General features: G+C 35.1%; 1 protein-coding gene and 1 long non-coding RNA gene across 9 annotated transcripts; both read right to left on the bottom strand.

Annotated features, from left to right (window-relative positions):
- Nucleotides 1-24,644: 24,644 nt before the first annotated feature.
- LOC112001789 (protease Do-like 5, chloroplastic) lies at nucleotides 24,645-33,270 on the bottom strand. Of its 2 annotated transcripts, XM_024033969.2 has the most exons (8): nucleotides 32,941-33,269; nucleotides 31,831-31,980; nucleotides 31,317-31,379; nucleotides 31,112-31,201; nucleotides 27,433-27,555; nucleotides 26,671-26,758; nucleotides 26,182-26,256; nucleotides 24,645-24,915 (listed from the first exon to the last, which is right to left on the bottom strand). In XM_024033969.2, exons 1-8 carry the CDS (start codon nucleotides 33,205-33,207, stop codon nucleotides 24,809-24,811), a joined length of 963 nt encoding a protein of 320 aa, XP_023889737.1. In that variant the 5' UTR covers nucleotides 33,208-33,269; the 3' UTR covers nucleotides 24,645-24,808. The 2 variants fall into 2 exon arrangements, with proteins under 2 accessions (XP_023889737.1, XP_023889738.1); XM_024033970.2 differs by lacking the exon at nucleotides 27,433-27,555 and having other exon boundaries at nucleotides 32,941-33,270.
- A 16,565-nt stretch (nucleotides 33,271-49,835) lies between these two features.
- Nucleotides 49,836-58,469, bottom strand: LOC112001778 (uncharacterized). 7 transcript variants are annotated; one of them, XR_002881818.2, is made up of 3 exons: nucleotides 57,763-58,469; nucleotides 56,657-56,717; nucleotides 49,836-50,309 (listed from the first exon to the last, which is right to left on the bottom strand). It is a non-coding gene; the product is annotated as an uncharacterized LOC112001778 (long non-coding RNA). The 7 variants fall into 7 exon arrangements; XR_010624773.1 differs by lacking the exon at nucleotides 49,836-50,309 and adding an exon at nucleotides 50,316-50,439; XR_010624774.1 differs by lacking the exon at nucleotides 49,836-50,309 and adding an exon at nucleotides 50,447-53,060.
- Between the last annotated feature and the right edge of the window lie 13,620 nt (nucleotides 58,470-72,089).

Genomic DNA, 72,089 nt, shown 5'->3' with positions numbered 1-72,089 from the left:
ATAATTTTTCTAAGTCTTTTTCACGACTACAATACTGACTCGCCAATAAGCCGCGAAAAATCTCTGAGTAAGCTCGCGACTGGGGCTTGCGACTGGGCCAACCCACCAATTAGTCGCCAAAACAGGGCAACACTGTTTTTGAAAAAATTTTACATTTTTGTAAAAGCAAAGTACTTTCAAAAACAAAACAAAACACTCAAAAATCTTTTTATGTTTGACCAACAAAGATTGAGCATGTGAAAACACATTTAATCAAGTATACTCACACAAATGAATATGGCATTCATTGAACATAGACTTGTGTGTCATGTGTGGATATCAAAAATGAGATAGTCCTTAGTCCAATGTGAAGCTTCAATGATCAATTCAATCAAGGCATACACGACTAGCACTAGATAATGTGACCTATCTCAATTATAGAAGCATGCATATATGACCTCCCACAAGAACTTGATAACAACTCTTTGAAACTTTTCATTTGGCTCCATATTCAACATATCATTTGCCATTTTTGAGCAAAGAACCTCTCATTGTGAGATAGATGCCTAAAATTTTTGATATTTCAATTGATGAGTTAGCCTTTGGCTTTTTAAGCATCATACATTTTATTTTGGTCGCTTTCCCTTTTTCCTAGTCAAATACTAGTATGTGCGACAGGCTTTTACAGCTCTATATCTCTTTTCATTTAGAGATTTATATTTAGAGAGCTCTTTTAAAGCAAAAAAAAAAATAAAAATAAAAGGTGGGAAGATATATAGGCATGAGTCTATGCATGTCTCAAGATCAACAAAACCATTCACTAATCATTCATGATAAGGTTGAAGATCTATTTACAACAATCACATAGATTTCAGAATTTCTTCCACAATGATATGAGTGCATGAGAGACAAGCTAAGCTCGTTAAATGCACAAAGCCATTAGTACAAAGGTACAAGGTTAATCATGCTTTGAGACAAAAACTCAACAAAGTGATCAAACTTTTTGGATTTTCAACTTTTTATGTGATTTTGGATTTTTGACACGAAAGCAGTAGAAGAATGATCAAAAACAAGAAAAATGAAAAAGCATTTTAAATATAAACAAACCACAAATTAAACAGATACTCACAAACATAATGCAAATAACCAATCATATCCACAAAGCATAGGAAGAATTGATGCATGGACATGTTATAATGCTTATGCATGAGTACCCTTTGTCACCCACACGTCACGTGCGTTTGGGGTGATATCCTTGACGGATCAGGTATGAGAGTTAGGACTTTCAAACCTCCTGTTGAAGGTCTCCAAGCAAGTGGTGAAGGGGCCAATCATTTTCATCACGTCCGTCATTCCAAAATCACGGTTTTGGCTTCTTGATTGCTCACCACCTCAAGACCTCAAATCATTTCTTCTTCCTCGGGACCAAGGTACACTCGCATTGTTGTCTGCTCTTAGCTTTTGACAGTTTGGTCTAGTGTGTCCTTGCAATCCACAATAGTGACAAATATAGTTTATTCTAGGACCCTGCTGCTGTCTTGGGAGAGATCTTCCTCTAGCTCCAAATCTGACTTCAGATTGATTTCGGGACTTGTTAAACATCCGTTGATTAGCCACATTCTTTTTCTTCTCAGCCTCAACTATCTCTGGAGTAGACTTATCAACAGCCGTCTCTTTGTTTTTCACAAACTTTACTTCTTTGGTGACTTTGGCTAATGAGCTGCTCCCTCCGGTATATCCCAACCCGGACTTGTCTGAGGCATGTCTTTGAGATGAAATAACATCATCTAGCTTCCTGGAGGAGACCTTATCTACCTTGGCATAAGCTTGAACTACCTCTTGCTCGAGAAACCTCACCTTCGTGTAAGCTTCTGATAGCTCACCATTAAGTGCTTCAATCTCACACTTTGCCTCCTTATATCTAACCAGCAGACTTTTGAAATCTTCCTCAGCTCTCTTCATTTTCTTCACGGTTGCCTTTGCCACCTTTGTATACTCTCCTGATTTCTTAAGAAATATTGCGTAATTCTTTCGAAGGCTGGATGCGTCTTCTTCTTCTTCTCCTTCTGATTCTTCAACAATCCCAATGGACTCCTCATCAGAACATTCACCCAGCTCATTCACAAGAGTACTCAAATCATCTAAAGATCCCACATGTGCAATGGTCATGAATGCTGAGTAATTTCCTTCTCCGTCACAACTTTCTTCAGAGTCAGATTTTGATGAGTCTGAGTCACTTAAAGTAGTGGCATAAACCTTTCCTTTTGACTTCAAATAATTTGGACATTCCTTTTCGAAGTGTCCATATCCGTTGCACTCGAAGCACACAATGTCCGAAGGAGATTGAGACTCCTTCCCTTCTTTCCTCGTAAACTCTTTCTTATCACCTCTTGAAGATGAAAATTTCCCTCTATTAAATGGTTTCCTACTGCCCTTCATCTTCAGAAATTTTCGGAAGTTCTTTAAAAGATATGTCACTTCCTTTTCCACTCCATCTTCTTCGGAGGGATCATCCATTCTTTCGTTGATGGTTTTGAGAGCAAATGATTTACTCGTCTTGTGTGAAGGCAGTCCCAGTTCATATGTTTGGAGAGACTCAATCAGCTCTTGAATTTTGATCTCATCCAGGTCTTTACTCTCCTCTATAGCTATGACTTTTGCTCTAAAACTTTCAGGCAAGGACCTCAAAATTTTTCTCACCACCTTGGTATCTTCAATCTTCTCACCAAGATTGAGTTTAGAAATGACAATTTCGTTGAGCTTCCCATAGAATGAATCAAACGATTCGTCTTCACCCATCTTGAGCTCTTCAAATTTGGTGGTAAGCATTTGAAGTTTTGTGTCCTTCACCTTCTTAGTACCTTCATAAGTTGTCTCCAAAATTTCCCAAGCTTCCTTGGCCACCGTCATGTGAGATATCCTGTGGAATTCATCAGGAGACATAGCACAGAAAATAGCATTTAAAACTTTACTATTTGCATTGGCTGCTGCAAGAGCTGCCTTATCCCAATTGGCCTTAGGAGCCTCTGGTTTAGTCCAACCTATCTCAACCGCATCCCAAACAGTATCTTCTATAGAGCATAAAAATGCTCTCATTCGGACTTTCCAAAAAGCATAATTGTTACCATAAAAAAATGGTGGAACAGTGAGAGATTGAGACCTATCCATCTCAACAAGGGGTCAATGATCACACTTAAGTATTAAAACCACAACAAGTGTACCCGCTCTGATACCAATTGAAAGTTCAATATGGGTATGAAACACCCTTGAACGTTTAGACCCCCAGATACAAAAATACCAATTCAAGCCATATATCAAACAATTAATGTGCAGAATATGATAACAAGCTTATAACAGAATTGATAAAACAATCTAAGCCAAATATAAACACATCCACAGTAGTAAATATAAGGCAAAGATAAAGGAAAGAGAGATGCAAACACACGGACAACACACGATGTGTTATCGAAGAGGAAACCGAAGTCCTCGGCGTAAAACCTCTCCGCCGCCCTCCAAGCGGTGATAAAATCCACTAAAAGATATAGTTGGGATACATGAACATCAGAAGACCCTCCAAGCCTAATCTACCCAAGTACCTAAGCCCTCTAAGCTTCTTGCGCCAACGAGGTTACGCCGAACCTATTTCTTCTTTAGCTTGCCGGATTCTGCTGCTTGACCATATCATCAACCAATGTATATTGGTTCCTTCCCAAACTGTTTCCCTAAGCACCAAATGGACCTTCTCACAGACGTGGGTGTGGTGAGATAAGGGTTTGGTAAATAACCTCTCAAGGGTATGACAATGGAGAGGAAGAGAGTAGAGGAATTTGTAGAGTCTCTTTAGATGAAGATTGGGGATGAGGCAATCTTTTTTTTCTCTAGGGTTTTCTCTCACAAAATTCTCTCTGGAAGCTCTCTCAAAATGATGGGTATAAGGGTGTATATATAGTACGGTGAGAAGGGAATGCAAAACGTTAGTTTTTGCCAAACAGAGCAAGTTGGCGACTTGGTCTCGCGGCTTGTCCAAGTCGCGAGTTCAAGTCGCGACGTAACGACCTGGCCAGTCTGGAACTTTTGTCCTGTAGCGTGACAGCTGGTGCAACCCTTCAGCTTCCCAGTGTGCCTCTCACGTGCCAGCTTTTGGCGGCTTGCCAGTCACGATCCACCCGCGAGCCCTAGCCGCGAACCTCTGTTTTTCTTGCACACTCTTGAGCTTTTCTTCACAACTTCTCACACACTACCCTTACAATTTTCCCACCTAAATACAGGGTTGCTAAGTGCTAAATTACAAGCAAATTGGTCATGAAATAAAGCCAATTATATGGTTGATTAAATTCAATCTTACAAAAGCAAAACCTGTAAGACTGTTGTCAGATTTTGACGGTTGGGAGGCTCTTCAATACTATCTCCACTTTCTTACAAAACCTGTAGAATTTGATTTTCTATGAGTGTTTCCCTGACTTCAACAAAAATGAATAGAGAGAAAAAGGGATTAGAAACTGAAATCCCTAAATTGACAAAAAAAAACCTAATTAAAAATGGAATCCTTAAATTGACAGAAAAACCATTATGCACCTGGGCTATCAAATCCTTATGGGGAGGAGTCAAAATCATGGGCAAACTAATAGCTTGAATTTTACTTGGCTTCTGGAATTTCATCTCAATTTATAAACCCTTCAGCAGTTCTTTTGACAGATTCAAGTCCTCGAAAGTACTCGCCGATGTATATGGGGTATCATTCATAGTAACCTACATCAAATTAACCCCCTAATATATCAAAACCCAAAATTGAAAACTAAACAAAATATATCTATTAGACTCAACTATACATGTGTGTTTCTGCATTCATGTTCCAAGTAACATAATAATAGGAATTAAAACTATAGAACACTATATCTCTTACCACATTGTATAAGCATCAAAACAAAAATTAATAACAATGATAAAGATTCAAAACCCTAATTAGGATCTCAAACTATAATCAAAATTATTACTTTATTCTATTTTAACCAAAAATAGTAGCAAAGGTATTAAGTTGATCGAAACCCTAATTAGGATCAGGCAAATAAAGAAATTCAAATCTTGGTGATGTGAGGGATAGATGGTACCGCAGTGATGTGAGCACCTTGGTGTCGTCGATGGTTAAGGCCTTGACGTTGAGTTTGGTGGCAAATTTGTCCTACTGTAGTCGTGTCCTCCGAAGGCTCGTTGTCTTCTTTGTCACCTAGCGTTTCGTCTCCATCTTTGGAACAGGGATTTCTTATGGCAGCGGCAGCAGAGCAGTAGCAGCAACAGCAGCCGTGGTGTTTTCCTGAGGCGGTGGCGCTATCGTGATGGTGGTGGCAGTGGCAGTGGCGTTGTCAGTGGTGTCAACCATTGTGTGTGAGAGAGAGATCAATAGAAAAACTTAAAGTTGCTTTTAAAAGAGATTATTCATAGATAGAGACTATATATATTTAATAATAAAAAAATCAGATTTAAAAATTTTAAAAAAAAATGCTGACGTGGAAAATTATGGAGCTAGCAGAGGCTTCGGTTTTATATATATATATATATATATAGACTAGTTGCTAACCCATGCAATGCATGGAAAAATTCAAAAAAATGTTCAAGAACTTATTTATTTATTTGTTTTCTTTTTATATCATCTTCCTTTAGATTGATGATAGCTATAAGATTTAAAAAAAAAAAAAAAAAAATCATAGAAAAGCTGTAAGATTAATTCTAGACTTGCTAAAGCAAAAAATTTATAAATCCTTTATAAATTTATTTGCGATGCATAGGAATGCTACTAACAATAACATCTAACGAAATGTTGTAGTAGTAGTAGTAGTAGTAGTAGTAGTAGTAGTAGTTTGAGAGATTTGTTTTGTAAAATAGGCCTAAACAAAATTGGTCCAACTTTGCTTTAGTCATCATATGATCATTGTAGCCCAAGCTTGTCTAGGATTATTTTGAATGATTTTAAACCATTATCCACAAACTGTGACAATCTTGGACATAGTTTTGGCAACAAAATGAAAAACTTAAAATCATAGATTTAATCATGTTCCTAGTTAATAATAATATCCTACCTAGCATCCTCAAAACACACCTTTTATAGACTTGACAATGATGAGCTCTACGAGGCTTGTATGTAAAACAAATGTTAGGTGCCTCAATTTCACACCCTATGAAAAATTAAGCATTTATGGCCTGTTTGGAAGTTTAGAGAGGGAGGAGAGTAGAGGGGGAGTAGATGAGAGGAGAATAGTGAGGAGGAGAGTAGAGGGGAATGGTTATCCTCCACCTCGTTTGGATGTTTTTAAATTTAGTAAGGGGGAGAGAGAGTAATTAGTCATTCCTCTTATTTGGATGTTTTAAAAATTAGGATGGAAATAAGAGGAAATGATTTAAATAGACAAATTTACCCCTATTTGAAAATAGACTTGCAACATTGGTCAATGATTAATTTGTTAGATTAAATAATTATTTAATTAACATTCTCATTCCACCAAATACCACTAATAAAAGTATAAAACTACTATTAACTATTATAAAATAATTTTTATTACCTCAAAAAAAATTATAATAAAAATAAAAATAAATTTTCTTTATTGTATATACCTGTGATGGGGTTTTGGTGGAAATGCTGAAATTGAATCAATGTTCAATACGCCACTTTGCTCCGAAACTGCTCCATGATGAGCATCTTTGCACCACGGTACTCGAACAAAAGGAGATGCAAGAGTGTACCAAATGATACACTGCAAAACCACGACCTGAACCATGAGAGAACCAGAGTCTTTACCGTACATAGCTATGAGCAATGGAATTCCCATAACCAAGGTGTTTGGCAACGTGGAAAGTGAGAAAATCGTTATCATCCACTCTAAGCTACCGTTCTTGGTGAAGTTGGTCCAAAAGGTCAAAACGACGAGCATGATGATTTTCTAAAGCGTATCAGCGGCGATGAACTGGAAATTCATGGAGTACGTGGAGATGACATGGTTAAGTGTGTAAAAAAAAGGGGGTTGTTTAGTTTCAGTACCAGTGAAATAGTGAGATTCAATTTTTTTTTTTTTTATTCACCTTAAATTTTCTCAAGAAACAAACAAAGATTACTTATATAATTGGTTTGTAATTTTGTTAATTTAGAAATGGTAAGTTGGGAAATTCATTTAGTCAATAATTTATCTACTCTACTCTTTATCCAAATCTCTCTAATTTGAAGGAATTAAAAATGAGGAGTTAGAAGTAGTTGAAACCCCTCCAAATCCCTCCAAACCTCTCTCATTCCTTCCTTAAAAAACTTCCAAACAAAGTAATTGAATTATTCTCGCTCCCTTTACTCTACTCCCCTCCTTTTTTAAACATCCAAATAGAGCATTAGAAATACAGTTACATCTGTAATGCTTTGAGAAAAATTATTAAGTATTCTCAGAGTACCATAAATGCGTACTCCTTTCTCTTACATAAATGATGGGTCCCACTATGAATTTAATTAGTAGGACCCACCATTCATGTGAGAGGAGAGAGTACGCATTTATGATACTCTAGAAGCACACAATAATTTCCCATGCTTTGAATGGTGACAACAATAGTTTCCCTTATATATTGAAATATAGGAGTGTAATACTTTTAGTTGACAAACTTATCCAAAGAAAAAAAAAAGTAACTACAATTAACTTGGAAAAAGAATTGCTAGATGTAGCAATTGTAGCAATTGGGCCTTGGCTAAAGGTGGATAAAGAATATTAGAATAGATCAACTGAATGTTGGACAAAGGTAATCAGACTTCAAGTTAATACCATTCATACATTCAAAGCAATTGCAATATCCAACTCTACTCAGTGCCTCTTAAAAGCAAATAAAAAATAGAAAGACACTCAAATAAATACAAGCACAAATTTTCTATCTCTAATAGTCTTTTTCCACTTTACTTTTCCTTCGTTCTCCATGAAACCAAATAAAATACTCACAAGAAAATGCACTAGAAGTTATTACCATTGTGATTGTTGAATGCATTGAAATTAGCATATAAACTATATAGATAGCATATGGAGAATGGAAATAAAAAATAAAATAAAAAAATTGAATACCAGATAGTAATCAAACAAATTCTAAATATTATTGTCCTTCATTGAACAATGGATTTTTCAGAAAAAGAGAGAGAGGGCGATCTACTTGTCCAAATAGGATATCTCTGGTTGAATCATTGGCAGAGGAGAGTGGGCTAGGGCAGAGCAAAAGTTGTCTTTTTGTGAGCGATAATGGAGAAGAAATTGGGGATTGCAAGTTCTGTGTGTGGGTTTTTTAGAGTTAGTCGGGTTTTCAAAAGGTTTATAATATGGATTTTAGTTATAAATACATAAAATATATAGTATTTATCAATAATAGAAAGAAATAAATCAGATTTAAAAATTAAAAAAATGTTGATGTGTACAATTGTAGAGGTCAACTAAAAGTCAGAGAATTCAGTTATATATATACTAGCATTATATCTGTGCAGTGCACAATTTAATCAAAATTCATATGTAAATAATTTTTTTATTAATTTACTTAAAATTAGATAATAGAATAAATAATATAAATAAATAAATATTTTACTTTTAAGTTATATAATAAATCGATATTATGTGAAACTAAGATATTATAATATATATATATATATATATAAGTAATAACTTATTAAAAGAGTGCAATAAATATGTTTGTTTTCAGAATGCATAAGATGATTTTTTTTTTTTTGTACATTATTTTTTGTTAATATCATGAAACAAAATTTGTATGCTTTTCTTCAAACTTACATGGATTTGAATTTGTCATTTATTTTTTTGCAAAATTTATTATTAACATATATATATATATATATATATTAGTTTTTTTTGGGTTAGTTTATCCTCTTTTTTTTTATGTTACCTAAATTAGATTTTTTTTTTTTTTAATTAAGTTAGGCTAAAAGTAAAATTTTTACTTTATAAAAAATTTGAAAAAATACTTATTGTTATTTTATCCAAATAAGTCGATAAGAACAAATAGAATTAGAGTCTTACTTAAACTTGTTTGTTAAATGGATTAGATGAAGAATTTGGATTGTAATCAAATTAAAATTAAATAAGAATTACATGGATTAGATGAAGAATTAGGATTGTAATCAAATTAAAATTTTTATCAACTTAGAAATTATAGGAGAAAAAAATTATATATATATATATATATATTTTTTTTTAAATCTAAAAATCTAAAAATATTTCTGCAATTAAAGATGCATTAGAATTTGTAGTGTAATAATTAAAAAAAAAAAAAAAAAGTTGTTGCTTTTTTTTATAATACACTAAACATAGAAAACAAGAATTAGATGAAGAATTTGGATTGTAATAAAATTAAGATTTTTATCAACTTAGAAGAAGAAAAATTATATATATATATATATATTAAATCTTAAAAAAAAAAATCAATAGTTATTATGCTTGTGCATTGCACGGTTTTAGTTATAAATTTTTAGTATAATTTTATTGAGAAATAATGAATTAATAATCACTTGAAAATAAAATAATCTCCATACCTTTAAGTTTAACTCAAATAATAATTGATGCAGACAAATCATGAAGGTGAAATATCTATAGAAGAAGGTGAAATATTTATAGAGGTTTATATAGTAGATTCCATGGATTTAAAATTATACCTTTTAATGACTCATAAGCAAAACCATAAATAATAAAAAAATAAAAATAAAAAATAAAAAACACACAGACACACACACATACACACAAAAATGACAAAGAAGATAAACATACTTGTAATAATATGGATGATGGCTTTGATAAAGCATTCTATTACAAACAAAACCAACTCAAATAATAACTATTGCCCGGACAGATCATAAATGTGAAATATTTATATAGGCTTATATATGAATTTCATGGATTTAAAATTGACTTTATGACTCATAAACAGAACCATAGAAAACAAAAACAAAGAGAAGAAGCATACCTTTAATAGTGTGGATGGTGGCTTTGATAAAACATTCTACTACAAACAAAACAAACTCAAATAATAATTGATGTCTGACAAATCATAAAGGTGAAATATTTATAGAGGTTCACATAATTGATTTCATAGATTTGAAATTGCATTTATGATTCATAAGCAAAACCATAGAAACAAAAACAAAGAATAGAAACATACCTGTGATAGTGTGGTTTTAATAAACTATTCCATTGCAAACAAAAAAAGAGATACAAACTTATTATTAATAATGGGGGGAGAAAAAATTGATTAGAACAATAAGTAGTGTTTCTATCTCCAAAAAACAAAAAAGAGAAAGAAAGAAGCAGTAAATGAAGAAGTTGTGCACATAATTATATCATAATACACTAAAAAAACCGTATATATAGAGAATTTTCAATTGTGAAGATGTTAGATTTCTAATCAATTTAGAAATTATAAGAGAAATATAATTATTAGGAAAAAGATGTGTATTAAAAAAATTATCACAACTCATATTTAAAAAATTAAAAATTAAAAAAAAAAACCCATAAAACTCATCACTTAGGATGCATGTTTATCCAAAAAACTTGGAAGTTAGGATTTGGGAGAGTTCTATTAGACATAGAGTTTCAAATTAGTAATATATAACTCATAGTAATAGTAAAAACAGTGTTGGAGAAGAGTACAGTTGTGGAAATTCGTTGGGATTCTGGTTTGGTCCGGTGTGTGTGATAGCTCAACAATATGCCACAACCATTTCCTGGCAACGCTGTTGCTTCTTGTCCGCTATTTTGGTAGGGTACGTGAAGCATGTAGAGCCTGATAGTTTTGGGGGATCTGGGCTTGGCATGAATCCAATGCTGCCCTCCATTAGTTAACACTGCACGGTGGAACGACTAAATATTTTTTCTTATTCCTTCATGTACAGCAGGCCTTCTATTTGGTCAACAGCAAAAACATTATAGTAATTGCATAAGTATCCTATATCCATTGATTAGATTTGTATATAAACAACACACATTTAGAATTCCTAACTTGTATAAAATTTGAATGCATCAAATATTAGTGAAGAGAATGGTTAAGGATTACATGGATAAGATGAAGAATTAGGATTGTAATCAAATTAAGATTTTTATCAACTTAGAAATTATAGAAAAAGAAAAATTATATATATATATATATATATATATTTAAATCTAAAAATCTAAGAAAATTTCTACAATTTGGTGTCGCCACTTGGCGCAACCATAGCATCTAAGCCCAACTTTTATTATATACTAGTTAAAGGCCCGTGCGTTGCATGGTTTTATGTTAAAATTTATAGAATATATATAATTTTATACCAAATAAGTAATTAAAAAAAACGAAATGAATAAATTGCATTGGTACATCAAATATAAATGATAGCACCTAACACGCCAATTGTGCTATAATATCATTTGCAGTTACATGTATTAAACTATTTGCATATGAGAAATTATATAGGCTGGCTACCAAAAAGCTCAGTGATGTGGAACTTAATCGTGAAGAGTTATCCACAAAGTTTGATGAGGCGAATCAAACTATTGGAGCACTGAGATTTGAGAACAACTTTTTGGCTGAGAAGACCAAGAAACTTGAAGCTGAGCTGTTTCAAGTTAGAACTCAATTGGAGAGAACTTCAAGTACAAAACTTGATGAGATGCTTGGAAATTAGAAATCTGCTTCAGATCAAATTGGCTTGGGGTATAGTCTCTCTTTCTCTAATACTGCTTCCACTAGCAATACTGTTTTTGTTTCTCCTACTAATAACACCGAAATTGAGAACACTAATGTCAAAATTGAATTAGCTAGTGAGAACTTAGACAAGGGTAAATCTATCTTAGGAGCACCCCCTAAACAAGATAAGAAAGATGCCAAAAACCCTAGGGCTAAGAAGGCTAACTCTCAAAAGCCTAAACAAAAGAAGCAGCATCTCTGTCATCATTGTGGAGCTGCCGGTCATACTCGACCAAATTGCTATAAGTGGCTAGCCACTCAACAGAGCAATGGCATGATAGCATCTGGAAGCCAAAATCAGCTTCAATCCTCTCTTGCTCCTCTTGGAGATATTCTAAAAGCCCTCATGTTTCTTTCTAGTTTGAACGGTTTCAATTCTTCCCCCTCACCACCGGCTCAAGGGTTCAATCAAAGGAAAGGTTTTTCCAAGGTGTGGAAGAAAAAGAACTCTAAGTGATTTCATCACTTTCTTTTCCCCCTTTTTTTTTTGTTTGTGTGTTGCATTACTTGTGTGTTTTGCATTTTTGTTGAGTCAATCTAGTTTTATACTTTGCTTTGTTTTAACATGTTTTGTGTGTTTACCTTCAGTTTTGTTTATTTTGTTTTTAAATATAAAAAAAAATTGAAAAATCAGAAAAATACAAAAACAGTGTGTGTTTTGTGTACTTTGGTACTTGTGTACCTTGGATGGCCATTGAAACAAAGTTTCTAAACTTTGTATCTTTTGTAGTTTAGATGAGCATCTCTATGCACAACTAAACAAATGAGCTTTGTGCCTCTTGTTTGTAATGAGTAAGATTAAGTTATCTCTTAAACTTAACACTCATATCACTCTTTTTGACGGCTAGGACTAGAAAATCCTAAGAGAAATGCATAAATAACCATCTCATCATTGTTGCCCGCCAATCATAATATGACACCTGTATGCTTCGGCATAGTAAAAGTACAGTGTTAAAGACATTCGTATGCTTCAGCATAGCAAAAGTGGGATGTCAAATGCTTAACATCGTGGGTATTTCTTTTCTCTCTTTTATATGCCCATGTATGATATGCTTAAAAGAAAATATGCAAAGAAAATAAAAAGCAAAAAGATCAAAAATGCTTTAAATATGGTTACAAGCGTGTATTCTAGGAGATGTGGGAGTTATAGGATGTACCTCGAAAGTGATAGTCCCCATCAAACAGTTATGATTGTGTGTGAGCTAAAGTTATTTTCTCATATCTTAGATCGTTATAACATGCATACACATATGTAATCTTGCGATGTTTTTCACATACAACACGCAATATTCTTTGCTACTTTTGATACATGTGCAAGTACAATGTGATTTGGCCATCACAAGTGTTTACATTTGCTAATGTATGCTCACTAAACTGTCTTAACTTGTTTTTGAAAAATAAAATTGGTTAGACTTGTTTAGTGTGTGTGTGTGTGTGTGTGTGTGTGTGTGTGTGTGTGTGTGTGTGTTTTTGAGGATCCATGTGCTTAAATTCTTGTTGAGAGATGATTTTGAGAGTTTTATATGTTGAATGGATCATTGGTTGAGGTGTTTATTGGATTGCATTCATATCTGTGTTTTTCTCTTCTCGAAACACTGTTTTTAACTGCTTGCTCGACACCTCCTCGATACCTGGTCATCTGTCGAGCCTCTCAAGCCTTTTTCTTATCGCAATCTCAACACCTCTTCGACACCTGATGGATTGATCGAGAAAGTTTTTGTCCCCTCGACACCTACTCGACACCTTGTCGATCGATCGAGATTCTTTTATCTGAAATTGATCTTGCACCTCGACACCTCTCGATACCTTCAACTGTAGAAGGCAAAATTCTCGACACCTTTCTTGATAGCTTCCTCGATACCTCTCTACACCTTAGCTGTCGAGAATTACTGAAGTGCCTATATAAGCTGCGATCGCGATTTTTCTCTCATTCTGTCGATCTCTCTTGATCTATCCGAAGACTTTTTACCTCCCAAACAAGTTTCTCTCACTCAAATCTTCAAATCTTCATCATTTTTGGTTTTCCCTTGATTTCCTTCACTTGGTAAGTTCTTTTTCCCTTCCTTTTTCATGCATTGCATGTTTTGAAACCTAGGTTTTGGGATTTTTTTTAAAATTTTTGGGGGTTTTTCAAAATTGATGAGTTGTTCTTGAAATTTTGGGTTGGTTTTTCACTTAAATACTTTTAAAATGTCATACATTGCATTCCATGTGCATTGGAATCACATTTACATGCATTTAGATGTGTGCTTTATGCTGTGTGCTGGTAGGATTGGATTGGGCTGAACCCATAATGCCTTTTTGATTTACATGTCACATGCTCATGCATTCCCATGCATACGTACTTTTTGTTTAATATATTTGATATATGTGAACTGTTTTGGGAACTTTTCTGATTGTCTTCCTCTCTATCTCTTTCTCATTCTTTTATGTTAGTAGTGTCTATGGCACCTAAACGTAAATCCACTCCTGCTCGGAACCCTCTGCGTTCTAGAACTTCCTCTTCTTCTGACTCTGCTCCTCTTAACCTTCGGTTTCGTGATGGAGATGCCCACAAGGCATTTTCGGAGAACTTTTCTCAACGAGGTGTTCATTCAGAACGCCAAGTCATTCTGACGAACTTCGCCGACACTAACCTTCCCACTATCATTCACAATAGGGGATGGGAGTCATTGTGTGACATCCCGGTCACTTGTTCCCTTGTGCTGATTCAGGAGTTTTACCCCAACATGCACGGGATAGATCGTTCAGTACCTTTTTTTTTTCACTTGCGTTCGAGGTACGCACATTTCTGTCACACCGCAGCTAGTTGCAAATGTGCTTAAGGTTCCTAGGATAGAGTTTCTTGACTATCCTTCTTGTAAGTGTCTGAGGACTGTGTCCAAAGATGAGCTCATCTCTGCCTTTTGTCAGCGCCCTGCTGATTGGGGAGAGCATCAGTACACATCATGTAGGCCTTTTGCTAAAGGTCCTATATTTCTTAACATGGTGATGGCTTTTGTACTCCATCCACTTTCTCACTATAACTCCATTACTGAGCCTCGTGCTCAATTTTTGTTATCTTTGTTAGAGCATCTTACTATAGATTTTCCTTCTCACTTCATTCTTTCTATCATAGATGTTCATCTTGATTCGGCGTCCCGTGATAAGTTCATCTTTCCTTCCGCTATCACGAGGATCTTACGCCATTTTTCCGTTCCCTTTCTTGTGTCCGACCACTTCGCACACATATCTGTTATAGATGCCGCTACCATAAAATGTAGTGAGGCACAGTTCAGGTCGCGACAGGCGGATGCCACTCCTCCCTCTCGTTCAGCTCCATCCAAATCTGCTCCATCTAAATCCACTCCATCTACATCAGCTCCTTCTTCCTTGGGCAATGTATCTCTAGGAGACATTATGGGGCAGCTGCAGTGCATGGACACTCGCCTTGATACACTCTCTGCTGAGTTGTACCAGGTGAATGTTCATGTTGGTCATATTGCACGATGGTAGGCGACCATGGGTGGTTTTGCTCCAGAGGCTACCCATTCACCACCTACTCCAGCAGCTTCAAATTCTGAGGATGATGATGATGATGATGATGGAGATGGTAGCTCTACTGATGAGATGTCTACATGACACTCTACCCTTTGTTACTTGTGACAAAAAGGGGAAGTAGTTTTGGGTTATGAGAGTAGTCATCTTAGGGGGAGAGTTAGTATAGGACATTTTGATAGGGGGAATGTTGATATTCTTGAGGGATGTAGTGAGGGTTTTATATATCTTTTCTTTTCTATTCTTTATAGATACATTGATCTTGTATATAAGATCCTTTAACCATTTTTACATACATTGTACTTATACTTCTTTATATATGTGAATGTATGTTTCTTTCACCTCTCTCTTCATGTGTTGTTTCTTCTCTATCTTTATACACATGTTCTTTATACCTTGTATGCAATCTATTATTTCTGTTTCACACAAGATGCCTTGATGAGTTTTGTTTAAAATGTTTCAGAAATACAGGTTGTCAAAGTCTACTTGCCATAAACTCTCTTCTTGCAAAGTTTTTCAAGAGTTTGTATTAGGATAGATTTTATTATATTCAACAAGTGAATATGAGTTTAGTAATTTATGACTTCTCTCATATGTTAATTTGCTTGTTATAGTTTTGTCACGGATTGCCAAAGGGGGAGATTGTTAGAACATATGTGTTTTCACTTGTTAAGAACATATGTCACTTATTTATGTAAATTGGCTAATCCTTTGACAAAACGCACTCTACTTGTAATTGGGTAGTTTTAGGTGTTTTTAATACTTCAAGAAACAAGGTTTCAAGGTCAAGTGTTGAAGTCATCAAGTCTGTCCAAGAAAAAGCAAGCTAAAGTACAATTTCATTAAAACTCGACACCTGCTCGATAGCTACCTCGACACCTGCTATCTGTCGAGATTTAAAAATTCAGATTTTCTGATTTGATTTTCTTGGGATCCGTGAATATGTTTTTGGGCCTTCTTTTCTCCAAACCCTAAACATATAAAAAGATTGTTTTAAGAGCCGTCAAGTGTGACACAAGTTGCAAATTCATTGAGCAATCTCTATTCAAGCAAATTGTGATCAAAAGACGAAGTTCTTGACCTAGTTCATCTTCCTTCAAAAAGTTGCTGTGTATTTGCACTATAGGGTTTTGTGACCAAGAATCTTCCTGATCTTCATCGTGTAGGATGAACTGAAGAACTTTGCAGCCAACCTTTCTTCCTTAAGTTGGTGTTCTGAAGTCGCGTACTGGGATCCGCGCATTAGCTAGTCACGTACTTGGGAGTCGTGCATCAAAGGTGGGAACTGTCGCTACAGATCAAGTCCAATTGGGTATTGGGGTAAGGGTTCAACTGTAGGTTGGTAAGGTACTTGGGATTCCTTTACTTGTAACTGCTTGATTTGATAATAGTGAAGTTTCGGGAGTGGTGACCTGAAAATCACCCGGTGGGAATTTTGCCGTAAGGTTTTTCCTCATTCGTAAACAAATCACCGTGTCATTTAAATTTCGCTGCATATTTAGTTTTTCGTGATTTGTTTGTGCTTCCACGCAATTGCATGATAAATTGATTAATTAATAACTTGGCTAATTAATTAATTGGTTTTATCACAATGGGTCATTCAGTTTGTGGCCTATCAACTATCAAGAAGGAGATATCATTAAGAGCTTGATGATCATTCAGTTGCTGCATTAAAGAGCTTAAAGATATACAAGCGGGAGTGCTTGTACTTGCTAGAGAATCCAAGAAAGAAGGAGTCCAAGGTCTCAGAACTTGCACATGGTCATGTCAATAAGTTTTCTACATGAGGTAGCAATAGGATATTAGTGGTCTAAGTCACTATTGTAAAATTTCGATTCTTTCATAATGAATTTAGTTTTACCTTGAGGATAGCTAGGTTAAATCCTCCCTATGTTTTTTACTGGTTTGGTTTTCCTGAGTCATCATATCATTTATGTTCTTTATGTTCCGCACTTTACATTGATATGATTATATGATTGTGTTAACCTAAATCTGAAATTTGGACTAAGTAATAACTTGGCTAATTAACTAGGTTAATCCAATTGTGTTTTAAAGGGTCTAAAAATAAACAAGTGGTATCAGAGCGGGTAGCTCTCTTGTTGTAGATCTTTTGATCTCTAAGTTAATCCTTGACTCCTACGGTCATGGAACACAGACACTCTCTTATTATTCCACCTCACTTTGATGAGAATAATTATGCATATTGGAAAGTAAGGATGAAAGCGTTCTTGAAATCTATTGATGAGAGAGTATGGAACTCCGTTAAGTACGGATGGGAGAAGCCCACTACTCCTATGAGTGAGTGGCAAACTTTCTCATAAAGAAACAGCAGCTTTCAATAGCAAAGCTATGAATACTATTTTCAATGCTATTTCGATGGAGGAATTTAAGAGAATCTGTAATGTTGAGGTTACTCACACTACTTGGAAAATTCTCCAGACTGTGCACGAAGGCACAAAGGCTGATAAAATTAATAAGTTGTAGCAATTAATAGCTAGATTTAAGAGCATTAGGATGTCTGATGATGAATTCTTTGATAAATTTTATGCTAAACTTAATGACATTGTTAATTTTGCATACAACTTGGGTGAAATTTATGATCAACCTAAAATTGTTAAGAAGATTCTTAGATCTTTAATTAAAGATTTTAGAAGTGACTGCCATCACTAAGAGTAAGGATGTGGACTCCATCCCTGTTGATGAACTTGAAAGATCTCTTCAGTCGTATGAGTTGGACCTGCCCAAAACTAGCAAATCCAAATCAATGGCTCTTAAGTCAATTAATGATGTTGATGTTGGTGGATTTGATAATGAGCTCTATACTATAGAGATTTCTTACCTTACCAAGAACTTTAGGAATTTGCTTAGAAACAACAACAAAAGGGCAAGAGGTAAGAACACTACTAAACCTAGGAATTTTAAGAAGAATGATCCCATTAAGGTTAACAACACTAAAAAACCTAGAGAGAAAGTAGGTCAATCTTCTAATAATTTTATAAGTCCTCAATGTTTTGGATGTCAAGGGTATGATCACATGAAATCTGAATGTCCTACATACTTGAGATCTAAGGGTAAGGCTATGACTGTAATCCTTAGTGATAATAAAGTTTCCGATGTTAAGTCTAGTTCTGACGAAGATGGAAACTTTATTTATTTCACTGCTACTGCTGTAGTTAATGAAAGCATATCTGTTGAAGAGAACCCTTCTGATGGGAAACTCTCTGAGGATGCAGATCTTCAAGAAGTTTATAATAAATTTTGTAAAGTTGCTATAAAAAATGCTATGAATGTTGATCTTGGCTTGAAGAAAATTGCATCTCTTGAGCTTGATAAGAAAAATCTGCTTGTGAAACTGTTTAATGCTATTAAACTTTTAAACAATGTGAAAATTGAGAATATACTTTTGCTTGATAAAGTTAAGAATTTGGAACTTGAACTATCTGTTGCTAGAGAACAATCTATTAAGTCTACAAGCTCTAAACTTGATCACATACTAAGTGTTCAAAAGTCTCCCTCTGACAAAACTAGCTTAGGTTTTGTAGAAAGCATCTCTGTGTTTGCATCTCATTCCACAAACTTTGTTCCTTCTTCTTCCTCCAAACTTCCTGTGAGTGAGATTGTTAAACCTGTAGAGGTCACATCTTCTATGAAGATTAGGGTTGATCTAAAAGGGTCTAAACCTAAGGAGTCTACCCTTTCTAAGGATAAGGTGCACGGTAAGCCTGCTTGAATTTGTCATTTTTGTGGAAAGTCTGGGCATATTCTTCCAAACTGTTTGAAGTTGCAAGCTACTAAGTGAGCAAATAAGTCAAAAGTGCCTGTGCCTTAAGCACAAAATCCTATAGTACTTATTGGTGAATTGGTAAAGGCTCTCAACCTTTATTCCAATCCTGAAGTTGGAAATCACTCTAATGTGAATAAGAACTCCAATGTTCGAGGTGCATCTAAAAAGTTTTGAATGCAAAAGGCTCGATCTAATTGAATCTTTCTAACATAGTCTTTGTGCTTCATTGTTCTTCTCTTTGTGACCATTTTTCTTTGGTTTTTGTTTTTTTTTTTTTTTTTTTTTTTTTTTTTTTTTTTTTTTTTTTTTTTTTTTTTTTTCTTTTTCTTTTTTCTTTTTTTGTTTTTAGGACTTGCATTGCATAACATTCATGCATTCATTCTAGGAATGTTTTTTGTTTCTTCTTTTCAAAAAAAAAAAAAAAAAAGGAGGAAAAAGGGAAGCAATTTGTGTTTTGTATTTATTTTCTTGGTTTTGAAAATAAGGTTGGTCAATTTATTTTCACATAACATTTCTTTGTACCTTGTTTAACTTGGATGAGCTTATTTATTACACTTTACTAGTTGAAGCTTTGTAGTGCATGTTGTGTGGGAAAGATGTTTATGGTTTTTGATCACTTTGTCTTGATCTTAACGTCACATGTCTTTGACTGTCGGAATTGAACCTTCTGAGAAAGGCATAAATAACCATCTCACCACTATTCACTAGCCAATCATAAACACATTAGTGCATATTGTAAGATTTTGTGCTCGAGAAAATATAGAACATGCACAAAAATAACATAAGGTGTAGCCTCAGTTTAAATACTTAAAATTCATGTGTACATTATCCCGGATATTTTTAATAAGTTTCTAATCAATTATAATTTGTGTGTACAATATGAGACAAATTAAGAAACTTACATAATTGCAAGCTTACGATCTAGGAGATGTAGAAGTTATATGATATAACTCTTTATGTGATAGTCTCTTTCAAATTCTATGTGATGAATTTTATATACTTTGTGTTTGATTTCTATCCATATATTACCTCACACATATCTTGAGGTTTTGCTAGTTGCACACACTACACAAGTTACTCTTTGCTAAACTTTATACATGTTATTGTGTGTGTCTTTGGTTTGTTAGGTTCTAAGTACTTAGGAACTAATGTATTAGAACTCTAATTTGTATTGTTGGCAAACCATAATCAAAACAGGTTGTTAGTCTTATTTTAGACTTGCTCAAAGTATATCTTTTATGTAAAGTTGGAATCAAGTTAACTGCAGAATTGAGTGTGCAATTTTGACTGGCTCAATTGATTGAGAATTAGACTCGATCGATCGAAAGTTAGGCAAAATATTTTTTCTACAAAATTTCCAACTCATCCCTAAGCCCATATGACGTGTAGGGTTTTATGTTTTGCCCTAGGTATAAAAGGGAAACCCTAGCCACGTTTTAGAAGCTGCTCTATTTACTGTGTGTGTGAATTTTTTATGAGATTTGAAAGGTGGTTGCCTTCATACATGCTTAAGATTATCAAGAAGGAGATATCATTGAGAGCTTGATGATCATTTAGTTGCTGCACTAAAGAACTTAAAGATATACAAGTGGGAATGCTTGTACTTGCTAGAGAATCCAAGAAAGAAGGAGTCCATGGTCTTAGAATTTGCACGTGGTCGTGTCAATAAGTTTTCTACATGAGGTAGCAATAAGATTTTAGTGGTCTAAGTCGCTATTGTAAAACTTCAATTCTTTCATAGTAGATTCAGTTTTACATTTAGGATAGCTAGATTAAATTTTCCCTAGGATTTTTACCGATTTGGTTTTCCTAGGCCATTATATTTTTGTGTTCTTTATATTCCACACTTTACATTGATATAATTATATGATTCTGTTAATTTAGATCTGAAATTTGGACTAAGTAATAACTTGGGTAATTAATTAGGTTAATCCAATTGTGTTTTAAAAGTTCTAAAAACAAACATTATCCAAGATGAGCATTGTGGACATTCATAAACCAGAAGCTCATATTCTTTGTATATAAAAGATTGTAGCTTAGTTTTATATTATGATGTAAATGTGTGATAGTTAGTGAGTTATGTTATTTCTGTTAAGATAAATGCTATGTCCACAATAATTTCACAACATTTCTTACCTATCACTCCATGCCACAAAACACAACTTAAAATAATCTAACTAGGAAAAGAAAACAAAAAAATCAAATGAAACTCAAAACAAAATAAAAAGATTAAGAAAACAAAACAAAAAAAAATCAAATGAAATTCAAACACCAGCATATTTTGGTGAAGAGGGAAAGGAAAGGGTTTTGGAGAAGAAAGAATCTAGCTCTCACACATCAAAGGTGAAGGCGAAGGCAGAGGGCAGAGGGCAGAGGCATAGGCAAAGGTGGCATTGTCTCTTTGTATTTGGCGGCAAAACCCACACCTATACCCATAACCATTAACATTCGACTTCTTCTCCCTACTATTGCCCATCGTCGCTTCTCTATCTTCCTCAAAACGGTGAGACCCACATTTCTCTACCTTTCTCAGATTTTGTTTCATATTGGAATTACTGAGCTGTGATTCATGGACGGAGCCATGGTTGGACTTGGGGGGCAATGGACCCCCTTGTAGGGAATTAACCCGAAATTCCCAACTTGTGAGAAACAAAAAATAGAGAAAACACATGCCAAAGAAAAAAAAAAAAAAAAAAAATCACACGCACAAGGCAATATTTACGTGGTTCGGCAATTTGCCTACGTCCACGAAGTTACAGGAATTTCACTATTATCAGGGAAAAATACAAAGTGCGGCAATATAATTTTTTTTCTCTCTCAAAAACAACAACAACAAACCCTAATTACCAAAATTGCGTTCTCTACATCCTACGCACATGATTCACAATGGGCTACAAAACGAGCAAAAAAATTTTCCCCCAAGCCTTGACTCCAAGGACTAAGCGTTGGAAGATCTCTCACTAAAAACCAAGCAATATTATTCGGGTTGGGTTGGGTCATCAATCAAATCAAATACAATTATGCTTCACAAAGCCCAACACCCCCCCCCCCCCTTTAGCAATTTTGTTTTAGAAAATTACACTTTTGCCTCCTTAAAAATATCATTAATTCTTTTAAGAGTATTATTATAGTCACAAAGTTTTCTACAATATTTTTACAAACTATTAAGGTAGCAAATTCTTATTGGTTCGCATTTGGGCCTATCACTTACATTATTAGCAATTTGTAAAAAGTTTGTAGTTCAAACATTTTTCTCATTTTTAAGACCATTAGAAAATATTTATAAGTCTAAAATCTTTATAAAATATATATATATATATATATACAAGCCCAAAAAAATTAGTACAACAACAAAAATTACCAATAGTAAAAAAATAATAATAATAATAAAAATTTAAAAAAAAAAAAGCCTAGTCAACCAATTTTACCTAAAACAAACAATCTGACTCTTTAAAAAATTTTAAATAGCTAGCAACTAAGCGACTAAGTAGCAACAAAGTCAGAGGCCGAAGTCATTGCACACAACCAATAGAAAAGCTGCCCCCCTAACTTTAAGTTCTACCTCCGTCCCTATTGTTATTGTAATTTTGTTGTTTCCTGTTTTGTTGCCTTGTTGTACTTTTCTGCATTACCAACAAAAAATAATAATAACTGGACTTCTCTATTTATTTATTTTCCACATAAGATATCATTAAAATTTTTAAATTGTTTATTTTTTTAAAGAACATTTTTTGTTCTTGTTTTCCTGTACACACAATTTTTTTTTTTTTTTTTTTCAAATCAAATCGATGCTTGAGGGGGGAGGATTGAAACTTGAGGTATAAATGATACTCGCAAAGTGTTTGATACAATGCTTGAAAGAAATCTTGCTGAAGCCTCCAATTGTTTCAGATTGATAATTAACGATGATTGTGATCCCAATAATTATACGTATGTCGGCACTTTATATCTGCTTGTGCTAGTTTAGGTGATGCAATAGTTGGTAAGGAGATTCATGGAAGGATTTATAGGCATGAACCATGAGCAAGAGTTGAATCTTGATTGTAGTCCAATACTTTATCATACTGTTGTAACCTTTCATTCTCATTCCATGGCCATATCAGCATAATGCAATCTTGATTTTCATTTCTCAATCTTATATGCTAAATAACAATTTTATATAATAAACGAAAACTATATTTTCATTTTATGTTTAAATATTAACACTGTAAGTTTTGTATAATACTAAAATTTATAATAGGGTAGCATGATGACTCTTAAAAGTCACAAACGTAGCTTCATATCCAAAACAAAATAATTAGATGACAACTTGGCTCTTCTTGCTAGAGCATGAGTTGTTATTATTTATTTAAGCATGTGTTTTTGATATAGAACAGACAACATAGGCCTTCCTAGAGTAGCAAAGGCGCTAAAAGTCATGGCGCAAGATCAAGGGGGGTGCCAATAGAGACCATCACTGCGACAATGTCGGAATTGCATGAAATTTGGCAAATTGATTGGAACTAGCATTCTGATCTAAACTCGAGATTGTCTCAAGCGTCACCTAAATTTAGGCATTTTCCTTTGTTAAGGCCCCGAAAATAGTATTTGTACTATTTATAGTAATATTTGTTTTTCCTTAATAACTTTTAGTTTAAAAGTCAGAATAAGGTCTCGTCTGTTTTAAGATGTCTCTTAGAGACAGTATTTTCAATTTCTACAATTATTTAAATTTTTCTATTTTTAGCAAAAATTGCTATTTTTAGCAATTAGCGCGAATTAGGGTTTCTTGGCATTTTTCTAGCTGCCGTAGGTTTTCTTTTACTATTTAAGTATATTGTAACCTCCAAGGAAGTTTAGTTTTCAAATTTATAAAAAAATACAGACTTTGTCTATTTCTCTTTGATGAATTCCAGAACCTTATCACCTTGTGGATTCAATAAACCCCTTGTGGATTCAAGATTTTCATTCAGAAGCTAATGTGTTTAGTTTCTTTTCCATTTAGAAAGCAACATGTTTATTTTCTTGTAGCTTCCGCGACATCAATTTCACATGTGATTTTTACTAAAACATGCCTATCAGTGATAAGTTAGAGATCAAAATTGGGTAGTAACTATTCCTAACTGCTAGAATTTAGTTTATGGGGTTAGAGCATTCACACCAGGTCGTTTCTATCTGATTTTAGTGTTAAGAAAGAGATAGAGATTTTTTGGTGTTAAGAAACAAAACAAACAATTAGGATTTTGTATCTTTAACTCACGATATTAGTTCAAATTCACCTATGTACAAACCTGAGTGCAAAATGGTGTGCATAATTAACACTACCCTTTATACTTCTAAACCCCAACGTGCATGATCCAATTAAAAGAGTTATGATTTATGGCTTAATCGTTTTATGACTACCATAGCCACTGTTGGGCAAAGTGGAAACTCGTTTTGCCATGAGGGATGGGGGTATCAGACTACCAGACCCATTGTTGGGCAAAGTGGTACCTCCTTTTGCCATGAGGGCAGGGGGTATCCATGGGCGTGTAACATGTTCCAGCCTCGAGATATTAAGTATGACATCACGTGGTGGCCCAAGATGTTAAGTATGATAGTAGGAATTATGATTTAGGATAAATACACACATATATGGTCAGTGCCAAAATGATGTGGGCGTTTGTTTATGTGCGTTAAGTGGTGTGTAATAAACACCACTCAAAAGAATATTTATGAACAAACATGATCAAAACCCCACTCTTCGAAGCTTGATGTAAGACCAAGTGAGTACATGTTTCATATTATTTACAAACATGATCAAAACCTGTCCTTATAAGATGTTCCATACACAATGAGGTAGGGTACAGTTTGAACAACAGTGTCTATTGGTATTGCAAAGTTAACACCTGATGATGCTTCTGTCCCTGCAAAACAATGAAAAACCAATAGCATTCAAAACTTTGATATTGGCTTCTAGCATCTTTATTATATTTTAGATTGAATAACTAATTTGTTCCTCTAATTATTGGGTAAAGTTCAATTTAATCCCTCAACTATAAATTGTAATAACTTAACCTATATATATATATATATATTTTTTTTTTTTCTTTTTTAATTCTAGGAGAAATAAGGTTCGTGAAATGTAAAGTTTCTCAAGGTTCAAAAATAAGAAATATTATATAATTTGTAAGTCTCATGCACCAAGGATTATATAATTTTTAAGTCTCATGGACCAAGAACATACTCTGAAAAGTGAAAACATGATTTCCGATGAATATGCAACATAAGTACATGTTTGGTTTTGGCTTTGAAAAAAATGCTTTTTGGCTATTAATGCTTATTAGGCACGACAAATTTCATATTAATTGTATCATTTACTATCCAATCGACATTTAAAATTAAAACTAAACTTTTGAATAATTTAAAATTAAAATAGTTTTTAATCTTTGATCATCTTAATGTTTGATTAGTATGACAAGTATAGTTGATTGTATAACATTAACCAAATGTTCCATCAAGTGTTAGAGCTAGACTGAGTACTCTTCAAGGTTTAAAGCAATCCCAAGAAAATAGATGGCTTATGAGATCTTGGGATTGTCTCATGACATTTTTGTTAGTCCTGTGTAGTTTGTTCATCCATGTTGCTCCCAAGTTCATGTTAAGACTCTTCTTTATGTTGTAGTCTCCCATTGAACTTGAATGCTTTTGGAGGGGCTGACCTTCTTTCTCTGGGGTTATGACCCTTTGCCTTTTTATAGTTTTATTTTATTTTTTTAATTTTTTAATATATATTTTTACTTATCCAAAAAAAGAAAGTAAAGGAAAGGAATGGCAGCGAATGGTGGACCTCATCGTTCACCTCTCTGTCTCTCTCTCTCTCTTAATTCCATTTCTTTTAATTTATTTATGCAGTCATGTTTAGTTGAAGAACCTGTGGTACAATACCTACGGAAATGTACCTAAGTTTTGCTCTTCTCCTCTTTACTTTTTCCCATTCTTTATCTTCCAAATGCTGAACGAGTTATTAAAGATTAAATCACGAAAGGCAATGCACCTTTAAAGTGAACAAAGAAGTGGCTCAAGCTATTGCAGTGGGGAAAAAAAACACGTGCATGATGTTCATTTATTAAAATGTCAGGTTAAAGGGTGCAATTAAGAGAAGTAAAATTAACTAAGAAGCATCTCTTCACCTTTGCGAGTAAAAGTTGCAGTATTGACTCCAATAACATGGCCATATGAATCAATTAATGGCCCTCCTGAATTACCTGTACAGATTCCATGCATCAAAGTATGAAGGATCATGGAATGAAAATTAGCATTGGTAAGAATAGCAATTCATTTGACTATAAAATTAGCATTGGTAAGAACTCAGTTCCACTTTGTCATTTAAAAAACAATAATTCTAATCTATTCAAGATTGTGGAATGCAAATCCTAAACTATAAAACCACCCTCAATGCAGATAAAAAGCAAATGACTCAATCAAAGTACAAACTATGTCCAAATTATTCAATTGAACATAAGGTTACTTAATTGAGGAAAAATTAAAATGAAATTAAAGGACACTTCAATACAATATTAAATTAGGATGAACTAAATAAATACAATCTTTACTGAAGTAAGAGAAAGTGTGATGATTATCAAGGAATTTCAAATATTTGAAAGCGAAATGAAATTTACCTGCATTAATGTCAGCATCTGTTTGAATTGCTCCTCGAATGGCCCTTCCATTTGGCGAGGGTATCTCCCTGCCTAATCCACTGACTACCTGATGCAGGACAACCAGAACAAAATTAAAACAATGGAAAAATGAAAGATATAACCTAAGAGTCAAAACCTAGGCCTTGCTTGGAGTCAGCACCAAGCGAGGAAACCACTAGAAGTCAACACCTAGGGTAGACCTGAAGTCAGCACCAGACCAAAGAAAGACCAAATGGCCATGTTTTTCATTCATCCAAATATCAACTAACTCCTCAAGAAGTACAATAGGTTGCTTATAAAGGATTGCTAAACCCTAGTTCTAATTGGCTAGAAAACCCTAATTGTCTTATTACAAAAATAACCTTACTTCTAAATTAAAATACTAAAAGCTCAATAAACTAATAGGACCTAAAACATAAAAATACAGTGTGCTTGCAAACATAAATAATACTAAATAATAATCTTTTTGCGCCTTCCGCATCACTACCTGCACAACTCAAAGTAACAAATACATGGATGTTAGACTCTTTTACCAAAGATAGGGCCACATGCCAACGAGAAAAGAACAATCTCAATTGACCGCTCAAAGCTTCAAAGTACTCCAAAACAAAGTACAATAGACTTAAAATAGATTATGACCTCAGTTGTGAAATTTCATAGTTCACACTTGGTATTAAGATATTTCTTTTCCTTCTTCTTTTCTTTTGGTTGGTTATATAGCAGATATATCAGAGAAATTACCCCCGTTGTCAGAGTGTTCTCATATCCATAAGGATTTCCAATGGCAAAGCAGCTTTGACCCACATGTAAATTCTGAGATGTGCCAACAGCAACAGGCTTTAATTCAATCCCTTCAACATTAACCTGCCATCATATTATGTTTGAATAATTTTACATAGAGATGACATAATGCAAAACACCCACAAGTAGACAAAAGTGTCGTCATGTGGAAGAGAATGAATAAGGAAATTTGTCCTTAGAAGTGACTCTTCGAAATCTCTCTTGTTTATGCAGATAATGAATGGAGTACACATTGTAAATTAGTTTTATATGTTCTTTGCAAAGGTGAAAAGGGAAAATCCATGGATACTTCCAAGTTCCATCTCATGTGCATTTCATGCTGCAGATCATACTTGAAAGGCCTTCAATCTGGTCTTTGACTGGTACTTTTATATTGAGATATGATTCCAAGAAAGCTGGTTACCCATCATATATGAGCTGAGGTCAAAACAAAGACTTAATAGTTGGGAGATAATAATACATCTCTTGCAGTGTAAAATCTCACTTCATTACATAACATTACAAATTTTCAGTTCAGTTTGCTAGAATAATTGCACGGTAATCAACAAATGATAGAGTTTCTATGTTTTTGTCTAGCTCATGGGAGGTATATTTGGAAGAGCTACATAGAAAATGATATCTCATTGTTTTTTTGTTAATGGAAGGAGTCAAATAGGTGAAATTTTTGATGGGAAGCATTTGATTCCCCCCCCACCCCCCCGGCCGGCCCGAGCCGCAAAATTGACTCTAAAGAGCATGAAGCATTCCAATTTAGGCCTCGAAGCTATGCTTGCCAATGGTCTCCTCTGCCTCCACTCCCCCCGACGCCATTATCCTTCTCCATTCTATGAATTTGAATTAGCTAAAAGAAGATGTTCTCATATTGCTTTAATTTTTTTTTAGATTAATTGCAAGGTTTTAGAGATTCCATTAATATGGAAAATATCTAATTAAATCCCATAAAACCCTCAACATTAAAATCAATATTCAAAATTCTAAAAAAAACAATTCAAAAATAAAATAAAATCTGAGTGATTTTGGAGCTCCTTGCATCAAACTTTTCCTCCAATTAGAAAGGTCTTTTGTTTCCCTTACCAAATACATTTTTAGACTTTTTGTTACCGTATATAGTAGTTAACCATGGCATGTCAAATCAAACATGATCAAAAACTAAGCTTTGCAATAGCATATATCTAATCCTAAAATCTTCAACTTGATGAATGAAACTCTATTCAACAATGAAAATATAAAGAGAATAAAATTATATAAGTTTTCATATAAGATAGTATACAAGGCAAACCACATTGAGCTATAGGTCATGAAAGCTAAGATTTAAATTTAATGATCCCCCAAGCAGGATTTTTCTTTGTTTTGTTTATCTAAAGAGTGATCACCAAGAAGCCTCCAGTTGAGCCAACCATAAGTTGAGACCAAGTAGTAGCTGGGAATATTAAAAACACTAATAAGCCTATTAAAACATACATCATTCAGCTCGAGCTTGGCTTTAAAGTAAACATCCATTTGCCTGAAAATAAACAAATCTTAATAGCTTGCCTCTTCATCTCACCACAATCTCTAATGAGACGTTTGCAAGCCAATCAAAAGCCAATATTATGTAGCTTGATTCGTATCACAACCCCGCTCCCAGTTTTATCTCACACAGATAAATTAGTAAAAAAAAACTTTAATGATTGATTTATCATCACAATCATGCTGAAGACCCCACAATCAAATCCCAGGGCATGCATGAATTAGTGGTTTTGATGATGCAGATTCAGGGGTGGCGCAGGGTCTGCTTCTTGGTTATGTGAGGGCTGCCACTCTGTAGTGCATTATTGTCTTTTAAGAAAAGGATAACATAAAATTCCATTTATTAAATACTCACATACAAAAATTATCTTTCAATTGATTTCAGATGCAACCAATTCATCATTACCATGTTGATGCTTAATTTGCACCTCAGCTTCTAACTTGACTATAAAACTTACCTCCACACCCCAATCTTAAATGTGAAATCCATTGTCAATCCATCATTATTCTCTGTATCATTAATTTTCTTAATGTCTTTTCCAACCACAATGGGCTAGTTGATTTAGAACGGACAATACAGACTTTCCTTCTATAGAGAGAATGTCAAAAGTCAACACCTAAGAAATTTAGGAGTAGAAAAGTACTAATAAAAATCACCCGAGCCATAAACAAAATTACAGTGAACTTTGGTGACTTGAAGGGAATCATTGTGAGGATCAAAACTCATCGCCTTACAACCATGGCCTACACCGCTTTTTGGGAAAATTCCTTTAATTAGGCCCTTAATTGGTCCTTTTGCTAGTTATGATAGATTTTCTGTATGTTATATCTTTTGATTTAAAAATCAAAATAAGGTCTAGCTTGTTTTGAGACGTCTCCTAAAGACTAGAGCATTTGATTTGTAATATCCTAAATTTTTTCTTTTTGGTAATTTTTCCTATTTTCGAGCCTAATTTCGTGCTTAACAAAAATTAGGGAGTTTAGGTGTCTCCTATCCACCCTAGGAGTACTTTTATTTAGGGTTTTCTAAGGGTGTCCTTGCAGCCCAATCTTTTCCTATTTATGTACATTGTAGCCTCCAAGGCAATTTTGTTTTTCATAAATAAAAAAATTTTGAGAGTTTTCTCCTATAATTTTCTGGTGGATTCTAAAATTCACCTTATGGATTCAAGGATTATCACCTTGAAACAAACGTGTTTGACTTCTTGTGACTTTTTGTCTAAAAAACATCTCTTGTGGAATTGACATCATAAACAGTTCCATTGAGATAAGTTTATGTCATCTAGCATTAACTATATCTCTTACTTATTTTCAAGCATGAAATTTTCTCCACCTTCTCCTTTTATGATTTTTGTATACCAATTTTTACGTCATATATGATCTGGTGCTGAAGCGAACAGCATTTAGTAACAATGCAAAACTTCTGAGTCCAAGGACAGTTGTATAAGTTGAGAGGAAACAGATAGATGTATATGCATTTCAAAGTGCAACATCTAAATGTAAAAATAGTTAACAAAGGCCATTTCATTCCAACCACAAATTATCCGTTGATTCTTCAACATTGGTCAGTTTAGATCTCCACTTAGTTTCACCCAAGATTCATCCTAGTCTGGGTAGGTCACCTAGGTTTGGGTCTATAAGCAATAAAAATTTCCCTAGGAAGACTTGCTTTCGCTATGGCTATGGGGGGTTCCCTTAACCAAGCTACTACCCATGAGTCACTAGCTCTTTCTTCAACAGGCACACGGTCAGAGCCCTGAGCTCCTCTTACTACTTAGGACCTTATGGTTGCATGTTATTTAACTCCCTGATACTTCACTATCGGTCAAGGGTGTTTAGCCTTACAAGGTGATGCCTTCCTGATTCAAATTCCATGTTCTCCATGATGCTCAGGTCAAAGCTTAAGCTAGTGATGCCTTCGGTTATTGGACTCTCACCACCTAGGGTGCAACACTCCACTACTGCTTCATTGCTCTCCCAAAAAAATGAGGTTATGTTATCTTCAGCACTTTCGATCTAAGTTGATTGCAGCCTATTTTTTTTTCCCCCCCGGCAATGATAAGAAGCTTAATATGTGGCAAAGAAATTAAACAACAGTTTCAGTGCACACCTTAAGGACAGCCAGATCATATGCTGGATCAACACCAACAATCTTTCCTTCCCTGTAAAAGCCATTGCCTCTTGTGTCTGCTAGATAAATCTGTAAATACAGAACCGAAGCATTGTTACTCAAACAAAGGACTAGTACATTAACTGAATGATGATTGTCAAAACAAGTGAAACAAAAAATAATAACTAAAAGAAAGAGTCAAAACCTTGCAACGATGTATCCCGCTCCCATCTGTTGCCAATTTAGCTACAACATGGTAATTAGTGACCTGTCACACACAAAAATAAGACTTTTCTCATTAGTATTAGAGAAATCACCCATAAGTATTAAAAACATATATAAAATTAGATTGGTAAGTACGCATATCACTAACTCATACATAAAATTCAAGCTTAAAATGAACCAACCTTTCAATTCTAGAGAAAAGTATAAATGCAGGTAAATATGTAAGTATCAGCTGCAAAATTGGGTGTCAGGATGTTAGCAATATGGTATATTTTGTTATATGATATTCATTTTTCAAATTGTTTTGGAAAGGATGTTAAAACTTCAACAAAACCCAGGTGCTGCATGATATTTTCTTCTGCAAAGATAATCTGATGATAATAATTGTTTAGGGAACTCGCCACTGAATTTTGCAGATAAGGAAAACAAAGAAGCAATAGCATATAATGCTAAAGATGGATTCAAATACGAGAACAGAAGAAGGGAATGCTTACAATGTGACCAAACTTATCCCAGATGAAGCCTGAACCTGTCCCTTCAACTTTTGCATTTTCATCCTCAATAAGGTTGACATCATTAGAAGTGGTCTTGGGGCTTCTAACTATTTCAAGGTCTTTAATGAAAACAACAGATGGTGAAGCTTCCTAAAATAATTCGAAAATAACTCCATTAATACAAGCATGCAGGGCAAAGATGAAAATTAAATAAACACACAACTAGAATAACTTTAATTATCCACACCCCCCCCCCCCCCAAAAAAACAAAAAACAAAAAAAAAACAAAACAAAATCACCCCAAAAAATCAGAAAGAGAAAAAAATTGGTTAACATTTACGCCTTTTTTCTTTCTTTCATTTTTTGATAAGTTTTGGCCCTAAGGGGAGATTCAAACTAGTGACCTTCACTTCATAAGACATGGCATCAACCCAATTGTGTTACCCCTTGGAGTTAAAATTCAGTATTTTCTAAAAGAAATTTAAAAAAAAAATGGCTTATGGTGGTGGAGTGCACTGTCTCTGTCTCTTCAATGTGTTGCTTAAGGTTAATTTATTGAAGCAGTATTTCCCTTATCAGCAATTAGGGCTTCCACTCTCTAAATATTTGTAAATATTCCAAAGAAATTGTTAGGTAAATAATAAACCTTAAATTTTGATCTTGGTTTTAAATTAAACACTAGAATTGAATTTTCAATTCTATAGTTTAAATAAATTGCAATTGGTTTTCTAACAGTCACAGACTACTTAAAACCTATATTATTCCAGAAATAAAAATTAAAAACTCATATAGAGCACTAAAAAGCCCTTCATAGGAATTTTACCAAGTGGTATAATAATGCCAAAAAGGCCTAAATTGATAAATTTTTTTTTTGGGTACCCAAATGCGAATTTATCATGAACAAGGATTATATTTGCTGAATAAGAAAAAAAATTACAAATTATTCCAATCACTCACAACAGAAGCCAAAATGGGTGAAATAAATGACCACATGCACAAAAAAACTAGTAGTTTCAGTTTGAGAGAAACATTATTGTTATTGAAATTTCCCCAAAAGAACAAATGCAGAAACAGAAGAAAAAGAGTGAGTAAGAGGAAGAGTAATAAGACCTGGAAGAGTTGCACTACTCTGTCTTCTTCTTGCTCAACTGGGTCTTCTTCTTGTTGCTGTTGGGCAAGTGCAAGGTGAGTTAAAGAAGAAGCAACTGCAACTAATAGGCTTGGACCGAATGCTATTGTTCTCCGCCTTGTAAGGAGGTTCTTCTGTGACTTTGGGGTATTAGAGGAAGAGGAAGAGGAAGTAATGTTGTGATTGTGGATTGGAGGGAACTGATTGTGAATGTGAAGGAGAGAAAAAGAACCCAACAGCATTACCATGTTACTGTTTCCTTCTTTCTTGCACGGGTGGCCAGTCCAACTGATAACTGTTTCTTTTTTTTTTTTTTTTTTGTTACTATTTTTTTAGATAAAGTTGGTTTTCTGCGTGGCCCAAAACCAAAAACCTGTGCCAATTCTATCCCCAAAAAAAAAAAAACCTGTGCCATTTTTGCTGAATATTATCTTTAAAAAAAAAAAAAATACATGAGAAAATAATTAGGAAATAAGTTTTTATATATGGGTTTGCCCGGCTTTGTTAGATGATTTTAGGATGATTTTGGTACAATATTTATTAAAAATATACAAAGCTATCAAAATTGTTAGTTACTTTTTTCTTTTCTCATTAAAAAAATTTTGAAAATATTTCCTAAACCCAATGTCTTTGGAGCATCCAATATATCTTTAACTTTTCTTTTTCCTTTTTTCTTGTTTTGTTTCATTTGTCAACTTTTCCTCCCAATGGTTACATAAATTGATGAAGCGTGTGTTCGTCAGTCGAAGTGATCAAATGGAGATACCCTTCTGTCTGCGTGAGAATGCTTTCCAAAGGTGGTCACCAGTGTGGTGCCTGCCACAGCGCCTCCAATGCCAAAGTCAGTTTATAGATAAAAATGCAGTGTCTCAAGATAAAAAGAATTGCTATTGGTTTTTCGTACCTTCTGCCTTGCCATGTGTGGCCTTTATATATACACTCTTTAAAGCTCCTAGCCGTTTGGGTAGTTATGGAGGTCTAAATACTTATTTTTGGAGTATCGCTTGATGCTATGTAATGGCCCTTAATGTGTTCCAACGGCTCGTACAATTGGCTTTGTAACTGTCTTGCATTGAACAGCAGATCTTGTCCTCGTCCGTGATGTGGGAGTCTTTGCTCGTCTGGATAGGTTCGTCATTATAATTAGCTTTGTCCATGTAAAGCGATTGCGTCAGTCCTGTCAGTTACCCTCCGATTCTATGGTCGTCAAGGAATGACGACTATGGAATGTGGAAGGTTTTGCTGAAGGTGAGCAACTCTTGGGTTTTCATTCCGTATTGAATGCGCATTGGCGGCATTTTTCGGGTTGCAGCCCATGTGGCACACCTTGATTGGGGAGGTTAACGCACCATTTGTTGGGGCAATTGGTCTTCCCGCTGCTTTTTCAATTTCCAAGGCCTTGGTTTTTAAACTTCTTTCCTTCTCATTTTCCTTTTCACTTTTCTCAAAAACACCCAATCATTTCTCTGAGTGTCTTCTTCGCCATTCACTTCTTCTGCAACTTTTCTTCCAACCGGTGTGCAATGCGGCAGTTTTGTTTAAGGTAAGTTTTTCTTTTTACTTCTTTTCATTTTGCCTATGTACCTTGTAGTAGATTCTGATTTTCCATTTCTTCTCCCTTTGTTTTGGTTTCCTTTCGATTTGGGGTGCCTAGATTTTTTTTCTTTTTGCGTTTTCTAGTTCTTCCATGGTCAGTAGCTCTGAGGTTCGATTAACTTGCCCCTCGATTTCATTTCTTTTTGCTCGAATAAGGGGGTCGTTAGGAAATTTTCCACATCTTGAAAATTTCGTTTACGAGGGTAATAGTTTGGCTGTTGTGTTGGATGATTTACTGCCTTTGTTGCGTCAGTCAGTTGTTTGGTTCGATAATTTGAAGAAGGGGGGTAGGACGATGTCAGAGATCAGGTCCAGTGAGCTCGAGACTGGGTTATTGTCTAGTGGTAACCCAGTGGAGGAGGATACGGCCCTTTTTAATCCCCGAGAAGTTAAGGTTTTTTATGCTCTCGAGGAGGAGTGTGGACTGGACGCTGGTAAGCTAGGTAGATTTAGGGATAGATTCCAGTTCCTAGATAGGGTTAGGGTTCGTTTGCTTGATGAGGGAGATCGGGCCTGTCACTTCTTTCCCGGTGAGGTTTACTTCTACGAGTTTGCCTTTGTCTGTGGATTGAGGCTCCCGGTTCATCCTTTCCTCATGGAGCTTTTGGACCGTTTCGGTATCGCTCTTGGGCAACTTATGCCGAATTCGTGGAGGATTCTGGTGAGTTGTATGGGGATTTGGTTGGCTGTCAATAACGGGGACATGCTCAAGGTTGACGAGCTTATTTATCTTTACCATTTGAAAGCGTCTAAGGAGCATGGGTACTACGAATTAGTGCCCTAGTAAAGAAGGACTAGGATCGTCAAGGGTTTACCATCCTCTTTTAGGTACTGGAAGTCCAAGTTCTTCTTTGTGTCTGGGGACGATTTTGAGACACCCTCTGGCGAATTATGGGGTGATCTCCCAAGGTTACGTCGTCGGTGGGAAACCCCGACTTTAGGTACGTCAACATTTCCTCTTTGTCTCTTGAATTCTGTTGTGCTTACAATTATGGCTGCTATTTTTTTTTTTTTTTTTAAAGTTAAGAGACGACTGAAGCTTAAAAGCAGGTACAAAGAGCGGGTGCAGAAGGCTATTGAGTACGTGCAAACCATCGAGAGTTGGGATGATCTTGTTGATCCCAGGACTCTTGCGTTTTACTACCTCGGGCCAGAGCCCTCTGCCTTCGTCTTGCGAAACCTCAAAATAGAAGGAAAAAAGAGTAAGTGCCAGCTTCGTCAGTAAGGGCCTCTTTTCCTCTCCCCTTTCTTTCTTGTGTTTTTATTCGGGACTAATGTTTTTCTTTCGACAAAAATGACATCCAAGTTTAATAAAGATATGTATGTGAAAATGAGGGCAAAGAAGGATGAGCCCTTGTCGAACATAGGGAGGAAGACCGTGCGTGTGACTGAGAGGGGTCCTTTTGTCACTCCGCCAGCCTCCGTCACTGCCCTTGTCTCTGGCACTGAGACGACGAGGACCGCTTCCCCGTCTACTTCAGTGGAGGAGCTCCCGACGCCCGTCTCTAAGAGGCCACGCCTAACGGAGAAGGAAAATGAGAAAGGGGATTCTCGTCATGCTACAATTTGGGCGGACGAGAGGCTGGCAGTTGAAAGGGCCCACAGTATCGTGATGGCGGATGATCTAAGGGCTTTTTCGGGGGTTCCGTTTAATACTGTTGTTGGTGGTTATGTCCACAAGCTTATTCAGGTAAAGTGTTTTTACTTCTCTAATGAGCAGCCTCCCTCCTTTTTTTTTTCTTTTTTTTTTCTTTTTTTTTTTGACGACTTGGTACTTCTTCTTAGGCGCTGGGAGAAAGCTTGCATATTGCTTCTAAGTATCTTACTTAAGAGGCCACGCTGGCATCTCTTGCATCAAGGGTGCAAGCTCTTGAGAGTGAAAATTCAAAGTTGAAGAAGAACCTCATCGACTCCATAGACGAAGCTACTACTCTGAAGGAGAGGGTTAAGGCCGTGGGTGACGATCTTAGGGTTGAGCGCCAACTGAATCTGGAGAAGGATGAGCAACTTTAAAGTGCCAAGGAATCGCTGAAGACAATCGCGGCTAGGTCTGTCGAGGCTTTTCAAACCACTGACGAGTATAATACTGTGCTCTTTAGCTGGTACTTCAGAGGCTTTGAGCTTCTTAGAAGATACATGGTCAAGCACCCAACTGGCATTGACATGGAAAGCCTAGACTTGGAAGAGGTGGATAAAGAGATGGCTGCCGATGAAGTTGCTCAGTCCGTGATTCCTGCTGGCGACACTTCAGAGAATGCTCCTGTTGACGATGCCCCTGCTGGTGATGCCCCTCCAGCATCTGAAGCCTAAACCTGTTACTTATGTTTTTTTTAAAAAGGAATATTTCTCTCTTCTTCTTTTGTTTGTCAGTCATTGGCCGTTGTGGCCTTTTTGTAAATCTTACTTTGAAATGTTTTTTCTTTTATCTACTTTGGGAACAAGGTTTTGACCCAGTGTTTATGGTTTTGTAAAAACAATGGTAATTTACTTGTTTGCTCTTTGTTCTAATTTACTTCTTGCACTTACCTGTGTTTGTGCTTGGCATGCTTTCATTTGCCTATGTGATGTGCTTGGTGAAGCTCCTATGTCTCTTTCTTTCCACTGTCATTTTTCGTTTCTGTGAGGTGTGTACTTTATGGAATAATGTATGTCAGTAGCTCATGTTCGTCACCGCAGAATCTTACTTCGTAGCTATTTTTGGCCTTTTATGACTTATGCCTTTTTCCAAGGATCTTGTCATTGTCAGTAGCTTACATCCGTCAGAGCGGAATCTTGCTACTTAGCCGTTTTTGACTTTTTACGACTTACACCTTTTTTCAAGGATTTCGTCATTGTCAGTAGCTTACATTCGTCAGAGCAGAATCTTGCTACTTAGCCATTTTTTACTTTTTATGACTTACACCATTTTTCAAGGATTTCTCATCGTTAGTAGCTTACATCCGTCAGAACGAAATCTTGCTACTTAGTCATTTTTTACTTTTTTATGACTTACACATTTTTTCAAGGATTTTGTCTTCGCCAATAGCTTACATCCGTCAGAACGGAATCTTGCTACTTAGCCATTTTTGACTTTTTTACGACTTACACCTTTTTTCAAAGATTTTGTCTTCGTCAATAGCTTACATCCGTCAGAGCGGAATCTTGCTACTTAGCCATTTTTGACTTTTTATGACTTACAACCGAATACACCTACTTGCAGAGAGACATTAGCTGAATAACTTATTTATTAGTTCCAATAATGAATAATGAATACATTAAACAATTGTGTTTATTGATGGTATCTCTTCAAGTGTTCAATGTTCCACGGCCTAGGGAGTCTTTGTCCGTCTAGGGTCTCTAGGTGATAGCTGCCCTTCTTGGAGTAATGGATGACTCGATAGGGCCCTTCCCATATGGGGCCGAGTTTCCCTTGTGTAGGATCCTTGGTAGCTGGGGTCACTTTGCATAGGACAAGGTCACCAAGGTCAAGTTGTCTGAGCTTTACTCTCTTGTTGTAGTAGTCAGTCATCTTCTGTTGATATTCCACCATTCTGCTATAGGCTTTATCTCTTACTTTGTCTAGGAAGTCCCGGTTGAGTCGCAAATGATCGTCATTGACTTCTTCATTGAATACTTCTCGTCTGATGCTGGTTATTCCTACTTTGACCGGAATCACAACTTCGGTGTCGTAGATGAGTCTGAAGGGGGTCTCTCCTGTTGGCGTTCTTGCTATTGTTCGGTAAGCCTATAAAACATTGGGCAATTCTTCTGGCCAGGCTCCCTTTGCATCGTCCAGCTTCGTCTTGATAATTTTGAGCAATGTTTGATTCATCACCTCTATTTGCCCATTCGCTTGTGGATGACCTAGGGACGAGAAATGATTCTTGATACCTAGGCCTAAGCAGAATTCCCTGAAGCCTTGGCTGTCGAATTGTCGTCCATTGTCTGATATGATCGTCTTTGGGATCTCGAACCTGCAAATGATGTTCTTCCATACAAAGTTTTGGATTCTAGCTTCGGTTATGGTTGCCAGTGCCTCTACTTCAACCCATTTAGTAAAGTAATCAATAGCAACTAGTAAGAATTTTACCTGACCTTTGCCTTGGGCCAGTGGGCCGACGATGTCAATTCCCCATCGTGCAAACGGCCATGGGGATGCAATCGTCGTTAGTTTTTCTATTGGAAGCCGCTGGATATTTCCGAACCGTTGGCACTTGTCACACCTTTTGATGAACTCTGCCGTGTCTACCTGCATAGTTGGCTAGAAATAGCCTTTCCGAATTATCTTGTTTGCCAGGGCTCTGGGACCAACATGATCCCCGCAAACACCTTCGTGGACTTCTTCCAAGATGTACCTTGCTTCTCCCTCGTCAACACACTTCAGGTAAGGCATGGAGAAGCCTCTTTTGTATAAGGCGTCGTTAAGGATCATGAACCTGGCTGCTCTTTTTTTGATCTTCCTGGCTTCTTCTGTATTCTGCAGGAGGTGCCTGTCCTGCAGGAAGGACACAATGGGTGTCATCCAACTGGTTGTACTTTGGATTGCGAACGCTGGGAGCTCTTTAATGCTGGGGTTCTTCTGGACTTCCATCATCAGGCCTGTTTCCAAGGCCCCTCCATCTGACGAGGCTATCCTTGAAACTTCGTCTGCTATCACATTCTGGCTTCTGGGAATCTGCACAAACTTTACCTCTTCAAACTCTTGAGCCAGATGCTTCGTTAGTCTGAGGTATCTCTGCATTCTTTCTTCTTTTGCTTCATATTCTCCCCTGACTTGTCCAATTACGAGTTTTAAGTTGCTTTGGATTAGGAGATTCTTAACTCCAAGCTCTCTTCGAGCCGTAATCCCGTCAGAATCCCTTCATATTCGGCCTCGTTATTGGTCGCTGGGAACTTCAGCTGAACTCCATATTTTAACTTTTCCATATCGGGGGTGATTATGACTACCCCTACTCCCCCTCTCTTATGGACTGACGAGCCGTCTATCTGTATCGTCCATTGCTTGTGTTTAACGGTGAAGTTATCCTCATCTGGGAGTGTTAATTTTGCGATGAAGTCTGCTAAAGCTTGTGCTTTTATAGCCGTCCTAGGGTGGTACTCAATATCAAACTAACTGAGTTCAATTGCCCACTGGACCATTTTTCCTGCTGCTTCAGGGTTGCTCATGGACTTCTTGATAGGTTGGTCCGTCATTACTAGGATGGGTTGCACCTGGACGTACTGCCTAAATTTGCGTGAGGCTACTATCAATGTGAATGTGATCTTTTCGATCTTAGGATACTTGGACTTAGCTCCTTGGAAGGCTTGGCTGACGTAATAGACTAAAAGTTACTTTCTGTCTTCTTCTCAGATTAAGGCTCCACTGACGGCCATGGCTGACACTACTAGGTACAAATATAGGCTCTCACCTTCCGTTGACGGGCTTAGAAGGGGTGGGTTACTCAAGTATTGTTTGAGCTCCTAGAAAGTTGCCTCACATTCATCGATCCAAGCGAAAGCTTGTTTTAAGGTTTTGAAAAAGGGGAGGCACTTGTCCGTGGCCTAGATACGAACCTATTGAGGGCGGCAATCCTTCCCGTGAGCTTTTGTACCTTTTTTATGGTCTTGGGTGATGCCATGTTGATTATGGCTTGTACCTTCTCCGGATTTGCCTCTATTCCTCTCTAGGACACCATGAATCCCAGGAATTTCCTCGAGGCAACGCCAAAAACACACTTACTTGGGTTCAGCTTCATTTGGTATTGCTTGAGGGTAGCAAATGTCTCCTTGAGGTCGTCTAGATGAGCAAGTTCTTCTTTACTCTTGACGAGCATATCATCTACGTACACCTCCATGTTCCTGCCTATCTGTTTCTTGAACATTTTGTTCACCAACCTCTGATAAGTAGCACTCGCATTTTTTCAGTCCAAAGGGCATCACCCTATAGCAATAGAGCCCTTGACTGGTGATGAAAGCTGTTTTCTCCTGATCTTCGTCAGCCATTTTTATTTGGTTGTACCCTGAGAAAGCATCCATAAACGTCAGAAGTTTATGCCCTACGGTGGAATCTACAAGCTGGTCTATTCTTGGAAGAGGGAAACTGTCTTTCGGGCAGGTCTTGTTCAGGTCTGTGAAGTCCACGCACATTCTTCACTTCCCATTTGACTTCTTTACTAAGACGACATTTGCGAGCCAATCTAGATAGTATACTTCACGGATGAAGCCTGTGGCTAGGAGTTTGGTAACATCGTCAGTGATTGCTCTGTCTCTTTCTGGTGCGAAGACTCTTCGCCTTTGCTTGACGGGTTTTTTCTCTAGGTCTATGTTTAATTTGTGTTGAATGACATCTGGAGATATGCCTAGCATATCCTCGTGACTCCAGGAAAATATGTCAGATTCTCTTTGAGAAGCTGGACGAGCTTCTTTTTCATCTCAGGACTTAGGGTAGTCCCTATTTTGATCGTCTTATTTGCTTTCTCTTCGGCCAATTCTACCGTTTCCAGGGTTTCCATCTTTTCTTCTTCCTTCTCTTCAATTGTCCATGTATGATTCTCCTTTGCAGCTAGGACGGCCTGGTAGCACTCTCGGGCTAAAATTTGGTCCCCCCTAACTTCTCTGATAGAGTTCTCTATCGGGAATTTCACCTTCAGGCAGTAAGTTGATGTGGACACCTTCCACCTGTTGAGTGATGGCCTTCCTATGATTACATTGTAGGAGGAGGGGCAATCTACCACCAAAAAATCTAGTTGACATGTCAATTGCTTCGGGTAGGCCCCCATAGTTACTGTCAAAGTCACCACGCCCCTTGGGATATACCCTGTCACCACTGAAACTAACGAGGGGGGAATCGAATGGATGTAGCCTTTTTGGATCAAGCTTCAACTGCTGGAATGTAGAGAAGTAGATGATATCAGCAGAGCTACCGTTGTCCACGAGGACCCTTTTGGTGTTGAATTTTTCTATAGTGAGCATTATGACCAAGGGGTCGTTGTGAGGTTGCTTCACTCCCCTGGCATCCCTTTCATTGAATGTCATGTCATGTTCAATTTGTCTATGTTTCAACAGGGGTGTCATGTAGACACTATTCACCTATCGTTGATATGTTTTCTTCAGGGACTTGAATGATCCTCCGGTGACGAGTCCTCCTGTGATCGTCTAAATTTCCCCGACCACATTCTGCGGAGGTTGAGATTGATGGTTGTCGCCTCTGGACGAGGGTTCTTACTGGCTCTTATTCTCATCTCGAAATTTAACGTATTCTCCCTTCTTCACAAACTTCTGTAACTTCCCCTTCGGTATCAACTCTTATATTTGTTCTTTTAGGTCTCGACAGTCTTCCATGTAATGGCCATGATCTTTGTGGAATCGGCAATACTTGTTCTTGTCGCAGACGTTAGGGGACGAGTATAATGGCCTCGGCCATTTAAGGTAGTGTTCATCCTTAATCTGCGTTAAGATTTTGTCAATAGGCATAACAAGAGGGGTAAATTTTACCGTTCTTGGGGCTTTGTCGTCTCTTCTTTTGCTCCCGTCACTGATCCGACGATCTTGACGATCCCTCTTTTGTCCCCTGCGCTCGTCATCCTTCCTCCTTTTGTCTCCTGTTCTTTCTGTGTCCCCTATGGCTGCTAAGGCATCTTCTGCATTCATGTACTTTTGTGCCTTCAGGAGCATCTCAGCCATCGTCTTTGGGGGCTTCTTTGCCAGTGATGCGACGAACTCCCTAGATCTGAGTCCTGCCTTGAAAGTTGTCAGCTGTACCTTGTCGTCAGTTTCGTCCACTTCCAGCGTTTCCCTAGTAAAGCACTTCACATAAGACCTCAGGGTTTCCTTTTCTCCTTGTTTGATGGTGAGTAAATGGTCAGCGGGTCTCTTCGGGCATTGTCCTCCAATGAAGTAACGTAAGAAAGCGTTACTCAACTGCTCGAAGTTGTCAATGGACGAGGTAGGCAGTTTGGTGAACTATTCCCTCCCAGCTCCTTTAAAGGTGGTAGGAAAGGAACGACACAATATCTCATCTAGGGGCTGCTGAAGCCCTAATGTCGTTTTGAAGGTGTTGAGGTGATCCTGAGGATCTTTGAGCCCGTCAAATGGCTCGAGTTATGGCAGCCGAAATTTCGACGGTACTGGGCATCCTAAGACTGCCGTTGTGAAAGGCAAGTCTGTTGCCCTGACCAACCTACCCACACTCTGGTTCGTCTTTTCTCTGATGGCATTTCTCAATTCATCCATCTCCTTCCTCATTTCTTGAAGGAGGTCGGAATTCTATTCTGCTAGAGTAGTGGGCCTCGGGTGGTCACTCCTCCTATGGCTATTTCCCTCATCCTCAGTGTTGTTTTTGGACCGATTCTCCTCTTGTTGAAGTCGCAGTCTCATTTCCTGATTTTGCCTAGTGAGCTCTTCAACAGCAACTGTGAGGGTCTGGACTTGCTGAGCCAAGGTCGCAGAATCTTGATGGGACTCCATCTGAAGGTAGCAATTGATTGGAAACTACTTTTTTGAATTTGAACACGAAAATAGCGGTTCCCACAGACGGCGCCAAACTGATGAAGCATGTGTTCGTTAGTCGAAGTGATCAAATGGAGATACCCTTCTGTTTATGTGAGAATGCTTTCCAAAGGTGGTCACCGGTGTGGTGCCTGCCATAGCGCCTCCGATGCCAAAGTCAGTTTATAGATAAAAATGCAGTGTCTCAAGATAAAAAGAATTACTATTGGTTTTTCGTACCTTCTGCCTTGCCATGTGTGGCCTTTATATATACACTCTTTAAAGCTTCTAACCGTTTGGGTAGTTATGGAGGTCTAAATACTTATTTTTGGAGTAACGCTTGATGCTGTGTAATGGCCCTTAATGTGTTCCAACGGCTCGTACAGTTGGCTTTTTAACCGTCTTGCATTGAACAGCGGATCTTGTCCTCGTTCGTGATGTGGGAGTCTTTGCTCGTCCGGATAGGTTCGTCATTATAATTAGCTTCGTCCATGTCAAGCGATTGCGTCAGTCCTGTCAGTTATAATTCATTCATTCCTTTGAACCGTTACAGATTTTATTTGTATTCTTTCCTTGTTCACCCATAATGCCTATCAAATTGGAACCGATAAAATGTCATCACACTCTCAATATCATTTACCTAAGAAATTTCAATAATATGAGCTTGCACTGACTATGACATGTATTATAGACCTCAATATTCAACCATTTAACTTTATTATCATGCAACTGCGAGAAACAATGACCTGTTTTTGTATCGTTAACCACTGATTCCTTCATAAAAAGCATGCGTTGAAGCAGTCCAATGTTTCTTTATTGCTGGAGAGTTGTCACTTGCTTCAAAAGGTGGAGATTGGCAAAGAAAAGGTATTAGGGGCAAGTGCAAAGCTTTTTCCTTATTCAAAAGCTCTAATTGTTTAAAGGGTTATAGAAGAGGCTAGTGACATCAAGGGAATAATTTTAATTTTTCTAATTTGGAGGAAGGTAAAGACATTGGATAACAAATGCTCACATACACAGACATTACACATACACTACATCAAAAAATGTCTATTACATCAAGTGTTAATACAACAAAAGACGTATATAGTAGTTTTAGATAAAATATCGCATCTACAAGTTAAAATGGTTGCAATAGTAACTTAAAAGTGTTAGGGTCCGGCTCCCCTCCCATTCAACTATCTCCCATTTAAAATAGATGAATGACATGTGGCACATAAATGATCCCAAGGTAGGAAAAAGGACACATCAAACCCCATTTATTTCTCAAGCTATCTTCTCTCTTCTCTTCTCTGCCCCTTCTCTGTTCCCTCTGCAATGTCACCTTCATTCAAACTACCTTCTTTTACACCGAGCACATTGCAAAGTGCCTAACCTAAGTGAGGAGGAAAGCTTTTAGGAGGATCTTGGTAGTAGAGCAATACTTTCTGGAGTGGCCTGACTGGATAAAAGGTAAGAGTTCAATGACTTTGGGTTCATCGCTGACAGTTGCAAGATTTCTTTTCTCTGATTTTTGGTGGCTTGATTCGGTGGTGGTGGAATGGGTCTCGGCTAGGGTTGGTGGTAATTTGCAACGCTGTTGTTTTGTGATTCCGATGCGGGTGATGTCTTTGGGTATTGATGGTGATGGCAAGCTATTAGAATTGTTTTGATTACGGTGATACTAAGACTTTTCTATGGGTTTTTTAGTGGGTATATAATAACACAACGCAGGGAAGATTTTTTTTTTTTTTGGGGGTATGGGTTTTCTAGTGGGAATGGGTTACTGATTTCGTTACTCATTTCCTAATTTTGATTGTCAAAGTTCACAAAATGAGTTGAATTAGATACTAGTTTCTAGCTGTGATTATTACACAAGTTTTGGTTTTTGAAAGTATTATATTTGCATTCATGTAATATATTAAAAAAAAAATGATCTATTTATTGATTCCTTTAAAGGGCTCAGGTAGTTTGAAACAATGATGAATTTGTTAAAAACTCTATGAATTTTTGTGTTGTGTTACGTTGCATACCCAGTTCATTGGCAATGGGTCGGCACTGAGGTGATGTAGCAGAGGGAAGAGAGAGGGCCAAAGAAGAAAAGATAACTTGAGAAATAAATGGGGCTTGACATGTCCTTTTTCCTACCTTTAGATCATTTATGTGCCACATGTCATTCATTTATTTTAAAATGGGAGAGAACGGGAGATAATTGAACGGGAGGGGAGTCGGACCCAAAGTGTTAAACTATTGTATCAACAATAATAAGTTGTAATAACTTATAATTGTCTACAATAGAAGTTACAATATATTAGGCAAATTGTTGCAATAACTTAAAATGAAATAATCATTGCAATAAATTGATACAAATTGTTTTTACAATCTATTGCAACGAAAATTTCGAATTAATAGCTTATTGCAATGAAGTTATCATTGTAATAATTTGATATTAATTTTTTTACAATCTATTACAATGACAAACACGTAATTGCAACGAATATTTCGTTGCAATAATTTGATATCAATTATTTCATAGTCAATCGCACTGACAAAATGAATTAATTATATTTTACAATAAAGATATCATTGCAGTAATTTAATCCGACTTATAACCTTAGGCAGCTTGTTGAGGTAAAAACAAAAACCTATGTTGTTGGGGGCATAACCACATAAATAAATTGTTGTATTTGTTATGTTTGTTTTCATATTTAGTGTCACAATTCTATTTTTCTTTTTCTTTTTTTCTTTTTTTGAGAAAGAAGCTGAATAATATTATTAAAAAAAGATCGGCTAAATTAGCCTGAAATACAGAAAAAAGTTGTGGTGGAACATCCTCCATCCACACTAAATGTTTGGAACATTAATAGCATGTCTAGCCAAACTATGAGCAACAAAGTTTTGTTTCACTATATTGGTAGTTATAGCAATAATAAGTTGTGCAATGTGATATTGGCATCACTATTTTTTACTTTTTTTGGTACCCTTGCAAGTTCTTGAAACATACAAATATATATATATATATATATATATATATATATGCATTATTTAATCACACATCCTTACATTGTGCAATGCTTGAATGAATTTTTTAGAAGTTTTCTACTTTTATTTGTTATTGGCTAGAATTTGTGACTTTTTAAAAATAAATGGCAAATATAATAGGCAAGATCACCATTGAGCAATTGTAGGCAATGAGAGTTTTAGTAGGGATGTCATTAACAGAACAAGATCCTTGGTCCCTTTGTAAGTGTTTGTTTCCTATTAATTTGTTTCTTCTCTTTGATTTGTATATTTTCAGGATATGCTTTTTGTAAGGTTGAAATTTATCAACCATCTTGTTGGCTTTATTCCGTGCTAATTTGCTTGTAATTTAGCACTTAGTAACCCTGTATTTAGGTGGGATTATTGTAAGGGTAGTGTGTGAGAAGATGTGAAGAAAAGCTCAAGTATGTGCAAGAAAGTAGGGTTTCGTGGTTAGGACTCGCAGCTGACTCGCGACCGGCAAGCCGCCAACTGCAGGCACGTGAGATGCACATATGGGGAGATGAAAGGTCGCGCCAGCTGTTGTACTACAGAACAAAAGTCCCAGGCTGGCCACTTCCCGTTACGTCGCGACTTGAACTCGCGACTTGGAAAAGCCACGAGGTCAAGCCGCCAATCAGCACTGTTTGGCAAAAACTGTCTCTTCGTATTTCAAATACACACCACTATATGTAGACCCTTATACCCACTAATTTGAGAGAGCCTCTAGAGAGAAAAATTGAGAGAGAAACCCTAGAGAAAAACAAGATTGCCTCATCCCCAATCTTCACTAAGAGACTCCTCAAATTCCTCTACTCTCTTCCTCTCTATTGATACATCCTTGAGAGGTTATTGACCAAATCATTTTCTCATCACACTCACGTCTGTGAGAAGGTCTTTTGGTTCTAAGGGAAGCAGTTTTGAAGGAACTAATATACATTGGTTGATGCTATGGTCTAGTAGCGGAATCCGGGAAGCTAAAGAAGAAATAGGTTCGGCGTAACCTCGTTGGAGCAAGAAGCTTGGAAGGCTTAGGTACTTGGGTAGATTAGACTTGGAGGGTCTTCTGCTGTTCATGTATCTCAACTACATTCTTTAGTGGATTATTTGACCGCTTGGAGGGCAGCAAAGTGGTTTTACGTCGAGGACTTCGGTTTCCTCTTCGATAACACATCGTGTGTTGTCCGTGTGTTTGCATCTTCCTTCCCTTTATCTTTGTCTTATATTTACTGCTATGGATGTGTTTATATTTGGCATAGATTAGTTATCAATTCTGTGATTGGCTTTTGTTCATGTTCCGCACATTAATTGTTTGATTATAAGGTTGAATTGATTTTTTATAATTTGGGGTCTAAATGTTCAAGGGTGTTTTATACACATACTAAACTTTCACTTTTAGTGTTATTGAAATTGTTTTGGATATTAGGAATTGGAATTGTCTTGGATCTTGATAAAAGCTTATAGGAGTTGAGATCGTTAAATTAGCTTCACCATCCCATTTCAGTTTTCAATTTACTCTTCTACCATATTTTTAGAAATCTATGCATATAGGACATAAATAAGAAAACTATAAAGTCAGTGCTATTATTCAAATGATTATTCAAAATGAAAATGGCATTGACTGTTTTCAAAAGCCAAGAATTTTGTAGGTTTAATCAATATTGTTAGAGATAGTCACAGTTCTCCTTTATAGCCCATAGTGAATTAATTCCTTGCCAAGACCCATTGTGGATGGTTGCTACGGCTCTGTTGAGAGCATCACATTTATTGGCATTAATTCACTTGCAGGAACCATGCTTTAAGGAGATTTTAGATGTGTTAGAACATATTCATGCTTTTGTGTATTATGCAGAAAATGTATATTATAGGACAGTTTCTAAACAGTGTAATAAGTTAGACAATGTTTTGGCTAATCATGCCAAGAAGCTAAGGAACCTATAGACTTGGAATATTTTCAATAAAATTCTATCACTTTTGATTAATAATAATAATAAAAAACTATTTAGTTTAATTAAGTTTTTGTCATTTCTAAAAAATAAAGGTAGGATATTTAACCCAAGGTGAGATTTTATTCCTCAATTTTCTTCTTTCTAAACCCTAGAACTTGCACCTTTTATGGTTTCTAGACCTTTCCCTTCCCTTTAAATGATCCAATTCTTGCTTTAACTCTTTGTTTGTAGTCTTTGTCATTCCAACCATAACATCATGAACTACAATGTCTCAAGTCTAGCCTTTGTTTAATATGAACATGTGACAGTGACTATTTTTTTTTTTTATTTATTGTTTATTTCTCTATAGTTTTGATTATAAATACATTTCCTCTATAGTTTTGTAGGGTTGCTCTGTCACTATATTCTCCCCCAAGGTTTTTTTTCCCTTTTAACTCACACCCTTTTAATTTTCATTATTAAATACTCATCTTTTTACATATCATTTGCATCTTTATTTATTTAGGGTTGTTTTCTAGTTTGGAAGACCACACAGATTTTTTTTTTTTTTTTTTTCCTTTTGGATTGTTTTTTTGTTTGGAAGACTGCACAAACAAATTTTGACAACACTACCAAGCCACAATGCCTTTGTGAACTGCACTCAGGCATGCCTTTAGGTTTGGTTTGACATAAACTTGAAACAAATGCCATAAAGATTTAGATTTTTAGCTTTTATATTCTTAATGTTTGAATAAAACCATATAGTACAATTTAAACATGTTTCACATAAGCTTTTGAGGTCTTACGTCATGTTGTATTTATATATGGCAAAAGATAGTACCATTTTCGACCTTAGCACAATTCGTACTGGTATTTTATTTATAAGTTAGATATATTGAAGCATTTTTGTGTATGAATAATCTATTTTGCTATTTATTTATGAATTTCATGATGAAAACCAATGGAATACTTATTTTCATGAATATTATAGAAATATTAAACTTTTTTAATAATTCAATAGTTGGGGTGGGATTATTATGAAATTTATTGACATTAAGAGTGTTTGGTTGTACATTGTAAATCTTTGATCAATTGGTATAATTTGGTGTTATACTTGATACTAATTTGGCAAAAAATTAAGCAGCTTGAAGAAGTTGAGAAAAGAGAAGAGCCTAAGAAAGGGAGGAAATACATTCTTGAAAAGCATTGGATAAAGCTTGAAGATGTAAGCACAATTGTATATTTATTCTATTTACTGGTTCTTTTGTAATACTTATTAAACCAAATGTAACACATTATGATTATTGTAATATATTACTTCATAATATTTGTATTTATCTCATTTTTAATGATTTTCTGTGTAATATTTTGATTGTTTCATCATAATTACATGTTTCATCTTATATTAGAGCCAATTTAGCTTTCAATAATTAAAATTTGAGAAATGTTTAAACCTGAACATGTTAACATTTGATTTAAAACAATCTCATTCATCGCACAAGTTAGCAACTAGTTATAAATAAAAAAAATTAATGCATGGTCAAATTTATATATAACTCAAAATGAAAGTATGTTTGCGTGTGTTTTATGTGCATCGGAAGTAGAGGTATTTATAGGATGTTGATTCTCATCCAAATTTCACATGTTTTGATCAATGCAGCATCATAGAAACAAAGACCTAAAACAGTACTACATGTCATACAAACAAGAATACCAACCAAATATAAGTTTTGTACTAAAGATACAAGTAAAATTGTACAAACAAATTGATTCCTATAAAACCATTTTATGCGCAAAGTTATACAAACATTAATCTAAAGTAAACCCATCCAAGCTCCGAGATTCAAAACTTTAACACTAACCTTAAAATAATATCAACCATTTCAAGCTTTTAGGAAAAATAAATCTTTGGTCACAAAATAACCATTCAACCACAAATTCTAAATACAAAGATGGCAATATGTGAAATACATGAAGAATAAGGTTAGAGAGAGAGAGGTTTAAATACAAATATGAGAAGTTTTACAAAAAACTGAATGGTGTATCGTCACAAGGGTTAGGACTGAGGGCATTATGATCTTTTTACACATGTAATATCCTTAGGCCATCCTGGTCTTACATGTGTACCAACCATAAATGGAAGTGAATTAAGGAACAATAATGGCCGAAGACAAGACAGCAAAAATCAATCCAAACATGGAGAGATGCTGATAGGCACAAATGCATATGCCGTTGACAGCGCCAACGGATCAAGATAAGACTCACCTTTTAGAGGTACTACCTGCAAATTTAAAGTGCAAGGAGCATTACCATCGCTCAACACCAGGCCAGTCCACTGAAGGACTTTTACAAAATGTGAAGACCTCCCATCGGCTCATCACCTGCAATAGAAAGTCCTTAGCCCAACGTTGCACATCTAGCAATAATGACGCACTACTAGTGTACCATCCCTCAGCATGCAAGACCCCAATAGGATAGCAACATGTGTACATGGTCAGAAGCTTCCTTGGCCTATCAAAAGGAGTAAGCTAGCCATTGAGAACAGAGAGACATTTTGGTTGATAAAGATCCTAGGGGAATAAAGGGGATTATGGGTAGGATAGAGAGTGATTTTGTAACATTTTTCCATTAATAGTAACATTCTCAGAAGCAAAGGATTTAACATTTGCTCCAACATGGGTTTTCCATGTATTTCATTGTGTCTTGCATGCCTATGTTGCTCTATTGCTTATTTTCGCGCATTTAGCCATAACTCCTTAAATAATGGCATTCTTGATGTCCTAGCAAACACCCCTAAGTCTAAGCTCCCACATACAGATAGTGTTAGAAAGCTAGATTTAAAATATTTTGGTGATTTTATGCTACAATGCTTTTCAATTTTTTCTTTTCTTAAAAAAAAAAAATAATAATAATAATAATAATAATAATCTTGGAAGACCTATTCCAAGTTTGAGCACTACAACAAAGAACATAGTGAAACAATTTTAGTCAATTCAAAGATATGTGAAGAAAAAGCTTGAGGAAACCAATGCAAAGTATAAGATAGCAGTTGATAAACATCAAAGGCACAAGGTGTTTCCAGAGGGGGACATGGAGCAAAGAGAGATATCCAGTTGGTACTTACAACAAGCTGAAGCCAAAGAAATATGGTCAATTATGAATAAATTCAATGACAATGCGTATGTATTGATATTCCTCGTGATATGGCAATTTTGAAATCATTTAATGTGGATGTTGTACAAGTACTATCCATTGGGCGAGCCAATAATGTATCCAGAAATTAACTGAAGGGCAAGTTCTTCACAAGTGGAGGGGACTAATATTGAACACGTATCCCTGTATTTTCTTGAGAAGTTGGACATTCAGAAGTCAAGGTGGAGAGTCGCGTAATTGAATAGTTTGTTTGTTATCGCTTATTTTCAAACCTAAATTTAGTTATTTTATTTGGGTAATTTAGTCTTTTTCTGATGTCATAGGAAATTTAAGGGTATCTTTATTTTCAAGGGAGCCTATTTGAAACCCTAAAGGGCTCCTATAGATATTTGTATCTCTAGACTAGTTTCAGTAGACTAAAATTAAATATCTTGATGAGATTTTTTAAATTTCTAGTGGATCCTAGGTTTATTTTTCTTTGGTTTGTCAAGGCTTTGTAAAGCTAGAACTATATCTAGCCTATTGTGTTTTTGTTCAGCATTACAAAGTGTCATATTTCTTATCATAATTGGGTTTGTTGTGCTTGATTTGAATTTTTGCTAGCTTCTTGTTCTCGGCCATAATCCTCCATCAATAATTGGTAGGCACTTTTAATCATGGAATTATAATTATTTGTTCTAATGTAGATTAATCCATCATCTGCAATTCTATAGATGAATGAAATGCATTTGATTTCCTCTCCTTCAACTAGTAGAAAGATATAGTGAGTTGGAATTTCCATAGTGTCAGTTATACATTAATCAACTCATCTCCTATGGCATTCACATATAGTTTCCTATATGATGTAGGAGTAGGAATCCATTTATCTTTCCATATCTATATGCTACTTTTGTTCCTCATTTCAATCATCTTCCTTGCCTCCATGATGCTCCACCATGCCTATGAGTCATTTGGTTTAACTTTGGTCTCAAAAAATTGTAGACGAGATAGTTTCTCATTTTTAGCACTTTGAGTAACAAGGTTGGTTTCTCTGTGAGGAGTTGCCATCCTTGTTTTGTCAAAAGTGCGAAATTAATGACTTTGAACCCTAGCAATCCTTTTGCTTTTGTAGCATAAACCTTCCCTCACTTCATCCAATGAATACCCTCATCTTTTCTGTTATGAACCCACCAAAATTGAGTCACCATACACTTTTGAGCTACATCTTCAACCTTTTGAACTTAGATATTGAAACGCATTACAAACTCAATAAAATATTACAAAGTTATGGAATTTTCCAACTTAAATTTTCACAACAAACATAAACATAAGCATAAACATAGTTAATTGGATAAAATACTATTTTTGTCTCTAAACTTTATCAAACTAAGAAGTTCATTTTTTTTGTCCTAAAACTATTGAAAAATTCATCTTTTGTCCATAAACTATTGAAAATTTTTTATTTATATCCTTAAACTTTATAAAAAATTTGTTTTCCACCCCTAAACTATTGAAAAAAAAATTTTCTTTTTTCATCCCTATTTTTGTCTTTAAACTAATGAAAAAAATTCTTTACAAAGTTTAGGATGAAAAAAGAATTTTTTATAGTTCAGGGATGAAAAATAAACTTTTGGTAAAAGTTAGGGACCAAAATAATATATAACCCTAGTTAATTATACAAATAACAATGAGATAATAATTTAGATCAAAACATTCACATAACTATGATTGTATAAACCACTTGATCTTGAAAAATATATGCTTTGTTTTGTTGTTGCTTTTATTAGGAATAATATAGTATGAAATGATTATATCAATAGTCATGGGCATGTTAATGATCATTTAATAATTTATTAAAAGTAATAAATTCAGAAAGCATGTTCTGTAAATTACCGATGGAATGAGATCAATAAAAAAGAACGAAAGCGTCTGACCCAAGTTGAAAGTGAACCCTCCCACAGTCACTAATGCGCCACATGTGGTTATTGAGAAACAATCACCTATGAGTATGGGCCTAAAATTAGTGACCATACCAACCCCGAAGGCAACGCCTACTCGTAACATTTAAAAGGTAAACTGACACTGGGTGAATGGTACCAAAACCGACTCGAGCAATAGTCCGAGTTGGTCCAATACATTAGGATTCTTGCCTTTATGGTGTGTATAAATATAATTTCTTGTGCCTAAAAGGGCTTCAACTGATTATTCTATCATTATAAATACTAGTGTTTAACCCATGCAATGCGCGGGATCGTTTAACATGTTAACGAACTTTGCATCCAACATAAACTTAGTTATCATACTTCTATTACATATATTCAAACTTAAATAACGTAGTCTATTTAAGCATATAGTGTCCAATATCCCCTAAAATTTTTAAAAATTAGTTTCTTCAAATCATTCGTGTGTCTTCCCTGTTATGAGAGACTCTAAAAAAAAAAAAAATATATATATATATATATATGACTTTAAGTAGTTAAAACTTACATGACAATTTCAAATAGCAAGTCCGCTATTCCTAGGAACCACAATGAATCACACCAAACTAAAACTTGCAAGACAATTTCAAATACCAAATCTACCATTCCTAGGAACCACAATGAATTAAACCATGAGATTAGAGAATTTCACAACCAAAAAGTTTAAAAGAGAAAAAATGGCTACTGGTTTGTGAAACAAAAAGTCAGAAAAATATTAGTCAAATAATAATATGCATAATCAATAGTACATTGGAATCTCAAATTGTAAAACCAAACCAATGTATAACCCTTAAAAGGGACATTGAATGCAACTTTTTAATCGCAAAAGAAAAAATGAAAAAGTTGTGGTGCATAATCAAGCCACAATATATAAACAAAACAAAATTCCACCTGCAACAAATAAAATGCATAATCAATAGCAGATGGGAATCTCAAATTCTAAAACCAAACCAATTCATAAGTCATAACCCATAAAAACAACATTGAATCTTAATCTTGACCCTAAATTTCAATTGCAAAACAAAAAAAGAAAAAGAAAAAGCCCACAATCCCAAAAAAGCTGCAATGATACAGAGAAAATTTGTTAACAACAAACCTCATAGTGATAAATAAAGCAGATATATTAGATTATACATACACCCAAGTTATGGAATTCATGAAACTTTTCACCCAATATTATGTAATCATCTATTCATAAAATAAATAAATAAAAGTAAATCATCTATAAGTACTCAAATCAAAAACACTAAGACATACACAATAAAAACAATCATACCGTAGATTATTCTTTTGAAGGTAGTCATATATATTTTTTGTTTTATTTCAATAATCTATAGGAAGTGAATCTTATGATTCACAATATTCAAGAGGGTGGAATTGACTAATCTCTGTCTTAGTTACACAAAATGTATCACTTTTTGTAAATGCAGGACTTCCGAGTCCATTTCCTATTGTCAGTCCTACTCAAACTGTGGAAGCTTTCCCTCCAAAAAGTAGCTAAGGTGGGGATTCTGCATCTAGGAACTTGCAAGATGGAAAAGCACATGGAACCTGTCCTCATCTTAACTCTAAAACTATAGCAGAGCAAGGTTCCTATACTGTTGTAGATTCCACATAACACAATCAATTAGCTTTGACTTAAGAAAGAAAAAAAAAAATTGATAAGAGAATGATTGGAGGGAGGAAAAAAAGTTATCACAATGAATCAACTGCAAATTATCTACCACCCAAGCATCAGTGCTACATAATGAAATATTGCAGATAATTTCTTTTAGCATTCTCCTTAAAAAAAAATTTCAAATCTTCATTAAAGTAGAAGAGCCCAACAATCTGACATACATCATCCAAAATACAAAGCCTATCAAACTCTAAGATGCATATTATAAGCCAATTAACAATGTGCTTGTTACCAAACCAAACCACCTTTCAAACCCAAGAAAAACCAGAATAAAAGGCTTCCAATCAGACCGACAAAGGGTACATACAAAAAATGTACCTAACTCTATCGTGGAGGAGAATGCACTAAGAAAGTCCTCACAAATTTCGTACACAATTAAAATTAATCCCACTTCTATCTTAACAAAAAACTCTCCAATGCTAAATAACAAAATGATACCAAAAAGTATAAAAATATACCTTAATATAAAATAAAATAAAAATGCCATAGGAGACTATTTTTTTTTTTTTTTTTTTTTGAGAGAAACCATTAAAGCCAATTTGAATCATTAATTTGAGCTATAAATACTCCATGACAATTTGCTGTCATTGTATGTGGGGTTTGATACGGACACTTTTAGATTATTGTATCCAAATTCATAGGTATATTCTTGAAGGTATTTTTTTACAGTGAGGGAGATTCGATTGTGTTATTTAGAACACAATAATTCAACTTACAGGTGAAAACATTTATCATAAAATTCATCAATAAACATAACAAAATAGGTATCAAAACATCAATCAATAACAATAACAATTTTTTATAAAATCAATCAATAATCAAAACACATACATTGATAACCTGAATAACACAGCCCAACTAAGCAAGGTAGGTAATCTCAAAAGTATTATCACACAATCTTCAAATCAAAGGGACCTTATCAGGAAGGCCATGGCTTAAAAACCAAATTTGGATTTTATGCTATCGACAACAGCATCATCTACTCGGAACGCCTGAGTTAACGTTTCATTAGGCATTGCGGGTTGTGAACCAAAGAGAGTTGTTGAGGCAATCACAACCCCTGGCATGTGACTTTTGAAAGAAGTGAAGACAACGCATGATTGCCAAAGTTAGCACATTGCCTTACTATTTGGATTTTCTTTTTTAATAATTCTACTATTTAAGCCAGATGACTATACCATCCCAAACCCAATAAAATGGCACATTTATTCATGACCAATCTGCTGTTAGATCCTATAAAAAAAATCTGCAATTGAAAAACATTTAGCAAAAGAATTAAAAATAAAATCTACAGTCAACTAAAATTTAGCCAAAAGAAAAAAAAAAATAGCTATAAAAAATATGGGAAAGTAATCAAAGAAAGAGAAAGAATACAGAAAGAAAATATGTGCAAAAAACATAAGAAAAAGAGAAGGGCTGTAGAGGCCCTTAAATGCCAATAACTGGCAGCTCTTTCATCTCCTAGTAAGTTTTCATTTTCATTTCTTGTACCCTTCCCTCACCTTAACTAATTAGTCACATAATAAATAATCTTCATTTTGATGTTGCCCCATATGCTTAATTTGAAAATAATAGTCATGTTAATTTGAAAATCTTCATTTTGTTTTTGTTTTTGAATTATTTGTTCTTTGTCATAAATCTATGTTTTGAAGTTTGGTTTTACTTCCCATTTGATCAATTCCTTTCTTTCTCCCGACAATAGTTCCTCCAACATTTTCTACCTTAACAGTAATACCTTAAATGTAATCATCTATTTAAAGTTCCAGTTAAGTTCTTAAAATCTCCTTTTCTAAGATTTTCTTTTACCAGAGAACATTTGCACTTATAGTCTTATTTGTGTTGCTGTTAAGGAAATCTTTGTTCTAAATCAAAGCAATTGCAAACAGAAAAGAGATTTCATTGAACAATGAAATAAAGAGGAAAATTTAGGCTATCATACCTTTCATTTTATTGTAGAGAACCCAACAGTAATTCTCCTATTAGAGAACCCAATAACTTTTCTGACAGGGAAAAAATTTAAATTAGTGATTCAAATAAATGACATTTGAAAGTTTGAGAAGATAAGCTAACTACCCGTACCCATGAGGCGTTCAACAAAACCAAACAATGCCAACAAATTGTAGTCAGCAGTATTTACATTTTTTTTTTTTTTTTTGGGTTGAGATAAAGAAAGAAATTTTATTTGACAAAAGGGAAATACATGTAAAAGCACATAACCCCATAAGCATAAATACAGGGGAACAAAGACCTATTCTGCAAAAAACAAAATATGCAACAAAATAAATACAACCCATGGACATACAATACAGAAACAACAACAGATATTACACTCAGCCCCCTATAAATAGCATTCAACAGATATTACACTCATAGCATTCTTAATTTTCATCAATCTTGTATTCCCAAAATAAGACTGCACTGAACAGAGCGGCAATCTAATAGAGGCAAATGAATTGCAATCTACACTTACAACTAAGTTCAAAATTAGAATCACATATATTACAACACTTGCAATTCATGTTGATATAAGAGTCTTAGGATGCTCAGAGATTATAAAACCATAACCTATGTACAGAAAAATTAAATCTCTCATAATCTGAAATAAATCAGAAAATTAAGTAAATAAGAAAAGGGTATGAAGAAAAGAAATTGGTGCGTAATTCTTAACCCTTTTTTATGCTACAATTAAATGAATTCAAATTTCAGGTGCAAACAGGAACTAAAATCTACCAAACAGGGGAAAAAATTTTCTAACCAAAAAACAATAATCAACAGTTTCAGGTGCAAACAAGAACTAAATCTAACAAAAATCTACCAAACAGGATTAAAAAAGTTCAAACCAAAAAACAATAATCAACAAAACAAAACCCAAGAAATTTAAATTAAGAATAGAAATTCCAATGATTTGCCTTTCCACCTACAAACCCAAAAAAAGAAAAGCTAAAGAAAAACCCATTAATTTTTTATTACATAGATCGGAATTGAACTCAATCAATGACAAATGAAATCTACACCTGAATCCAAGAGAGAGTTAAAAACAAAAACCTAAATTTGTACATGATAAACGCGGAGTGAAACGATTGGGAGCCAGATCCACATCAACAACATCCCTTGCTACAGGTAGCAGCTACAGTGCTCTTTGAATCCTCGCCGTACTTTGCATCGAAATCAACGGTGGTTACAGAAAGCTGATCGGAAGCCTCATCGGTTGGTTCTTCCTCTTCTTCTTATTCGAGGCGATCTGGTGGGCGTAATGGCAGTAGTAGTGTCGTCTTCTAGGGTTTGTTTAGGGTTTTCTTCTGTAGTAGCAGTAGGGTTGAGGTTGAGTTGGTCTGATGAATCGGTGGCCGTTGTGTGAGGGAATCAGAGATTGCGTGAGAATGGCACCTTTGATTGCTTACTTCTTTCTCATCTAAGTTTTGGATTTTGATTTTGGGGGAAGGAGATGGTTTTGATTTTTGGGTTTCTGAGAAGAGAAAGGAGTTACAGGTTTTAATTTTAGTTTTTAGAAGAGAATTGGGTTATGTTTTGCGGTAAACGGTGTTTCGGGTTTGCAAAATCGTTTTTTGAAACCTTTTGATTTCATCGCCACTCTTTCTCTACTTCTTTCTCCGTGTCCTCATCGCCTCTCTTCGTTTCATTGGGAAGTCAGAGTGAGTCTGAAATTTCAATCGGGAAATATGGCGTTTGCTTTTTAGGGTTTCTGTTTTTTTTTTTTTTTTTTTTTTTTTTTTGGTTTTCTTTATAAAGCGGGTTTGTGTTTTTTATAAGTTCCTCCCAAAACGACGCACTGGGCGACACTTTAAAGGAAAACTGTACATGTGTTAGCATTTTAAAGGGGCTTTTTTTTTACTTACGTGTCAACACTGGTAAAAGCTTTTGCTATTATATATTAGATATTAGATATCAATTGATGCTACTCATTGAAAGAGCTAGACCAACCATTTTTTTCGGGTGTATATGGACATACATCTTATTGACCTCACAAACATATCAAAAAATATTAGAACTTTTGAAGAGCCCATATACAAAGAGTAAAATCTTAAGAATGCACTAATTATCCCTATTTTACGTAATGTTCATACTCTTGGCCTATGATTATTATTATCTATATATATATATATATATAAAACCAAAGCTTTTAAAGCACCCACAATTTTTCACGTCATCATTTAATTTTTTTCTACTTTTTAAATTTGATTTATATGTTTTGATTTTTTTTCCAACCCATTTACTCACATGCATTATTAAAAATAAAAAATAAATTTCATTTTTTCCCCCACCAAATACATGTTACAAAACCCGATACCCTTTAAAACCTAAAACTAAAATTCAGACGCTATCTCCTTCGCCTAAACCTAAAACTCACCCTTTCCTTTCTCCAAAATCAAAACCCAAAACTCAAATTCTGAGAGTGAAAGTCATTGGGTAAAGAGAGATCAAGAGAAGCAAGTCCGTAAGGTAGAGAGCCACCACCCACTGTTAGGCATGCATTTTGCCACCATTAGACTACTGCTGGTAATTGTTTTTTGTTTTAAAAATTTGGACATTATGATTTAGGTTTTGGGTTTTTCTTGAGATTTGTTTTTATTTAGCCGTTCATGGTTGGTAGTGTTGGAGAATTGGAATTATTAGGATGAGAAGAAAGGAGGATGGTATAACCCAAAAATCAAAATTTCTTTTATGGGTATTGTTGCATATTGCTATATGACTAAAATATTTGTGTTTTTGTGGGAATTTTATTTTTGTTTTGAAGGTTGCGGTTGGTACTATAGCTGTTTGAGATTCGTAACAAGTGTTTGATAGAATGTCTGGGAGAGCTATACTCTTAGATGTTTGTTCTCTGTTAGTGTTGGCAATCATAGTTTTAAATACATGCGTTTTTTGTTCACGAAATCTTTAACCTCATAATCAATCTTTTAATGCACGCATTGTACTTCTTTTAACCTCATAACCTCATAAACTGAAGTACAATTCTCTTGATTAAAACTTTCAAAGAATTTATTGCTGATGGTGGATAAAATCAGTTTGGTTGAACACTTCGGCTTCGGTGGGCTACGACGCTTGCAGAGGCCTGTAAAAGAAGAAAAAGATCAAAGGATGACCGGGGTGGACCGGTCAAATATCCTCCGATGGTGAAGTTAGTGCCTTCCTTTGTCTGGAATTCTCACTGTATTGTGTGTAAAGATCTCAGAATATCATACCTTTACGTAGTTCAGACCGGTCCTTATATAGGGTACTTTAGGGCGGTTATTGGTCCAATAACTTCCCCCAGATTTGTGGAGTCCGGATGTAACTTCTTCAACGGCTATAGAAATCATAACCGCCGCTGGAAGTTACATACTTGGGAGAAATTGACGGCGATGAACACGGGTTGATTAACCGCTTCGGAGTTTACTAAGTGTCATATGGTCGTCCATGTGCAATGCTTATGGACGACCCTTTGTCATGCTGTTCTTTGGTCGTCCATGCGATTCATCCGTGGACGACCCTTTTTACTTGATTACGATGGTCTGCCCAATTGGTCGACCTCTCAGGGAAGGGAGGTCTGGACGAATAGGAGATGGCCTAGTCACTTGGCAAACTGCATGTCATGGACGACCCTTCTGGACGAACCACAGATGCCATTTTTTGCTATCCCATCAATTGCTTATACAATTTTATGTTGTAAAATCACCATAACCATGAATCACCCGAAAGTTTGAGAAATTTGCTGATGGAATCTTTTGATTTTCCTGTAGATTGTTATGCAAAATGTTGTGGTCCTTGTGGGAAGCAATGCCTTCACTTATCTGCATTTTTTTTTCTTGTCCCCCACCCTCCCTTCTTTTAAAGAAAGATAAAGATTACATCTTTTTTAGGTTGCCTTGAGTTTTCTTATCTTGAGGATTGCTTTTATCTGGACATAATATCCCTTTTGTTTTTTGTTTTTGTTTTGCTTGGTATTAAAGGAAAAATGATTTGGCTAGGAATGAGATCCTTCTACTAAAATGTATATTTGAGGGAGAATGTGGTGTGTTGATTGAGACCATGTTTTATGTCCCTAATAGGAACAAGATAAGTTTTGGTATTGGAACAGTTTAGTTGTGACCCGTTAGGTTTTACTAATAATACAATTTTGGTCCTTTTGTCTATCGTAAATTGTATATTGATGATAGTTACTGCCTTTTCCAAGTAGCTACTTTTTCCAATTTAAATGATTAAATTTGCATAGCTATTCATTTGATGAAATGATAGTTACTGATATGGGTTAAATTCAGATTGAAATTGTTTTAAATGGGACAGAGGCTCAAAGTTGAGTTTTAATTATGTCTTCAATTAGGTTTTCTGTCAATTTAGGGATTTCAATTCCTATCTTTTTGTAAGAAAATATTGTGGATATGGATGGGTTTCATAGTGGAGATAGTATTGAAGAGCCTTCCAACCCTCAAAATCTGACAACAACCCTACAAGTTTTGCTTTAGCTTCAAGCTCTGCCTAATTTCTTTATTCAGATTTCTAATTCTAATTCTAATTTCTTTTATGCCTTATGTGAATGATCTGATTTATTAGAGAAGAATAGCATTTTATGCATATTGTTGGATTATATATTTGGGTTGTGCATGTTTTTTTTTTTTGGGTCCCTTAGGAACCAATATTGTTGCATAGTTGCTGAATGTGTGGAACATTGATGTGCTTTTACTGAGATCAGGTTTTAATAATCTTGAGGATTGCTTTTATTTGGACATAATATACCTTTAGTTTTTTGTTTTTGTATTGCTTGGTATTAAAGGAAAAATGATTTGGCTAGGAATGAGATCCTTCTACTAAAATGTAGATTTTAGGGAGAATGTGGTGTGTTGAATGAGGCAATGTTTTATGTCCCTAATAGGAACAAGATAAGTTTTGGTATTGGAACAGTTTAGTAGTGACTCGTTAAATTTTACTAATAATACAATTATGAACACTAAAATACAAATATATTTGTAACAGATTAATGGTGAAATATGAGGCATATATAAATTATTAAACAAACTTTTTTAAAAATCAATGACATAGATAACAAATACTCACAAAGCCTTGGCAACTTCTCAAAATACACCGCTTACAACTGCCACATGCATAGACAATCCATTTGACTTAGAGGAGGCTACAAGGTCCTCTCCTTATCACATGGCCATTGATTAGAAGCTCATTGGCGAACTGATAGATATTCTAAGATCTAATAAGGTTGGTGATTGCTTTCAATCTTCTGTCTATTTTGGTTCAAATGCTTTATGCCCCTTCATTCTAGCATTGTTTTAATGTTGAACAAACATAATCATTGATGTGGTATGCCTTGAATCGTGTTGGCCGCCATTTAAGTATGATAACTTATGCTTAATTTTTTAATTGGGAATAACTTATGTTTAATGTCTACTTATATCTTCAATCTTCAACCTTTTTTTACATCATCAAAATCAAAGTCTTGGGTTAGAAAGATTTGGCGGGCATGAGCATAACTTGCAGTCAAAGCTAAGCCCATTGCACACTACTTGGAATCTCAGCAAAATAGCAATGGTAGCACTTGCACACACACAAAAAGTTTTCACCTTTTATTAATTTTCATAAATGTACATGTATTTGTATTCTCTTATCTCACTCTTTCCTCAAAAAGATACTTAACTATATCCACACACCTAAAACTCGCTGAGAAGCTTATGTTAAAAGGTAAAAATGATTTAATTCCTTAGCTATATTTAGCTGAACTTTTTTACAAAACTGACAAATCTGATACCGACCCATTTCACCCAATATGGTTTTCTTGACAAATGTCAAGATAAGGCACATAGTTCGTTCCTCACCTAAAAAAAGATCCACGTTATTGAGAGATGTACTTTTTGTCTAAACGAAGTTGCTTGCTTCGGACTCCCAGTTCTGAGAGTTGAGTTTCACTGTTATCAATAATGGTGATTTTGATACATTTGAGGTTAGTTTACATTTGGGGTAGTCTTATTTTTCTTGAAATCCCATCTCGCTTGCTTTAAATGTTGTTTCTTTATGTGTCTGATATGGTGATTTCTTATGCATGTGTCTAAGAGGAAAGCTACTTTAAAAATTGAGCTATGGTGGTCTTTATTTCTTATCTAATTATTTTGAAGTTGATTCTCATATTGGTTGTCCTTAACTATCCTAAATTGTATTTGGGTAGAGCTTTGGATTATGGTCCTTTTGCCTATGGTAGGTGAAAAGCAAATTTTTTTCCCTTAAGAAAAGAGAGAAGAAGTTGACAGAATTGCCTGTTAATGATACATTCTGAGTTTAAAGAACAGGTTTTGCCTAGTATTGGTGTTTTCATATTTCGTTATCTGTTATATATGAAAATAACACCAATATGTTGTGGTTATCGCACTTTCTCGGATACTATAACTCTTATTTTGTTCTCAAAGCCCCTAACTTGGGTAAAGCAGCTGTTTTCTAGGAACTATTTCAAGGCAAAGCAAAAGGGTTTGACATGGGGAAGGCTTTATTGGCAAAGTCTATTCGTGATTTTGAAAAAGCAATATCTATGGTATCTTAGCACAACAGATGTGGTTGGGAATGTGAGCAAGCGAAGAAGATTTATAAAACTCAATGTTTTAGGTTGAATAAATATATGTACTCTTCTATATAATGTAGATTTGTTGTATTATGTTCTTCCTCTACTCTTTTTGAGTCACAGCAAAAGAATTTGACATTGGTAACTATATTCTATTTATTTATTATGAAAATAAGATTGCGATCATTATTGCAATTTGTTTATTTGTTTATTCACAGTATATATATGTAACTTTGAAAATAACTTCATTGCCAATGGACCTGTGGTAGTGGTATTAATCTTTTTGGCATGTATGTATTTTTATGGAGATGATATCATGATATACAAGATTTCTTTATCCCTTATTTGTCTTTATAATTTTTTATTGGACACAAGCATGTACTAGGTTTGACAATGTTTAATATTTGAATTAGTGAAGATGTTATGTTATGCTTGGGTCTTCTCCATTTAGTTGTATTATTTGATTAGTGAGTCTTGAGACATTTTGATTTAGTGCAGCAAATGATAATTGCAATATTGTTTTTTTTTTCTTTTTAAAGAATCTCGTGCATCGCACAGGTTAGCGACTAGTTATTATTATTATTATTACCTCCTCATCCTCAAATGTCCTAAGTAATCAACACTACAACAAAATGTATTTTCAATGATGAAAAAATTCGTCACTAAAAGTCTAGTTTTTCGTCACTAAGAACCTTTAGTGACGAAATTGGACTTTTAGTGACGAAACTCATTTCGTCACTATAGCCCCGTCACTAAAAGTCCTGGTGACAAAAAATTTCATCACTAAAAGTCCGATTTGATTTTTTTTAAAAAAAACTTTTAGTGACGAAAACATTTCGTCACTAAATGTTTTCCTCACTAAAAACACTATTCAGTGACGAAAATATTTCGTCACTAAAAGCAATTTAGTTTACTAAATCATATTTAGTGACGAATAATTTCGTCACTAAAACTATGTTCGGGTACATATAGTGATGAAAAAATTCGTCACTAAAACTATTTTTAAGAAAATCTATGCACATATAGTGACGAATATTTTCGTCACTAAAACCATTTCTTACAAAATTTTGCTATATTTAGTGACAAAATTTTTGTCACTAAAACAATTTTTTGTTGCTATATTTGTGACAAAACAATTCGTCACTAAAACTTATTTTCTGTTTTTATTTTTTTCATGGCTTTGATATTAACCTGTAACCTGTCATTACATTATTAAAACCTCACATTTGAATAACACATTTATTTCAACAACACATTTATAAAAAAAAGGATCCATACATTCCACAAGTAAAAAAATAAAACAAATATCCAATTCAAACTCCTTCCATACAATAATTGTTTGCAATACATACAATAACTCTACCTAAACCCTATTTTAGAACTAACGGAAGATGTCCTCATATGTCTTCAAGTAATGCCAAAAGTAAATCCCCTAAAAGCCACCAATAAGAAATCTGCACAAATATAATACTACAACAAAATGTATTTTCAATGATGAAAAAATTCGTCACTAAAAGTCTAGTTTTTCGTCACTAAGAACCTTTAGTGACGAAATTGGACTTTTAGTGACGAAACTCATTTCGTCACTATAGCCCCGTCACTAAAAGTCCTGGTGACAAAAAATTTCGTCACTAAAAGTCCGATTTGATTTTTTTTAAAAAAAACTTTTAGTGACGAAAACATTTCGTCACTAAATGTTTTCCTCACTAAAAACACTATTCAGTGACGAAAATATTTCGTCACTAAAAGCAATTTAGTTTACTAAATCATATTTAGTGACGAATAATTTCGTCACTAAAACTATGTTCGGGTACATATAGTGATGAAAAAATTCGTCACTAAAACTATTTTTAAGAAAATCTATGCACATATAGTGACGAATATTTTCGTCACTAAAACCATTTCTTACAAAATTTTGCTATATTTAGTGACAAAATTTTTGTCACTAAAACAATTTTTTGTTGCTATATTTGTGACAAAACAATTCGTCACTAAAACTTATTTTCTGTTTTTATTTTTTTCATGGCTTTGATATTAACCTGTAACCTGTCATTACATTATTAAAACCTCACATTTGAATAACACATTTATTTCAACAACACATTTATAAAAAAAAGGATCCATACATTCCACAAGTAAAAAAATAAAACAAATATCCAATTCAAACTCCTTCCATACAATAATTGTTTGCAATACATACAATAACTCTACCTAAACCCTATTTTAGAACTAACGGAAGATGTCCTCATATGTCTTCAAGTAATGCCAAAAGTAAATCCCCTAAAAGCCACCAATAAGAAATCTGCACAAATATAAAAACAATACTTCGTTAAAATCGTAAAGTAAAAACATTAACTATGTTATAAGAAACATTTCTAACAATGCATTAAGAGTAACCACACCAATAAATTAAAATCACAACTCCTAATGTATAAGTTGTAAAAAGCAAATAAAGTACTAACCAAAAAGGGTTTTAACTTGAAGTTGAACTACCCCCATAGAAAGCAAATAAATTTGAACTCAGCAGCAAGTTTGAACTATGTATTCTTTTGGATCCCCAATTTATTTTGTTGGAGCAATTCAAGTTGAATTACAGTTTGATTGTAAGTGTAATATCATATAAGTATGCCAAGACCAACCTGATGTTACATGCTTATAGTATACAAATATAAGACAAAGTTTCTAGTCAAATATAAGACTTCAACATAAATGAGACTTTGTGTTGAAAGGAAAATCTTCTGAAAATAATATGAAAGAAGTGGACCATATGAAAGGCACTAAGGAATTCGGGTAGCCAGCTTTAACTAGTCAAAATTAATTTCTCTTGAGATTATTAAGATGGTGATACATGTAAGCATCCAACTATCCTAGAAGCTAGACGGCTACAAGCCTACAACGTGAACAATTAGATACAATGGGCCACTACATTGTTTATGGACCATTATCATTTTGATTTGTACAACCTTTGGTTTTTGAAATTTCTACTGTTTCAAGTAAGTTTTCTATGTCCATGATTAGAAAAGGTTAAGGTGCCTTTGACATTTCTATATGAAATAGGGTTTTAGTAGTAAACTCTTTGACAAATTACAGTAAATAATGTTTTAAGTTCTTGAGTTTATAAAGCATGAGTAATAATTATAGAAAATTTTCCAAAAAGCTTCAGATATTACATGTACAATTTAGAATATGGGGAACGTGACACAAAAAGAAAATAAAGATAAGATGCGTTTCTTATGTTACAATACAAGTTTGACCTAACTAATTGATGAGTTTCTTTCAAAAAAAAAACTAATAGATGAGGATGGAGGGTCTAAATCTTAAGGCCCAGTGGACTATGGATCTTGGCAGGCCAAGGCCCACTAGTATGAAGGAATAAGCCAACTACAAAGTCCAAATTTTGGCCCACAAGATTGGAGCAGTAAACAAGCCTATGGTGTAGTTTTTCCTATAGTGTAGTTGAGAATGGATATTTTAACTAATATATATATATATATATATACACACAGCAAAAGCATTAGTTCTCAGCCTTTCATTGAAAAACAAGATATAGCTATAAAAAAAAAGGTGAAGTATAAATTTCATTAAAAAAAATAAACAGTTACTGCAAAAGCTTTAATTTAATAAACCCACCATTTGGATGCTGAGGTTTAATAAGGGATAATAATAAAAAGTTAAAAAAGTCTTACTCTATTACCAAAATTCTCTTTTCTTTCACTGCCCTACATATGATCACAAACCAAATAATTTTCTCCCTCCAAAAGAAGATAGCCAAACTGCCAAAGTAACTGTATGAAAAGTTAGTTAACTTAGTAAAAGTAAAAGTTGAAGGCACAATGGATCCTATGCAACAACCTCAATCACTTTTCTCTAAAATTCCAAACCCACAATTATAGAGGCAAAAGAAAACAACTACGTAGAAAGGGTCCACCCAAAGGCCATAGCCATGTACCTCCAAGTAAGAAATGGCAGTCACCACTGGATGGCACTACCAGCAAAATATACCTTCACCATGTTATCAATCTATACTAAGAGTTTTACATCCAAAAGAATTCAAACTTCAAATTCCAAATTGATACACGCAGAAAAAAACCACAGTTTCACAAGAACTATGTTTTCCTAATCACTGTAACTTTCCAAAGAATTCTCAAGTCATGTAGCCAAAATTTAGTGACAGCAGAGCAAAACCTGTACTACAGAATTCATTAACCAAACTCACCAATATCTGAACCGTTCCATGGCACATGTTCAAATTCAAGGTCATCATCTTCCTCATTACCAGTTGGAGCTTCAATTACACTGAGGGCATTCCTTTGAAGCTTTACTTCTATGCCACTTGTGAGAACCTGCAAATGGTACAATCAAGCACCATTGTCAAGATCAATACAAACATGCCTAATGTCATACTCTGCAACAGGAAGTGAACCCAAAATCAAAAGACTTGCATGACATAGGCAGAAAATATGAAGCGTTACAACCAGTCAACTCCTATTCAAATCAATATAAACAATTAATTTCTACTCTGGCAATCACACAAAGCATACCCAATTTCGGAGCTGCGTTCCATATGGCTAGCTCATCTCGTAGATGAGAAATTCAAGCTCCCTAGTGTTGAGAAGATGATTGAATGGACAACCAAAGAAATGGCAATCACCAAGAAGACAACCAGGTTCTACAAGAGGCACTGCATTTCTACCTTCAGCATTAACCACAGTGATGAAATAAAAGAAAAAAATAAAACCCAAAGAAAACATAGAGCAACAACCTCTCAAAAACCATTACACAGCCATGATTCTACTGGTATCACCCAAGCATCCTCCAATAAAACCACACCGCCCTGAAACTTTTCACCAGCAACCAAGACCCATAGCTACTCATACCCATAATTTGTCTCCACCAACCATGAGCATCTTTCAACTCCGACAACAAACCTGTGAAAATCCATGCCCACAAACACCACATAACTAAAGCCCCATGGCCTCAATGCCCAAACCACTGCTAACCACCTTAGGAAAAAATTATATTCCAATACACCCATCACCAATCCAACCACTATCATAGGTTGGCACCCCTTTCACAAACAACAAAGGCAAACCAAAAAAATATTACAGATAAATTAATCAACTAAGGGATTGAGTTTGTTGTGTAAGTTAATTTTGTTCTTTTGGATTTTCTAAGATACCAAACAGAGCATAATAGCAAAGGTATTAAAAACAAAACAATAATAATAATAATAATCAAAAAATTAAATGAAGGAAATAATTTTCATGTAATTACTGTTCTTTTGCAATTTCTAAGCAACCAAAGAGAGCAAAACGGCAAATATATAAAAACCAAAATAAAAACAAAACTTTGATTAAAAAAAAAAGAAAAAGAAGAAGACTGACCTAGATGATTAGTGCAGATCATGAGAGTCTTAGATTGGCGCATTACGAGCCAGACTTTTCCAGATTCCTTGTGCTTCAGAAGCTTTAGATTGGCGCCTCTCTCTTTCCACTGCTTCCCTTCTTTATCGAAAGGGTATAGTTTTGCTTTTCTGAAACCAAAACACCAAAACCAAAAAAGAAAGATAAGAAAGCCAAAATCGGAGATGAATTAGAAACCCTAGAAGAAGAAGAAAAAAGGATATCTCTTGGGTTAATAAGCAAAAAAATCAAAACCAAAAAAATCTGAAAAAATTTAAAGAGAGAGAGAGAGGATCTGAGGGAAGTTGGAAGGCGAAGAGGCAAGATCAACGGCAAGAGGCAAGAGGCGAACGGTCAGGTGGGAGGCAAAGAGGCGAGATCGACGGCGAGAGGCGAATGGTCAGGTGGAAGGCAAACAGTCAAGTGGTGCGAAGGATGGGTTTAATGTTAACGGTGACCTGAAGCATCACCAATGATCGGCGACTGAAGCGACGCCAACGACTTTTGAAGCATCGCCAACGGCTTTTGAAGCGTCACCGGGAGCTGAATCGGATGACCGGCGACCTGAAGCGACACCAATGACTTTTGAAAAGTCGCCAACGGCTTTTGAAGCGTCGCCGGGAGCTGAATCGGATGAAGCGATCGGCTTTTGAAACGGAGAAATCGATTTGAGAAATGGATTTGGTCAACAGCGGGGGTTTAGACGACGTCACCAGCAGAAGCCTGGGACAGCGCTGTCGAGCTCGATCGGCGTCAGCTGGCTGCTTGAGAGAGTGTGAGGGAGAGCTTAAGAGAGTATAAGGGAGAGAGTATCGGATGTGAAAAAAATGGAGCTTTAGTGTTACATATATACCTTATTTTTAGTGACGATTTGATTTCATCACTGTTGTATACCTTCGTCGCAAATAATAAAACTAAAGGCTACCGTTTACCTTTCAGTGACGATTTATTTTCGTTGCTAAATGTCACATTCAGCGACGAAACGGGTTTCGTCACTAAAGCATGACCAGTAGCACCTTTTAGTGACGAAATTATTCGTCACAAAAAACTTAAACTTTTAGTGACGAAAAAATTCGTCACTGTAGATCAATTTGGTTTCCCGCCTCCACTTTTGTTTGGCGCCCTAAATTTAGCACACCCTATAGTGACGAAATCTAAATTTCGTCACTAAATGTTACTATTTTTTTATATATAGTGACGAAATATAAATTTCGTCACTAAATGGTACTTTTTTGTGAGGAAAATTTTTTCCTCACTAAAATTCGTCACTATAGTTACATTTTGCTGTAGTGCAAATATACTTTTTATCCAAATCAAAATCTTAAAGTGATACCTTTATCCACTTTCATTTTCATGGCCGAACATGAATTGGCTCTATTTTCTACAATTGAATTTTGGTGATACAAATTTGTGAGGAATAAGAAAAGATATAATCATGCAAAGTATATGTGCAATAAAAAACAATAATACAAATAGAAGCATAAATATGAGCATGAACATAATATAAACATAACCATAAACTTAACCTAATATATATATATATATATATAATAATGAACTGTAAAACTAGGTTGAAATATTTACTTCACTATGATTTTATCACTTATCTCAATCTTGCCTAAAATATTCTTTATTTATTGTCTCTTGTATTGAGAACGTTAGAAATATTGTAAAATTTTAATTTATTTTTGTGGCAAACAAGAAAAAAATATATTAATTATAAAGTACTGATTTTGGTCATACCGAGAAAATATATCGTATTAGACATTAAATCAGTACTAGTACTCCTTTAAATTGTATTAGATAATATACCGGAAATATTGAATCTTTTGACACAAATAGGTGCTCTAATCTAGACAATAATAGAATATGTACAAAATGCAGTAAATAAAAATCTGCAAAATAAAAGGAATTACTCATAGATCAAATGTACAAATAATGAATTATGCGTATGCTTATCAAGGCTTGTGTTTGACACAATCTCTTGATGATAGATTTCGCCCCTCACAATTGATGCTTTGAGTCTTGAACATTATTCACCCAAGATACAATGATCACAACAAATAGAAGAAGAACATTAATTTGAATACTATAGTGAACAAAATTGTGTCTCTTTCTCATTCTTTGACTATGAATGTGAATGTAAAACTAAAAACCATATGGAATAAATGAGAACTTACTATTTAAAATGGATCCACAAATTATATATAAGAAAATGGTGTCACATGAACAGATATATTATTTGTAGAATAGTTGCACAATAGCAGACACTTAAATAAATTAATAAATAATTATTTAATATTGGAAAACCCACTTAGAACCACACACACAAGTATATAGATTTATAAAAATATTCAATCTATTTTCTATGTGAGACTTACAAATTTTACACTTTAGGAGTCAATTTTACAATAAATCCATAAATGGTTTTGGGACAGTGATCAAATGATATTAATCTCTTCATGAAGGAGAAAACCTTCCAATTTGGCCTTGCCTAAAACGATGTGTGAGCTCTACTATAAGTTTGGCTTAAAAGTTTCCAATCAAACCAAAACCCATTTTTCGAACAGAAAATGGTATATTAAAAAAATATAAATAAATTAATAAATTAACCGATAATGAAAGTTCAAAATGTTTATAAAAACACCCTTTAACGTTTGGACCCCCAATTACAAAATTACCAATTCAAACTTATAGTCAAACAGTTAATGTGCGGAACATGAACATAAGCCAATCACAAAATTGATAACAATCTAAGCCAAATATAAACACATCCACAGCAGTAAATATAAGGCAAAGATAAAGGAAGGAATATGCAAACACATGGACAACACGTGATATGTTATCGAAGAGGAAACCGAAGCCCTCGGCGTAAAATCTCTCCGCCGCCCTCCAAGCGGTAAATAATCCACTAAAGAATACAGTTGGGATATATGAATAGCACAAAACCCTCCAAGCCTAATCTACCCAAGTACCTAAGCCCTCCAAGCTTCTTTCTCCAATGAGGTTACGCCGAACCTATTTCTTCTTTAGCTTCCCGGATTCCGCTACTATACCATAGCATCAACCAATGTATATTGGTTCCTTCCAAAATGCTTCCCTTAGCACCAAATGAACCTTCTCACAGACGTGGGTGTGGTGAGATAAGGATTTGGTCAATGGCCTCTCAAGGATATGACAATGGAGAGGAAGAGAGTAGAGAAATTTGTAGAGTCTCTAAGGTAAAGATTAGGGACGGGGCAATCTTGTTTTTCTCTAGGGTTTCTCTCACAAAAATTCTCTCCAGAAGCTCTCTTAAAATCGTGGATATAAGGGTCTATATATAGTAGGGTGAGAAAGGAATATGAAGAGACAGTTTTTGCCAAACACGGTAAATTGGCGGCTTGGTCTTGCGGCTTGTCCAAGTCGCGAAT

This window comes from Quercus suber, unplaced genomic scaffold, assembly GCF_002906115.3.
Source record: "Quercus suber isolate HL8 unplaced genomic scaffold, Cork oak 2.0 scaffold_483, whole genome shotgun sequence".
Lineage (NCBI taxonomy): Eukaryota > Viridiplantae > Streptophyta > Magnoliopsida > Fagales > Fagaceae > Quercus > Quercus suber.
This window is presented reverse-complemented; position numbering and strand designations above follow the sequence as displayed.

Excerpts from the sequence above, each read along its gene's own strand:
- LOC112001789 (XM_024033969.2), bottom strand. The coding sequence starts at position 33,207 with ATGGTAATGCTGTTGGGTTCTTTTTCTCTCCTTCACATTCACAATCAG. Across the intron at positions 31,981-32,940 it reads GAGTAGTGCAACTCTTCCAG|GAAGCTTCACCATCTGTTGT; the intron begins GTCTTATTACTC and ends GAATTATTTTAG. Across the intron at positions 31,202-31,316 it reads GCGGGATACATCGTTGCAAG|ATTTATCTAGCAGACACAAG; the intron begins GTTTTGACTCTT and ends CTGTATTTACAG.